Below are 72,089 nucleotides of genomic sequence, written 5' to 3' on the forward strand. Positions count from 1 at the left end.
TCAGTCCATTGTCTTGTCTCCAGGTTTATGCAAGCTGACTCAGTTCAAAATCACCTAGATTCCCTCCATCTACCAGTTTTTTAAAGACAGTAAAATAAGTGGTGCATTTTCTTATTCTGTAGGTCATGTTTTAATAGATAATATTTCTTTCTTGTTTTTATGAGTATATGTTCTTTGCTTTCAACATTTTCCCTGATTTTGGTTCTTTTTTTCCTTTATGCAATTGTCAGTAGTTTTTTCTATTTGGAATATTCTACAGCTATATACTTAAAAGAGTGCATCTGTTGTACCATTCCATTCTATTAGTATATGAATGGTACTTAAGTGTATGTCTGCATTGCGTCTTTAGAGAAAACAAAGCAACAAACTTCCACTTTAGGCCTCCTCAGGATTTAAAGGAACATATACTCTTTCATTTGTATGTATCAGTTTCTTTCTTTTTGCAGGGAGTGGGACTGGAGTTTGATATCAGGGTTTCGCCCTTACAAAGCAGGCACTCTACCGCTTGAGCCACACCTCCAGTCCACTTTCTCTCTGGTTATTTTGGACATGGACTGTTTGCCCAGGATGGTTTCACATTGCAATCTGCCCAATCTCAGTCTCCCAAGTAGCTAGAATGACAGGTGTGAGCCACCAGCACCTGACTGTGTACCAGTTTCTTAAGGAACATAATTTTTTTCCTTTAGGGAATCTGTTTAATAACAAATTAGAGTATGAAATATTTAGAAGGCTAATTTTCTTAATGTGATTATATATTCCATATCAAATCTAACCTATCATAGCTATTTATATACAATATATTTTAATTCTAAACAGTTCTTCTCCCTGTAGAGAAAGGTTTAAAGGTTTTAGTTAAATATCTCCATATTTTGTTTTTCCTCCTGCTAACTATAACATTAGGCTACTTGAGTCCTTCTGTTTCCATTAGCAGAAAGTTGAAATCTTTGAATATTTAGGAAATTAAAATTTCAGAATGTGTTGCACCCTATCAGATAGTACACTGCATCACTATAGCAACAGATGAGCTTTTAGAGAGGCAGTGTGGGAAGGTAGGGGTTGAAGTATATTGAAGGTAGCTTTAAAGATAAGTCATTATAAATCATTTTTCTAATCTATATAAATTAATCAAAATTGCTAGTGGAAATAAGCATTTTTAAATGTACAGGAAAATGTTAAAACTGTTGGAGAACAGGGACACAGGGGTAAATTTGGATAGATTATATTTTATTTTGTGGTATATGAATTTATGACCAACAATACAGTCTGTGGCTTTTGTATTCCTTTATGAAATTAAAATATTAATATATATTATGTAATACATTATATATCATGCAATTATATTATATATTATGTGTGCATGTATATGAATATTTGGGATTGGAACCCAGGACTTCGTACATGTAAAGCAATGGCTCTACTACTGAGCTATCTTTTTAGCACTGAAACTATAATTGTTGATATTAGAAATTCCATTCTTGAAAGAGGCCTTGGTTATCAGTGGCTTTATGAAGCAAAGTCAAAAACAAACATACAGAGTACAAAAATGAATGAAATCCTGTCACTTGCAGCACCGTGGATGGGATTGGAGGATATAATGTGAAGTGAAATAAACTAGAAAAAGAAAAACAAGTACTCTATATACTTTCTTGTGTGTGGGAGCTAAAAAAGATGACTTATGAATGTGTAACAGTGATTACTAGTGTTGGGGAAGAGTGTGGGAGTGAGCGAATAAAGTGAGGCTGGATTTACTAATGAATGTAATATGCATGTGTTGATATATTATACCAAACCCCACTAATATGTACAATTAATACATGTTAATTAATATAAAATGAAATTTGAAAAGAAAAACTTAAAAAATTTACATAAGTAGTAAGTGAATATTAGATATTATGGCTATTAATGTAAAAGTCATAGAAAAAGGCTGAAAGATTGCTGAAAATGTGCATAGTGGTTCATTTTGAGTAATTATAGATTTAAAAAGAATATTAACAATTATTAGAATTTGTTTCCTTGCCACATTTATTTTAAAACCCTTAAAATATTTGCTAAAAGGATGGGTATGAAACTGTATGTCATTGTCATTCTGTTTTGCATTTTCTTGATTATGAGTAGGGTAAAATTCCTTTTCATATGATTTATTTTATATTTTACTTTACTCTTGAATTATACACTAATTTTTTCCACTTTATTAGGATATTGCTACTTTTCTGAAAGATTTGTAGGCTGTTGTTTATGTATGTTGCAAATATCTCCTCATCTTTAACTTGATTACTTATTGAACTTATGAAACTCATGTGTGTATTATTGTGTGCGTACCCAGCCAGGTGCACTTACTACTAACCCATTCCTTTTTGGTTTGGGTCTTAACAAGATAAATGTATCTCTGAGGGAATGGTGAGAGGATGGTTATTGGTATGGGGGTGCAACAGGAGAGGAGAAATAACTTCCAATGTTCTGTAGCATAGTTGGATGACAGTGGTTGACAACATTCAATTCCTCTCCCATTTGTCTCAATTGGGTTACTCTTTTGGTCTTTCTTCTATCCTACACCACTTCCTATGTCTCTGTTCTCCTCTCTCTTGCATGAAAATACATCTTTCATGACACCAAATAGTCTGAGTCTCTTGGTATGGCTGATAAGATCAGGATGCCTCCTTTATCCTGTGCTACCACAATGGTTTTGATTTTTAACTCAAGTTGGTAATAAGTCCCTATCTAATATTCTATTTGCTCCATGAAGTACCTCTGACCACTTTCTCCAAGTAATAGTAACCTTGAGAAGGCCAGAAGGGTAATGAATGTTAGAACACTTAGAAACTGTCATTGAAATGTGAAGGGATGTGGTCATGATAATTAATTAGAAAACCAACAGTGAAGGCACGTCCTTTGCATTTAATCAAAGTGCTATCAATATGGCACCACATAGGGAATCACAGTCTTTGTAGGTGGCATTTAATTAAATCTTCCCTCATTTGCAGTAATGCCTAGACTACATTATTACTCTCCATGTGTGAGCAGAACAGTACTGCACCCAAGCACGTGATTCTTGAAAGGTGTGACATAAATCAGCTCTTACTCCTTTTGGAACTATGAGCAAAGGCACTGAACTAGAAAATGTCTCCATCAATCCCCATTTCCAACTTCCCTAACAGGAAGGCACTAAAACCCTGAGGTCTGCTGAGGGCTGTTTTCTAGTGACCAATGGTCCTTAAAGGGCAGGAAGGGTTTCAGGATATGAGAGATATGGTACAAAAATTTACTACTTTGAGTCCTGGTCTCTCTCTAGTACCTTCCAGAAAGCCCCCTTCACATCCTTGTTCCTCAGGGTATAGATCAGAGGATTGAGCATGGGGGTGATTATAGTATAAAAAAGGGCAACAAACTTTCCTCTGCTCTCAGAATACCTGTGAGTAGGTTTCAGGATATGAGAGATATGGTACAAAAATTTACTACTTTGAGTCCTGGTCTCTCTCTAGTACCTTCCAGAAAGCCCCCTTCACATCCTTGTTCCTCAGGGTATAGATCAGAGGATTGAGCATGGGGGTGATTATAGTATAAAAAAGGGCAACAAACTTTCCTCTGCTCTCAGAATACCTGTGAGTAGGTTGGAGGTATGTATAAATACCTGAGCCATAAAAAAGAGAAACCACCAAGAGGTGGGACCCACAAGTTCCAAAGGCTTTTCTGCACCCAGCCATTGACTTGACCTTCAGCACTGCCCTACCAATGTGGGCATAGGAGCTTAGAATTATTGCTGCAGGAAAGACCAAGATTATAGTTCTGGCCACAAACATCTTGGCTTCTGTTCCTCCTGTGTCCTCACAAGCCAATTTTAGGAATATGGGCATCTCACAGAAGAAGTGATTCAGTTCATGGCCACAGAGTGGCATAGCTATCACAAGACCTGTCTGAATCAGAGAGTTCATAAAGCCTCCCAACCAGGAAGCCATAGCCAATGCCTGGCAGAGACCAGGGTGCATAATGGTGGTATAGTGGAGTGGATGGCAGACAGCAACATAGCGGTCAAAAGCCATTGCCACCAGGAGCACACACTCTGTAGAGGCAAGGGTAAGGAAAATGAAGAGCTGGGCCACACACCTTGTATAGCTAATGGTCCTGTCTAGTCCATGAAGGTTGATCAGAAGCTGGGGCACAATGCTGGTGGGATAGCAGAGGTCTAGGAAGGAGAGGTGGGAGAGAAAGAAGTACATGGGGGTGTAAAGTCGAAGGTCCAGTCGGGAGAGAACAATGATAGTAGTGTTGCCAAAGAGAGTCAATGAGTAGAAAATTGAAATGAAGACAAATAGGACAATTTCCAGTTGAGGCCAATCAGAGAAGCCCACCAAAATGAAGCCCTCTCCTGAACTGGTGTTAGATATTCCCATAGCCTTTCACCTGCACAAAGAGCAGAAGACAGTTCAGTGCCTTCTATGATGAATACATGTCATTATTCCCAGTATTTTTCTAAAAGCTTCAAAATCACTGATTTTGTTCTGTGTGCTGCTATTCTTTTATATTTATCCAGAAGTCTTCCTTTTCTCTTCAGTAGATTGGTGATCACTGGATTAGGATGATGTGGCCTTTGTTTGAACTCTAGTCCTACTCTTATTCAATGCTTAGATTGAGACCACTCAGTCTGTTGGATCTGATGTTTCCTTTCTCCCTTCCAGCATTGAGATATGGATTCATATGCAAATAATATGGAAACTAGCTTAAAAAATCTAATATAGAGTTAGGGTGAAACTCACTAGTAGAGCACTTTTCTAGATGTCTAGATCCCTGGTATCACTAAGCAGCACTGAAAAAAATTATAAATCCTTCATATCATAAATTTTAGTAATCTCATATGAAAATATAGCATTAGTACTTCTTTTTTTCTGCACTTCTTGGTAGTAGGTGGAATGTAATTAAGACCAAGTCTAACCAGGCTGTGTGCTCATCTGATCCTATTTATGCAAAGGTCTGAAAAAGTGTAGGTCTCTCTCTTTAGGGAAGAAAGTATTTGCCACAGCTAGATTTTTATCATGAATTATCAGGCCAAATGAAAAAAATCTATCCTTAAACTTCCTAAGAAGTGTTCTCACCTCTCTAGCCAAATCTTCTTTGTACAGATTTTCTCTAGCACTTGTCCTGCACACTGAGTCTTTCACATGTCTTTTTCACTTTATAAGCTATGAACATTTTCATGCTGCTAAGGAACTCAGTGAGGTTTTAAAAATTTGTGTCTTTCATTATTACATATAAGAGGTGCTAAATAAAATTCATAATATGTAGTAGATATAAAATAACTTTAGTTGACTGACACATTTGACTCTGTCTTCAAGGCTCATGAAAATCCATTTCCTCAAGGAAATCTAGAATTCACTACAAACCTATGTTAATGAACCATGGAAGTGGGGTATGCAAAAAATGTTACTGGTTGATATTTCTTGGAGCAAACATCTAAATAGGATAAACTTCAAAAGAAAGTGAAAAGAAGCCAGTGAACAGTGAATGCTTCATCTTTGCTTAACATGACCAGTTTTGACAAATTAACACATTCTTCTTTCATTAAATCTGCTTACTGCAAGGTCATCACCAGAACATCAATGCATCAGTGATGCCAGGAATGTACTTGGATGCCATGCTTGATGCCCTGTGGAAAAATGGAGAAAATGTGAATTTTAAATGCAAAGGGTTAATACCTATGTGGCTTAACTAGCACACCTATCATTGTGTTTGAATGACCACCTTTGTAGAGTACATTAGCTTGTGAAGATGATGGTCAGATCTCTACATAACACCTTATCACTTCCCAGGTCACATCTTCTGAAGACTTTGTTGTGCGAGTCTCAGATCATGTAATTATAAAGTAAAAAACAATTTATTTTTATAAGACTTTGATGCATATTATGTGCTCTGATGCAATGTGAAGTGCAAGAAAGAGGTTACATGCACATTTACCATTTGTCTTTCTGCACCAAAGTTCTTAATGTGCCATCCAACTGGGTCTGCATAATTTATTTAGCATTGCATCCCCACTGCCCAGTGCAGGGCCTGAGGAATGAAAAGCTGTCAACAGACGTTGTTGAAGAATTAGGAAACACATTTTATACCCTGACACTATGCTTGCTGCATATAAATTTCCCAGAAGTATTTGTTTTTGTGCAACAGGTATTACACCTCTATAATATTTCACATTCAGTAGCACAAGAATTCCAACAAATCCTGCTCTCTACTCTCATCAATGTGTTTATAACAACACATAAATGTGTTTAATATGTTTTCAATTGAACAAAAGATTACAATAATGATCTTATAAAAATTCTCTAATCATTATCTAAAAGGATATAGGTGTAATGCAACAAGGAACAACAAAGTGACATATAGCTGCCATAGTGGTTAGGACAATATGGAACAGGAAAACAGAACTTAGCTTCAAAATCAGCTGGACAAATACAGAATTCAGGGAACCAAGTCAAAAACTTTATTGTCATCTATTTAGAAAGCATGAAATAAAGGAAACCCTGAAGTATAGTCACCAAAAAGTTAAGAGGAGTCAATATTGGCCAATTGACTGATGAAATTTATCCAATGCAAGGCAAGACTAGATAAAGATGATTAGCTTGGACCTTGGCCAATTTAGTTTGGTTGGAAAGCTAAAGGTCACTTGTTTAATGAACTGTTGTCTCATTTCATCACCCATAGTCTTTCGTGTCTTTATCCTGTCCACAACCTAGACCCTATGTCCATCTTTACGGGGATTTCTATCATTGGTTACTGGATCTCTTGGTTTCTTGCTCATATGTTTAAAATATTAGCACTAATGCCTTGCATACAACTCTGGAAAAATGCAATTCTTTATAGTCTCCATTACCAAAACAGATCAATTAATTTATCTACTTATCTGGGTTTACAGTTGTACTTTTCCTAGCTTAATAATAAACACATGAAGGTAGTCAGTAGGTCCCCACTCATCTGCACCAGGTTTTCAACAGGTCCTTAGAAAGGTGGGAAGCTTTGTAGCATCTTCATTCTTACTGAGACCTTGGGATATGGAGTTCTTCTAGTTTCCTTGACATCTGCTCTTTTGTTTCTGGAATCTGGTATGCAAGGAGAGAATCCCAATATGATGTAGCCTCAAGGTCAATGTTTTTTCTATCCCAGCTCAATAACACTGACTTTCTTCTGACTAACTAAGATTGTTACATATGCATGCGGTTTGTGAGTCCCTTCTTAAGGAGAGGTGTTCTACTTTGTCACCTCCCAGGGTCCCACTGAGAATGGACTTATCTGCAGAACCACAATATCCATGCCTAACTGAAGGGTCCATTAAACCTCTCCTGAAATTGAAGCCACTGACTGCCTATATTTAGCACATATTAACTCCCTCTCCCTGTATTGCCCATGTGTCTATCTCTCAGCAACCACTTTATACAATAATGACATCTTCCCAATCCCTCATAGATCTTTTCTGCATTCTCCCTTGTGGTTAGTAGCTATGGCCTGACTCATACCCATGTTTGATAATTATCAAAGAAAATCTCCCTGGGAAACATTTTCTTTCTTCAAGAAAAATTGCAGTTTTTCTCTTCACATGGACTCAGATGTAGGCCTCTGATAGATGCCACAAAGTATTCTTAGTCCTATATGTTCTGACTCAGGTAGGCTTTGAGCCTGGTCACAGTGGCTCAGGAATTGGGCAACATTGAGTCCTGATGTATGGACACCCTACGCATGTAGGTTAGAGTGTGAGGAGTCTTATTATTGTAAATGTAAATATAAACCTCTTTCAATTGCCAGTCCTCCAAATATTGAGGAAAATTATCATGGCTTGCAAGCTTTATTGAGCTTCATAACTCAATAAACACCTTGAAAATTCCACATCCTTTCATATTGCCCAAATCTTTCATCCCAGTAAAAGAATGAAATTATATGAGGCTGATATAACTGATTCCTTTTGACTCATGTTTTCATCACAATCAACCATAGGTGTTCACATATTATCCTTCTAAAAGTTCACACTCAAATATAAATTACAGGACTCAGTATTCTTCATTGGCCAGTTGGAATATTGATATTACCCAAATCTTGCCAGTGGGCATGCTTTAAAACATTGAAAAATAGTTAGAATCAATGCACAATAAAATCAATAGGAAATCAGAAAACACACTGCGTGAGAAACAGGTGTATAAATTCAATTTTTACTTTAGAAAAATGCTTAAAATGAACTCACTAACTTCTATCCATGCTAAAAGACGTTCACATGAAAAAGATCCCAAATATATTTGTTTTATTTTTCACACAAGATCAAAACTAAAACAAATGGTGAATTTTATAAGGGGATAGATTGTGTTTAGATAAGGTGAAAGTTTAAAGATAAAACAAACAGGACGAGTCTAAATCTGCCTGGAAAGGACGTGATCTTTCTGTGCTTCACAGCTTCATGCTCATTCAAATGCTGTTTGCTCTTCCAAGATGTTGTAAGAAAAATGTTGCTACACTAACTGAATGATTGGGTGAAACGGTTTAGAGCATCCCTCTGATTTTCTTTATTTTCCTAACTTAAAGAAAAGATCTCTAATCTTGCTTGACACAAGAAAAGCATTTTGACATTTTCATATTAGGTTTTCTGCAGTGCCAAAGTTAACAATTATCCATGTTCAACGCTGTGTTAGTGTCTAAGTGTGCACATGCATCTGTGTGTCTATACATGATTGGTTTAAATAGTAAATTTCTTGATGAGAAAGCATGTTTAAACTGTTTTCTCAATAGCATTTAGTACTATATCCTTCACATTAGTCCACAAATTTATTGATATTATCTGACTAATGAAATTACATTCAAGGTGTAAAATTTTATCTTTTATCTGAGGATAAGAGGTGGGTCCTGAAATTATTCCTAAACACCTTTATTGTTAGGATATGCTTTTAATATTTTGAACCTCTTTTCATTGCTTACTATTATTCCTGCATGTGTAGCTCTTTTACTAGGGTTTAGGAGATTAACTCATTATTAAACCTTGCTAGGGAGCAAGCAGTTCTTCTACCCATTCTCCATCATCATGTATTCTTCTATAGACTTGATCATTCTCTAAAATGGCCCTCATCTCATTTACACCATAAATCATACTGTGTTCCAAACTACCCCACAAATTTTTTGGGTGATCTTCAACATTCTTAAATGCCCAAAGTACCACAAAAACATTTTCTAATAGAAGATAAGCAAGATTTGAGTTCAGTCAGCTTACTTAGCATTTAAAGATTAAATTCATAAATTGTTTTAACATTTGACACCTCATACAGAACCATCTCCATCAGGGCTGGACAACTTCTTATTGTCTACTGTTTCATCATGTCTTCTTGATCCTTCTTCAACAACTATGACCATGCCTCTGTACTTTTTCTCCTGCCTCTGATTCATACAATTTACTTTGCATATAGACCCTGGGCATTTTAGGATATGAGTTATAGAATGGAGTTCAAAATAATTTGAAGTCAACATTCAAACTTTATATTAGAATACTTATTCTCCTAAGCTTATGAAGTCAGAGATAGATATACAAGTGAGAATATTTTTACATGTTATTTATATGAGGGTGGATACATAGGAGCATGGGTGATAAAGAAAAAGATTATCAGTAATAAAATATATTTTTGCATATATTTAATATTTCTACATCCTCAAAACAGGGAAGCAATAGAAGTGGAACCAAGTCCTAAGTAACTAATGGAAAATTTCTTTTTTTCTGGTTTTGAAATATGAATCTAGAGTAATTCACCTAGTCAATACTCATCCAAACTCCAGGAAAGTAAACTACTGCATCATCACACCACTTATATTACGTCAAAGTTGTTGTGTGACCCAGTTGAGACTGTTGTCCTCTAGAGATGTTTAGGGTCAATATGTCCCCCTTTAGTCTTGATTTCTTTTGTAGGAAGAGACATGGATGAGAGCTCCTTTCCTGGAGAAGTCATCATTACTTACAGTTCCACACTAGCAGAGATGTTGCTGAGGCTCATAACCAGATGGGTGCCAGCATCCCCCCAAATAACCATATTCACCCTAATCAACTGAGACCAGGATAAACCTGGTGTATTACCAAAACATCTCTTGACCCAAATTCTTATAGTACTACATATCCACTGGGGACATTGCCATTGGCTTTCTGAAGAGCAGCAAAAAATATCTGACTACAAAGTGTGGCCTTGGAGAAATCTGGGTCCCAATGTGAGCAATTAAACCATCTTACCTGCTTTCTACACTTTTCCTGCAGTCCTTAGTTCTCTCTATTCCCAGTGCTCTGCCCAAGTGAAAACGATCTCTTTAGTGTCCTCAGAATACCTGTTCTTACTTGCTCATGGGACCCTGCAGCCTCTGATTCTTCACACTTACCCTAGTTTCATCCAAACCTACCAGATCTTTGTCAATCAGACCACATTCCATGTTTCCTTTGATGCCCTTCATAGTCAACACACACCTGAAATGTTTGAATTCTCTGGAATCCTTGCATAATGCTCATGTTCTCCTTTATATATTTGTTGATTCAACAAAATATTGACTTCTGGATGAAAAGTTTGTTTTATATGTCATTCACACAGAATTGTTTATTTCTCATTATTATCCTGTTTTTATCCACAATGAACTTAAAAATCAACACATTTTGTCACCATATTCAAATATTATTTCTTGAGCAATTAACACTGTTCTACATACTATGGAAAAGATTTTAAGATGACAATCAGAATTAAATTACCTTTATCCACTTAAGGAACTATAATATTATATAGAGAAAAAGTTCGCCCCTTGAAAACAAACCAGAAAAGTTTTCCGACATGCTTGAGCCTTATTTTCTCCATCACTAAGGGGTTAATGTGACCTATCCTGGACCACTATTTGTGAATTAATGACATAATGTATGTGAGGTGACAGGTGTGTGTAGACATTCACTCAGCAGGAGTTAGAGTTGCAATACACTCAACATTCATTCAGTCCCTTCTTTTCACCTGAAGAAAACCAGAAAATATGATCTCTAGCTCAAAGAACGTTCATAGTTTTAAGGAGGACAGTCGTCTCCATCTGCTTCGCTAAGTGTAGTCAAGGTGATAGTGAGAGCAATGGTTATCTTTTCATTCAGAGAACTTGAAACCATTGGGGAAGACATGGGAATATTTGAAACAGTGTTACCTAACTGGACCTTACATTGAATACAACTAATGCAAAAAGTAGAAAATACTATCTGCAATTGCTATCTAAGGATTGTTTTCCAGGAGGATGAGAAAAGTCTTTGTATACGGATCCATAAAAGGTCAGTGCTTACTCTGCATCAGGCACTGTTCCAGAGCAACTCAGTCCTCATGTATGAGTATTGTCCCCAAGGTGCTGAAGAAACAGAGGCAGACAGCTCTAGGATTGCAGAGGGCAGTTTATTGAGGAATATCGTGACAGAAGCATGGTCCTAGGCAGCAGCAAGTCTAGTTGGATCCCTGCGATTTGGAGAAAAAAGTGGATGCATTTAAAAAACATGCCTGACTTCATCAGGCTAGAATGTTCCAGGTGTCTTTTAAGGTAATATCTCAGTGTCTGGTCCATCCCTGGAGCCACTGTTTGTTGTGAAGTCCTACTTATGACTCTAATGGTTTTATCTATTTTTAGTTTGCTGGGAAACTATTCAGGAAAACTTCACTAGGGTTACTTAGGGTCAATCACAATAGCTAGGAGTCAAGATAGATGTGGCCATACCAAGCTAAATTCATGCAAACACTATTAGAAGAACTCTGCACATATTAACCCGTTTCTGTGCTCATTGATCCAACAAAATATATTTTTTGATGAAAACTTTTATGTTATATTTCTGTCACATAATATTTTTTTTTCATTTTGTCCTCTTTTTAATTACAATGATTTTAAAAATAATATATTTGTTGCTAATGTATTGAAACATTATTTATTGAGAAATGAACACTGTTCTATATACTGTAAGAAATAAAAAATATGTAATGTGGAGAAAATGGCTCTGCCATTTCAAACTTTTCAACCCTGAAAACTTTTCTTGATGTACTTGAGTCTTTGTTTCTCCATTAGTACACTGACATTAATGTGACCTAAACTGTACCACTGTTTGTGAATTAATGACACAATGTGTGTGAGGTCCCTGGTGTGGTACATATCCATTCAGTCAGTAAGATTTAGTGTTGAGTGTAATGCCAGCATTTATTGACTGCCTTCATTTTAGCTGAAAGAAGTGCAAAGTATGATCTGTGACTCGAAGGATGTTCATGGAGCAATGAGGGGCTGACTCCTCCTGAGCTGATTGTAATCAAGGCGGTCAGTGCAGTGATCTCAACTTTAATTCAGAGAGCTTAAAAGCCTTAAGAAATATTTAAAAATTTTAAATATCATTAACTTACTGGAACTTACTTTATATACAATTGGTGTCAATGATACCAAGTGCGATATACAATTATGAAAGAGGGAATTCCTAGCTAAGAGGATGAGAAAAGAGAGGGAGACAGCTCTGGGATCGCAGGTGCCATTTGTTGTGGAACTTGCTGACAGAGGCATGGTCCTGGGCAGCTACAATACAAGTCACATTACCACAATTAAGGTCAGAATGGGGAGTTTGGGGAATTTAGGACAAAAGTGACTTTGTTCTGGCTATAATGCACAAAGTTTATCTTCTTTTTTCTATTTCATTTGTTTCTGTTTTTGTTTTTGAAACGCTGGGAATAGATTCAGGGCCTCACTCATGCCAGGCAAGCACTCTACCACTTGAGCCACATTCTCAGGCCCTTTCCTTGTATTTTGTTTTTGAAAGAGGGTCTCAACTAACTTTGCCAGAACTGGCCTTGAACTTGATATCTTCCTGTCTCTGTCTCCCAAGTAGCTGGAATTGCTGGTGTGTGTCACCATGCCTGGCTCCTGTTTTTTTCTTATAATATGATATTTATGGAGTCAGATTATCCCTAGAGCCACATCTCATTGTAAAGCCACACATACAACTCTAATGGTTTTTATCTGTTTACGATACATTGAAAAACTCTTCAAGAAAAAACAATAGGGCTACTCCGGCGATCATTATAGTTAAGAGTAAAATGGCTGCAGCATGTGAAACTGAAACCATATAGGCACTGTTCTAAGAACTCTGCACCCAATTAAACTTTACAACAGTCTTAGGTCTCTGTTACCATTATTATTCTCAGAAGGGGGCACTGAGGTACAGAACATTCAAGTAAGCTTCCCACAGTTAAACAGTTACCCAGTGCCAATGCCAGAGTATAAATGAGCAAAGTATAATCCTAGTAACAGTGTTGTCCCATTTCTGAAAAAAAGAAAAGGGGGAGGGTGAATGGTGAGAATTCGCATCCATGCATAGTGTGTGTATACAGGCATAAAGAAATGTTTGCAAAGATTTACCCAAATTGCTCACAGTTATGCTGTTTGAAGTATGGGAAGGGTGTATAGGAGATTGATGGGGTTTCCTTCATACAATTGAGAGTTGTTTACTACACGTATATTCACATGCCACATAATGTCATTTTGGTCAACAGACCACATATAGGATAATGTTTCCATAAAGTTATGGAGTGTCTGAAATAGTTCTGTTGCTTATTGATATTGTTATAGTTATAGAATTGCATTGCAATGTAACATCACTCACATGTTTGTTGTGATGGTGGTATAAACAAATCCCTAAGAAGACAGCACATATGGTTATGTAAAGTACATAAGAGTTGATAATGACAGTAAATAAATGTGTTTAATATTTAATTATTTATTATGCTATAATACTTTTACCATTTTATAATGCATTCATTCTACTCATAAAAAGGTTCACTATTAAACAGTATGTGGTGTTAATGCCTATGCTAGTTTCTTGTATCTTCTAATTACTGCATCTCTTGATTGCATCATTTTTTCTTGTGCTTGCATTTATCTTTTGTTGTTTGTTCATCATGGCCCTACAAGCAATATGTTGTTCTAAATATAGCCTAAATGTGTAGTAGGGTATACCTTGTATGCTTCTGTAAATACCTTCTATGATATTCATACCATGAAGAAATGGCTTGATAGTGCCTTCCTCAGATCACATTTCCACCCTCTAAAGACACAAGATTATAACTAACAAAATACTTCTTTATCAGGTTTATAGAGATATTATCATATTTCATAGACACATTCAAAAGGAAAATTCCATGGCTTTTAGTATATTCACAGAGATTTGCTCCATCTTTATAGAAAATCTCCATTATTTTATAAATGTACTTCATGCCCAGTTGCAGTTATTCTTAGTCCTCACCGGCAACTCCAGGTAGGATTTTCCTTTCCTGGGCATTTCATCTTAGTGGACTCTTAAATTATGAAATATTCTATTCCTTATTTTATTCCCCTGTATCATGCTTTCAAGGTTCATCCATGTAGGAGCATGTATTATATTGTCATTCTTTTTATGCCTGAGTGACATTGCATTGTATGAATACACTACATTTTGTTAATCCATTCATCTATTGATGAACATTTGTATTGTTTTCACATTTTACTATTATGAATAAGGCTATTGTGGACAATTGTTTATGAGTTAAACATGTCAATTCATTTTTATGATATTAAGGAAAATCAAATAAAATATTGTAATAAAATTAAAGATTTTAAACTTATACTAGAAAACATAGACATTTGTGCAAATGATGTCACTCTTAAATAGAGTTAAAAAAGAAAGGATCCTGACATCAGTGGCTCATGCCTCTAATTCTAGCTATGGAGGATGCAGAGATTAGGAGGACTGTGGTTCAAAGCCAGCCTTGGCCAAATACTTTGTGAGACCCTATGTCCAAAAATACTGAATCCAGAAAAGGGCTGGTGGAGTGGCTCAAGTTGTAGACCCTGAGTTCAAATCCCAGGACCACAAAAAAGATTTAAACAAAGAAGTCTTTTCTTTCTCCTTTTATTTTATTGCTTTTACATTTACTTACATATGTGTACATTTTTCGTGCCACCTCCCTGTCACACCCCTACCCTCTGCCCCCCACCCCAATTCCAGGGAAGAAGTCTCACTTGGTGTACAAACGTCACAAACTGACAGTCCCTTGAAAAGTTCTTAGGCCATCACAATAACTGGGTTTTTACTGAATTTTTGCTGGTGTAAAACTCATTAGGATCTGACTAAAGGTGTGGCTCAAGACACAGAGCACCTGCGTTGCAAGCATCAAGTCCTGAGTTCAAACTGAGTCCAAACAAAAAGAAAAAATCAGTACAACCCCTACAAAAATCTGGATTTTCACCATTTAATGGTTCAAAATATTTAGGAACATTGGTCCTGAATTGCTTCAAATACAGAGACCACAATCTCTATTTAAAAAAAGAGTTCAGTTGGTTTTTATGTAATAATATTTTTGTTTAGTTCTATGACTTTAAAATTTTCCTTTCAATGTAGAATCCACCTATGATGTTTAAAACAACACTTAGCATTTGTATTTAATGAGGATGGAAAACCTAATAAATCTTAATTGAATTTACTATAAATTAAGTATATGTATATGAGAGAGCAGAAGATTATTTGCAGGGAAACCTGCACTTTGATATGAAACCATCATTGATACATGAAAACAAATGATAATTGTAGAATTTTAAGAATCTATTGTCCTCTCTTTAGCCACTTGATTTCCCTGTGTCTCCACACCATGGAAAATTCTCTTCTTCTTTGATTGTATTCCTGTTGTTCTTTTAGTCTTTCTTCTATTCTACACCACTTCCTATGTTCCTGTATTCTCTAAACTCCTCTCTCATACGAAAATACCTTAGTTATGACACGAAGCAGTATGTCTGAGACATTTGCTGCAGTTGATGAGATCAGGATGTCCTTTATCAAGTACTACCTTAATGGTTTTGTTAATATTCAAGTTGGTAACAAGATCCTATTGAAGATTTCACATGCTACCTTAAGTGTGTCTGAATGTGATCTCATTTGCTCCCATTAATAGTAACCCCTTGAAGGCCAGAAGAGAAAAGGATGTTAGAGAACTTACAAACGGTCATTGAGATGTGAAGGGAAGTGCTCATGGTCACAATTAATTAGAAAACCAGAAACAAACCCAGATCCCCCTGCATTTAGGCAAAGTGCCATCAACATGGCAACACATAGGGAATCAAAGACTTTGTGGAAGCCATTTAGTTGTCTTTCCCACTTTCAGAAATGCTAGAATGCATTATTAATCTCTACTTGTGACCAGAATAACACTGTACTCAAGCACATGCTTGCAGAAAGCTATGATACAAATCAGCTCTTATTCTCTGGCACTATGAGAATGGATACTGAACTAGAAAACATCTGTAGCCATCCCTAATTCCAACTTCCCTAAAATGATGGCACTAAACCTAAAGTCTACTTTGGGGTGTTTTCTAGTGACCAGTGGCCTTCAAAGAACAGGATGGGTTTGGGTTATGAGGGATATGGTAGAAAAGTACTAACTTGAGTCTCAGTCTCTCCCTAGTACCTTCAAAAAATCCCCCTTCACATCCTTGTTCCTCATGGTATAAATCACAGAACTGAGCATGGGGTTGAGTACAGTGTGAAAAAGGGCAACAAACTTTCCTTTGCTCTCAGAATAGCTGTGAGTAGGCTGGAGGTATGTGTAAATACCTGAGCTATAGAATAGAGAAACCACCAGGAGGTGGGATCCACAAGTTTCAATGGCTTTTCAATGACCAGTATTGACTTGACCTTCAGCACTGTCCTGGCAATGTGGGCATAGGAGCTTAGAATTAGTGCTGCAGGAAAGACTAAGATTATAGCTCTGGTTGCAAATATCTTGGCTTCTATTTCTCTTGTGTCCTCACAAGCCAATTTTAGAATATGGGCATCTCCCTGGGAAACACTTCCATTCTTCAAGAAGAATTGCAGTTTTTCTCCTTATATGGACCCAAATGTAGGACTCTGATAGATGACACAGACTATCCCTAGTCCTACATGTCCTAGCTCAGGTAGGCTTTGATCCTGGGCACACTGGCTCAGGAATTGGGCAATACTGAGCCTTCATGTGGAGAGTCCCAGTGCAGGTGGGTTAGATGTTGGAGAAGTCTCATTAAAGGAAATGTAGACTAAACTCCAACCTCCTTCAAATGCCAGTCCTCCAAATATTGAGGAAAATATTCATGGCATGCAAACTTAACTGAGTTCAATATTCTTCATTTGGTGGCAGCTTGGAAATTCCCACATCCTTTCATATTGTCCAAATCTTTAATACCAGAAAAGAATGAAATGATGCGAGGCTGAAAGAACTGGTTCCTGATGACTCATATTTTAGTTGCAACCATCCTTAGTGGGTGTTCACAGATTATCCTCCTAAAGGATAACACTGAAATATAAAGTACAGGACATAGCAGTCTGCATTGGCCAGATGGAAAGTTGTTATTATCCAAGATCTTGGCTGTGGGCTTCATTTAAAACCTTAACAAATAGGAAGAATCAATGCACAAAAAAATCAGTAAGGCATTGGTAAACACACTGCCTGAGAAAAACAGATTTTTAATTGAATTTATAGTTTAAAAATACTTAAAATGAGCTTGCTAACTTCTGTGTATGTTAAAAGACATTTGACATTAAAAAGATAACAAACATATTTGCTTTGTTCTTCTCAAAAGGCCCAAACTCAGTCCAACTGGTGAAATTAATAACAATTTAGATTATGTTAAATAGGAGTAAACTTAAAGAAGAACAAATAGGAGTATAGGTAATTCCTGCAAAGGAATGAATATTCCTAAGACTTGAAATACTGCTCAATCAAAGGAAGAGATTGCTCTTCCAAGATAGTGTAAAAAAATTCCTACCTTAATTGAATGATTTGGCAGATAGTTTGGCTCATTAACACTCATTTCTGAACTCCTTTCTAAAGTGCTTTTTAAAATTTGTTCCCTGATCCTAATTTCCTCAGCACATGCAAAGCATTTCGACATTTTCAGATTTGGTTTCGTGCAATACAAAAGTCAGCAGTTATCTGTGTTCAACCCTGTGTGTAAGTGCCAAAGTGTGTGCATGCATGTGTGTCTATGCATGATTGATGTAAATAATGAATTTCTTAATGAGAAAGCATGTCTAAAATGGTTTTTCAATAGCATTTAGTACTAAATCCTTCATGTGAGTCCAAAAATTTATTGATATAATCCAAGTAATGAAAACACATTCAAGCCATAAAATTTAATATTTGATGAGGTTAAGAGGAGTTTCTAGGAATCCTTCCTAATCATCTTCATTTGCTTTTTAAATTTTGAATTAATTTTCACTTCTTCCCATTATTCTTATACATGTATCTCTTATGCTAGTGTTAAGGAAGTTAACACACTATCCAAGCTTCCTAGGGAGTAAGCAATCCTTCAACCCATTCTCCATCACTGTCTATTCCAAAATGGTCCCCATTCCATTCACACTAGAAACCACACAATATCAACCTATTCCACAAATTTTTAGGGGTATCTTCAACACTTTTAAGAGATCCAAAGTATCACGAAACATTTTCTAGTGGAACAGAAGATAACCAAAGTTTGAGTCCAGTCAGCTTACTTAATATTCAAAAACTAAATCAATAAATTGTTTTAACTTTTGACACCTCACACAAAACTGTGTTTCCTTCTAGAATGTATTCCCTCTTATTGTCTAATCTTCCAACTTGTCTTCCTTGATTTTTCTTCAACAACTATGACCATGGCTCTGTTCTTTTTCACCTGCTTCTGATGTATACAATTTACTTTGCATATGAGACAATTGACATTTTATGATTTGAGTTATAGAAAGCAATTCACAATTATTTGCAATCAACATTCAAACTGCATATTAGAATATTTATTCACCTATGCTTATGCAGTTGAAGAGAGGGACTCAAGAGGGAATATTTTTATATGTTCTTTGTAGTACGGTGGATAGGTTACAGAGAAAGAAAGATTATAAGTAGTAAAGCATGGTTTTGCATATATTTAAGATTTCTACATTCTCAAAACGGGAACCAATAGGGGTGGATCTCAGTGCTAATTACCTAATGGAACATTTCTTTTTTCTGGTTTTGAACTGTGAATCTAGAGTAGCTCATCCAGTCAATACTCACCCACACTCCAGGAAAGAAAACCGCTGTGTTAACACACCCATTTCAATTGCATCAAAGGTGTTGTGTGACCCAGTTGAGACAGTTGGCAGTTCAATATTGATATGTCCCTCTTCAGTTTTTGTTTCTGAGAGGAGACTCAGATCAAGGCTCCAGTCCTGGAGAAGTCATTATCACTTACATTTCCACCCTCTAGCAGAGAGGTTGCTGAGTCTCATAATCAGAGGGGTGGTGCCATCCTCTCCATATCCCCCCATTTACCCCAACCAACTGAGACCAGGATAGAGCCTTAGGGTCAAAAGACCTACATGTCCACTGGGGACATTGCCATGGACTTTGTTAATACAGCAAAGAAAGAACCAATTGTGGCCTTGAAGATATGTGGGCCCCAATGTGAGCAATTAAACCAAGATTTTCCTTGAAGTCTTCAGTTCTCTCTATTCCCCATGCTCTTCTCAAGACACAGTGATCTCTTCAGTGTTCTCAGAACACACCTTCTTACTTGCTCTTGTGACTCTACAGCCTGGAATTCTTCATGTTTCCCCTTGTTTGACAAAAATCAATCGGACCACACTCCCTGTCACCCTTGAGGCCTATCAGGCTCACCACACACCTGAAAGTTTTTAATTCTCTGTACTCCTCATGTAACACCCATGTTCTCATTTCTGTGTTTGTTGATCCAACAAAATACTTACTTCTTGATGAAGTTAAAGTTTGCTTTATATTTGTGTCACACACAAGAATATGTTTGTTTCTCATTTTATCCTGTTTCTATCCACAATGAACTTAAAAATCAACACATTTTGTGACTATATTGAAACATTATTTATTGAACAAATAGCATTCTATATACTCTGAGAAAAATTTAAAATATGACAATCAAAATTATCACTTATGGAGCCTAATATTATAGTGAGAAAAAAAGCTCTGCCTTACAACCTTTGCAAATCTGAAAAGTTTTCCTTCATGTTTGAGCCTTAGTTTCCTCATCGGTAAGATGATATTAATGAGCCCTGGCTTCTACTTCTGCTTGTGAGTAATGACAGAATGTGTGTGAGGTGCCTGATGTGCAGTAGACATTCATTCAGTAGGAGTTAGTGTTACAGTACAACCAACATGTATTCAGTGCCTTCCTTTTACCTGAAAATACAGAAATTATGATCACTAGCATCAAGGTTGTTCATACTTTAATGAGGACAGTCTTCCCCTGCACTAATTTTAATCAAGGTGATGAGTGCAGTGGTTCTCTCTTCATTCAGAGGTCTTGAAATCCTTAGGAGAAGCACAGAAAATATTTAAAATATTATGACCTACTGGACCATACTTTACATACAATTGATATAAATGGCAGAAAATATTGAAGAGTTGTTTTCTAAAGATTGCTTTCTAAAAGGATAAGACTGTCTTATGGTGATCCACAAAAGAGAAGTAATTACTATACAGTAGGCACTGTTTCAGAGCAATTCAGTCCTATGTGTGTGTAGTGGCCCCAAGGTGCTGAAGAAACAGAAGCAGACAGCTCTAGGATTGCAGAGTGCAATTGTTTTGAGTAACTTAGTGACAGAGGCATGGTGCTGGATAGCAGCATGTCCAGTTGGATCCATGCAATTTGGAAAAGAGTGAGAGTCTTTTTAGGAAAGAAGTGACCTCATCAGGCTGGAAAGTTCCTGGTCTATTTTAAATCAATATCTAAGTGTCTGGTCCATCCTTGGAACCATACTCTGGTTGTAAAGCCCTACATATGACTGATAGTTTTATCTATTTATAGATTGTTGGGAAATTATTCAGAAAAATCTCAGTTAGGGTTACTCAGGATCAATCATGATAGTTAGGAGTCAAGATGGCTGTAACCATGTCAAGGTGAATTCATGTAGGCAATATTCTAAGAAATATGTACTCATTAATCCACTTATGTGTCATGGTCCAACAAATATTTATTTCTTGGTGAAAAGTTTTATGTTATATATTTCTGTAACAATATTTAATTTGTTTTCATTTTATCCTCTTTTTACCCACAATGAGATTATAACTAATATATTTATTACTAATGTATTAAACATTATTTGCTCCTCTATATACCATAAGAAATAAAAAAATCAACAAGGTTATTTGTATTCATGTTAGAAATTACACTACAATATGGACAAAATAGCTTTGCCACTTTAAACTTTTAAACCCCAAAAAACCTTCTTGATGTACTTGAGCCTTACTTTTCCTATTAGTATGCTGATGTTGATGTGACCTATCCTGTACCATTCTTGTGAGTTAATGACACAATGTGTGTGAGGTACCTGGTGTGTGGTACATATTCCTTTAGTGTAATACCATCATTTATTCAGTGCCTTCTTTTTAGCTGTAAAAAGTGCAGAAAACATGATCTTTGACTCCAAGGATGTTCACAAAGCAATGAAGGACAAACTTCTACAGAGCTGATTGTTATCAACCTAGTAAGTAAAATTGTATCTACTTTAATTCAGAGAGCTCAAAAGCATTAAGGAAAATTTAAAACAACTAAAATATCACTAACTCACTGGAACTTACTTTTTATACAACTGATGCAGATGATACAAAGTGGTAATTACAATTATGGAAGAGAAGATCTCTATCTAAGAAGATGAGAAAAGAGAGGGAGCCAGCTCCATAATTGCAGAGTGTAATTTATTGAGGAAATTGATGCCAGAGTCATAGTCCTGGGCAGCAGCAAGACCAATTGTATTGCCACAAATTGCAATCAGAAATAGGGGCACTGGGGATTTAGGACAAATATGATTTCATTCTGGCTAGAATGCACATGGTTCATCTTCCTTTTTCTGTTGCTTTTGTTTTTAATATTGCCTTGCTGGGGAAAGAACCTAAGGCCTCATGCATACTAGGTAAGCACTCTACCCTTGAGGTGCGTGCTCAGCCCTTTTCTCTGTATTTTGTTTTTGAGACAGGATCTACTGACTTTGCCAGAACTGGCCTTGAACTTGACATCTTCCTGCTTCTGTCTCCCAAGTAGCTGGAATTAATGGTATGTGCCACCATGCCTAGATCCTGGTTTTCCTTATGATAATATTTCTGGAGTCAGGCTATCTCTAGAGCCACCATTTAGTTGTAGAGCCCCACATACAACTCTAATGATTTTGTCTATTTATGATATATTGGAAGACTATTCAAGAAAAGATGATAGGGTTACTCAGGGGCCATCATGATAGTTTAGGAACAAAATGACTGCATCCATGTCAAGGTGAACCCATTTAGACACTATTCTAAGAACTCTGCCCAAATTACCGCAATTGGTACTCAAAATAACTTTCTGTCAACATCACCATTATTATTCTTATTCTCAGAAAAGAGTACTGGGCACAGAGGGTTCAAGCTAATCATTGCCAATGCCAGACTATAAATGAGAAAAGTGGGCTCCTAGCAACAGTGTTTTCCCACTCACGTAAAAAAAGAAAAGGAGCAGGCAGGGCAGTGAGAATCTACATCCATGCATAGTGTGTGTATACATGCATAAATAAAAGTGTGGAGAGATCACTCAAATTGCTCACGATTATGCTGTTTGTTGGTTTTAAATATGGGAAGGGTTTTTAGGAAACCGAGGGAGTTTTCTTCATACAGTTGATATTTGTTTACTGTATATATTCATGTCTCATATAATGTCATTTTGGTCAACAGACCACACACAGGACAATGATCCGTAAAACTACAGTGAACGTGAAATATTTCTATTTTTTATTGATAAGGTAATGGCTAAAATGTTGCATTGAGATGTATCACTCACATTTGTAATAATGTTGCTGTAAACAAACTCATAAAAGGATAGCACATGTAGTTAGGTAAATTCCATAATACTTGAAACTGATAATAAATGAATGACTGTGCTATTTAATTATTGACTATGCTATATTTTTATTATTTTTAAATGCATTCATTCTACTCATAAAAAATGTTTATTATGCAACAGTTTGTGGTATTATGCTGACACCTGCTTCTTGTAGCTTCTATTTTCTGTATTTCCTGATTGCATCATTTTTCTTGCTCTTGAACTTTCTTGTGTTGCTTGTTCATCATGGCTCTAAGAACAATATGGTGTTCTATACATATATCCTGAATGTGTAGTAGGCTATACCCTCTAGGCTTCTGTATGCACATTCCACAATGCTTGCATCATAAAGAAATGGCTGAATAGTGGACTGCTCAGCACAATCCCCACCCTCAGGAGACACATGGATGTAACTAGCAAGTACTTCTTCATCAGATTTATTGCAACTTAATTCATGTGTAATATAGCTCACACACTGAAAGGCAAGTTCCATGGCTTTTAGTACATTCACAAAATTAATGCATCCATCATTGCAGAAAATTTCCGTTATCATATACAGGTACCTCATGCCCACTTGCAGACACTCTTAGTCCTCACCCACAACTCAGGATTTTCATGTATTGAGCCTTTCATATTAACGGTTCAGTAAATGAAAATCTTTACATATTTTATTACAATATGAAATAATTCTGTGCCTTATTTCGTTTCCCTAATATCATGGTTTCAAACTTCATCCATGTAGCTGTATGCATCATATTGTCATTTGTTTCTATGACTGAATAATATCGTACTTTATGAATATACCACATCTTGTTGATCCATTCGTCAACTGACGGACGTGTGGGTTGTAACCACACTTTTACTATGATGAATAAAGCTGCTGTGAACATTTATGTATGAGTTTACATGCATATTAATTTTTATGGTTTTAAGGAAAATCAAATCAAATATTTTAATGAAAATAAAGATGCTCACCTTATACTTGAAAACCTAGAAAACATAGACATTTCTTACAGATGATGTCACTCTTGTGTAGAGTTAAAAAAGAAAGAGATGGAGGAGAAGTTGGACTTGGTGTACAGAGCTCACAACTGGCATCCCTCCGAAAAGGTCCTGGGGCATCACAACAAGTGGATTTTTACTGGAATTTTTTCTGATGTAACCATCAGTGGAATCAGACTGCAGGTATTGCTCAAGAGGTAGCACACCTGCTTCACAAGCACAAAGTCCTCATTTCAGCCCCCCCTCACCAAAAAAAACAGAAAAAAATGTCAGTAGCATCCACATAAAAATCTTGATTTTCACTGTTCAATAGTTCAATGCATTAGCAACACTGGGCCTGAATTTTCTCAGATACAATGCTCAGATATAGAGATCACAATCTGTTTCTTTAAAAATCAACTATTTTCATAGTATATTTTATGTACTAATATTTGTAGTGTGCCACTATATGATTTTTTAAGTTTTCCTTTTGCGTAGACCCTTCTGATGATGTTAAAAAAAACCTTGACACAAGTATTTAATAAGTAAAGATAAAAAACTTGATAAATCTTAGTTGAACTTACTACAAATTAGGTATATACTCTCTTTTAAGAAATAGTCCTTTGTTTACAGGTATCAGTGCTTTAAATGTAAATGTAAAATTTGTTCAGCTTTCTTTACATGAATAAGTAATCTCTGGGTTTTTGCCTGAGGTTTTGGCCCAGAGTAAAATAAAATTTATCATTATTTTTCATAAACGAAGGAGACTTTTTACATGAATTAGGAAAAATTAACCTCATAACAGTTCATTCATTACACAGGTAGGAAAATATTTTGCTCAATTATTAAATACTTGGTTTTCTCATTTTTAGGGATATTTGAAACTTTCTAGAAATTGATGTAGAACCATTGGAACATAAGTAGAAAAAAAGGTAGCACCAGAAAAGCTAATAACAGAGGTCACATGAAAGTACGTGAATAATTTATAAATATTTATTATTATAAACTTAAATTCAGTAATTCAGGAAAGAATGTGTTATGCCATTTTTTGTGATGCTGCCAGCTATTTTCTGTAGTTAACACAACAGTCTGTCACTGATTTTTCTCAAAAGATTCATTTCTAGTCTCTTCTTCTAGATTCCTTCTTCTGAAACCATTTTTGTATCTTCTTCCACTGGGATAGCACCATCAGTGATATGTGAGTAATCTAAATGAGAGTATACTTGTAAGAGAACACTGAAAAAGCATATGTGAGTGATTCTATGCTCGTATTTGTTATAAAATGGACCACATTTTTAAAGTTAAGGGTTTTATTTACAGTACTGGGTTTGAACTGAGGGCCTTGTTCTTGCAAAGCAAGCACACACTACCACTGAGCTGTATCTACAGCCTTATGTGCAAAATTTTTATGCAGTTACTTTTGTCCATTGGACTGCTTTAGAAAGTAACTGTACATTGATTATCCAAGTTATTAATTCTTTTCATCACCATAATTCACTACTCCAAAGAAAATGAGTTTTAATTACAATCTAACAATCTCATAAAATCTATGTTTTATTGTATTTTATTCATAGTAAATATATATGCTTTAGCTTGTTTGAAAAATCTGAAAATATTACCATCCATCTTCAGACACTGTTCATTAGAAATGAATTGTGTGGCTATGAGGTAGACATGACTTCAGAGAATTAGCAAAAGAATAATTATGATTGTTAAGTCTTTTCTAAATTAATGTAAAATTACCATTTAAAATAAAATGAATATTTTTAAATGAATTTATATTTATGCCCTTTTAGAATGAAGTTACAAAATATTATCAAATGATGTCCAAGAGAAAACTATAGAAAATTCTTCTGAACTTTCTGCAATCTCCCATTTTTCTTTTATGTGTTGAATCAATTTAGAATAAATATCTGAGAATGAAAAAGTTTCATTACAGAGATACTGACACTTTGATAGAAACATATCATTGAAGTATATGAACACAAATTATAATTGTAGAATTTTAAAAATCTACTTTCTTCTCTCTTTATCCTAGCACCACTTGATTTCCCCACAACTCCATACACAGGTTCTTCCATCACTTTTATTTAATTGTGTTGCTTTTTTGTCTTTCCTCTGTGCTACAACACTTCCTATGCTCCTGTATTCTCTCCTGTATGAAAATACCTTTTTCATGACACCAAGTAGTATGTCTGAGACCCTTCACGTGACTTATTTGCTCTAAGCAATAGTAACTGGTAGAAGGTCAGAAGGGTAAGGAATGTTAGAGAATTTAGAAACAGTTCTTGAGATGTGAAGGGATGTGGTCATGGTGATAGTTAATTAGAAAACCAGCAATGAACTCAGGTCCTCTGCTGTAATCAAAGTGCCATCTACATGGCATCACATATGGAATCACAGGCTTTGTACATGACATTTAAATAAGTCTCCCCTCACTCTCAGTAATGCAAGGAATGCATTATTAATCTCTACATGTGACCAGCAAAGCACTGTAGCCAAGCACAGGCTTCTAGAAAGCTGTGATACAAATCAGCTATTACTCCCTCTGGCACTATGAGCAGCAATACCCACTTTACTTTCCTAAAAGGAAGGCTCTAAACCTAAGGTCTATTGAGGGCTGTTTTCTAGTGACTGGTGGCCCTCAAGCAACAGGGTTGGTTTCAGGATATGAGAGATATGGCAGAAAAGATTACTACCTTGAGTTTTGATCTCTCCCTAGTACCTTCAAGAAAGCCCCCTTCACATCCTTGTTCCTCAAGGTACAGATCAGAGGATTGAGCATGGGGGTGAGTGCAATGTAAAAAAGGGCAATAAACTTTCCTTTGCTCTCAGAATACCTGTGAGTAGGTTGGAGGTGTGTATAAATATCCGAGCCATAAAAAAAGAGAAACCCCCAGGTGCTGGGACGCACAAGTTCCAAAGGCTTTTCTGTGCCCAGCCATTGACTTGATCTTCAGCACTGCACAACCAATGTGGGCATAAGAGCTTAGAATTAGTCCTGTAGGAATGACTAAGAATATGGTTCTGGTCACAGACATCTTGGCTTCTGTTCTTCCTGTGTCCTCACAAGCCAATTTTAGGAATATGGGCATCTCACGGAAGACGTGATTGAGTTGATGGCCACAGAGAAGCAGGCCATCACAAGACCTGTCTGAATCAGAGAGTTCATGAGATTTCCCAACCAGGAAGCCATAGCCAATGCTCGGCAGAGACCAGGGTGCATAATGGTGGTATAATGGAGTAGATGACAGACAGCATCATAGTGGTCAAAAGCCATCGCCACCAGGAGCACACACTCTGTGGAGGCAAGGGCAAGAAAAATGAAGAGCTGGGCCACACACCTCACATAGCTGATGGTCCTGTCAAGGCCATGAAGGTTGATTAATAGCTGGGACGCAGTGCTAGGGATAGCAGAGGTCCAGGAAGGAGAGGTAGGAGAGAAAGAAGTACATAGGTGTGTGAAGTTGAAGGTCCAGTTGGGAGAGAACAAGGATGGTAGTGTTGCCAAAGAGAGTCAAGGAGGAGATAATTAAAATGAAGACAAAAAGGGCAAATTCCAGTTGAGACCAATTAGAGAAGCCCACCAAAATGAAGCCCTCTCCTGATCTGGAATTGAATCTTCCTATAGCCTTTCACCTGAAAGAATTGCAGCAGACAATTCAATACCTCTTATGAAGACTGCAGGTTAAAACATCATACCCAGCATTCCATAAATATTCCACAATCAATGATTTTATTTTTTATTTTGCTTTCTTTTAAAGTTTGTCCAATTTTCCTTTTCTTTAGACTGGTGATCACTGAATTACGACGACATGACCTTCATTTGATCTCTAGTCCTGCTGCCTGTTTTTTTCCCATGACTTTATCCAGACCACTCAGTCCTTGGCTCTGACACTTCCTTTCGCCAAATAGAAATGACATGCTGCCTCCCTTCCAACACTGAGATAAAGATGCAAAAATACCATAATGTGGCAACTAGTATTAAAAATCTAGTGACGAACTAGGCTGCAGCACCCTAGTTGGGGAACTTGCTGACAGGCGTGGGCCTGCACACTGGCAACTGTGTTGCCACAACTTACATCAGAAAGAGGGGCACATTTGGGGTTAGGACAAAAGTGACTTTGTTCTGGCTCGAATGCGCATGGTTTATCTTTCTTTTTGATTACTTTGGTTTGTTTTTCCAGTGCTGGGAATAGGACCCAGGGCCTCATGCATGCAAGGCGAGCACTCTACCACTCAAGCCACATACCCAGCCCTTTCTCCTGTACTTTGTTTTTGAGGGACGGTCTCACTAACTTTGCCAGAACTCCCCTTGAATTTGAGGTTTCCCATCTTTGCCTCTCAAGTAGTTGGGATTACTGTTGTGTACCACCATAGCTGGCTCCTGGGTTTTCTTATGATAATATTTCTGGAGTCAGATGTATTCCTAGTGACACCACCTGGTTGAAAAGCTCCATATACAACTCTAATGGATTTACCTACTAATGATTTAATGAAGAACTATTCAATAAAAAACTGTAGGGTTACTCTGGCTCAATCATGATAGTTAAGAGTAAAAATGGCTGTAGTCATGTCAAACTGAACCCAAGTAAGCACTATTCTAAGAACTCTGAATAAATTAACCCAATTGATCCTCCTAATAACTTTCAGTCAACTTTACCTATATGATTCTTATTTTCATAAGAGGACACCAAAGCACAGAGTGTTAAGTAATCTTTTCATTGTTAAAAAGCAACCCAATGCTTATGGCAGACTATAAATGAGTAAAGTAGGCTCCTAGTATTGTCTCATTTCTGTAAAAAAAAGGAGGAAGGGAAATGGTGAGACTATATCCATGCATAGTGTGTGTTTACAAGGATAAAGAAAAGTGTGGAAAAATTTACTCAAATTGCTCATTTTTATGCTGTTTATTGGAGAATCTCCAAGATTCTCCAATCTTGGAGAAGATTGACGAGGTTTACTGTAAATAGTCATGTGCTACACAATGTCATTTTTCTTCAGTAGACCACATACAATGTTCCATAAAATTATTTAATTCAGTCATTTTGCCCATTGGTTTTAACTATAAATTGGCTGTCCAAAGTATTAATTCATCACTTTAATTCACTATTGTAAAGTAAATGAGTTTTTAATTAAAATATAAAGGTATCTTCATATTTGCTTTTTCTTGATTTTATTCATAGTAAATATATATGTATACATTAGCTTGCTTTAAAAATCTGAAAAGATACTCTCCATACTTATAAAATGTTCATTGGAAATGAACTAGGTTGTTATGGGACTGACATGACTTTAGGAATTAACAAAAGAAGAATTATGACTTTTAAAATCTTTTCCTAAAATTACACATAAAGTTGTCATTTAAAATAAAATAAAGTATTTAAAATGAATCTGTCTTTATGTACTTTAAGAAAAAAGTTATAATATGTTAACAAATTATGTCCAAGAAAAAGGTTTAGAAATTTCTCTGATACTCTCTTCTGAACTTTTTATTATTATTATTCATTTGTTCACATGTGCGTACATTGTTTGGGTCACTTCTCCTCCTGCCACCAACCTCCACCCTCTCCCTGTCCCACCTCGCTTCCAGGCCGAACCTGTTCTGTGCTTTTCTCCAGCTCCACTGAAGAGTACAAATAAGCAATAATAAGAAAGACATAGCGTTTTTGCTAGTTGAGATAAGGACAGATATACAGAGAGATTCCTAGCATTGCTTTCATGTAAATATGTGTTACAACCCAGGTTGATTCATCTCTACCTGATCTTTACACTGGTTCCTGATCCCTTCTCATCTTGACCTAGGTTGCTTTAAAGTTTCTTTATTAGTTCTCTGGAGTGGGGACATTAAATTCTTTCACGTTTTGGGTTTTCTATCTAACCCCATACTTCCCGTATGTGTCCTCCTCTTGTCATGTAACCCAAGTCCTATAACATTGCTGTATTTGCCCTAGATCTAAAGACCGTATATGAGGGAGAACATATGATTTTTGGTCTTCTGAGTCTGGCTAACCTTGGTCAGAATGATGTTCTCCAGTTCCATCCATTTACCTGCAAATGATAAGATTTCATTCTTCTTCATAGCTGAGAAAAATTCCATTGTGTACAAGTACCACATTTTCTTCATCCATTCATCAATAGTGGGGCATCTTGGTTGTTTCCATAACTTGGCTACTGTGAATAGCGCCGCAATAAGCATGGGTGTGCAGGTGTATCTGGAGGAATCTGTGTTGTATTTCTTTGGGTATATCCCCAGGAGTGGGATTGCTGGATCATATGGCAGATCTATGCTTAGATTTTTAAGGGGTCTCCAAAATTTTTTCCAGAGTGATTGTACCAGCTTGCATTCCCACCAGCAGTGGATTAGGGTTTCTTTTTCCCCACATCCTTGCAAACACATGTTGGTGGTGTTGTTTTTGATGATGACTAGTCTAACAAGGGTGAGGTGGAATCTTAGTATGGTTTTGATTTGCATTTCCTTTATGGCTAGAGATGGTGAACATTTTTTCATGTGTTTTTTGGCCATTGGAATTTCTTCTTTTGAGAAAGTTCTATTTAGTTCAGTTGCCCATTTCTTAATTGGTTCATTGATTTTGGGAGAGTTTGGTTTCTTAAATTCCCTACATATTCTGGTTATCAGTCCTTTGTCTGATGTATAGCTAGCAAATATTTTCTCCCACTCTGTTAGTAGTGTCTTTAGTTTAGAGACCATTTCTTTTGTTGTGCAGAAGCTTTTTAATTTTATGAAGTCCCATTTGTCCAATCTTTCTCTTAGTTGCTGGGCTGCTAGGGTTCTATTGAGGAAGTCCTTGCCTATAACTATTAGTTCCAGAGTGTTTCTTGCTCCTTCCTGTAGTAACTTCAGAGATTCAGGTGTGATATTAGGGTCCTTGATCCATTTTGATTTGATATTAGTACAAGGTGATAGACATGGATCTAGTTTCAGTTTCTTGCAGATAGATAACCACTTTTCCCAGCAACATTTGTTGAAGAGGCTGTCTTTTCTCCATCATATATTTTTGGCCCCTTTGTCAAAAATAAGGTGGGTATAGTTGTGTGGATTCATATCCGTGTCCTCTATTCTGTTCCACTGGTCTTCATGTCTGTTTCTGTGCCAGTACCATGCTGTTTTTATTGCTATTGCTTTGTAATCTAGTTTGAAGTCAGGTATATTGTGATACAGCCAGAATGGCTCTTTTTCCTGAGTGTTGCCTTGGCTATTCTCGGTCTCTTGTGTTTCCAAATGAACTTTAAGATAGATATTTCAATCCCTGTGGTGAAAGTCATTGGGATTTTGATGGAAATTGCATTAAACATGTAGATTGCTTTTGGTAGTACAGCCATTTTTACTCTGTTGATTCTACCAATCCATGAGCATGGGAGATCTTTCCATCTTCTGTAGTCTTCCTTGATCTCTTTCTTCAGGGGTTTGTAGTTCTCCTTGTACAGGTCATTCACATCTTTTGTTAAGTTTTCTCCTGGGTATTTGATTTTTTTGAGGCTATTGTAAATGGAATTTTTCTATATATTCCTTCTCAGTTTGTTTGTTGTTGGTGTATAGAAAAGCTAATGATTTTTGTAAGTTGATTTTGTATCCTGCCACCTTGCTATACCTGTTTATGGTGTCTAAGAGTTTTTGGTGTAGGATCATATCATCTGCAAATAGGGATATTTTGACAGTTTCTTTACCTATTTGTATTCCTTTTATTTCTTCTTCTTGCTTGATTGCTCTGGCTAGAAATCCCAGTAGTATGTTACATAGGAGTGGGGATAGTGGGCACCCTTGTCTCATTTCTGATTTTAGGGGAAATGTTTTTGGTTTTTCACCATTAAGTATGATGTTGACTGTAGGTTTGTCATATATAGCCTTTGCAATGTTGAGGTACATTCCTGCTCAATAACAGCAGAAAACATTGGACATCTTTCCTTCATTCCTGGCATGAATCCCCATTAAGTATGATTTTAGCTAATGGTTTGTCATATATTACTTTTTATATTGAGGTATATTACCTCTATTTCTAGCTTCTTCAGGGTGTTGCCCTAAAGGAATGTTGAATTTTGTCAGAGGCTTTGTCTGCATCTATTGACATGATTATGTTTTTATTTATGTGCTGATTGCATTAATTGATTTTCATATGTTGGCCTAACCTTTCATTCCTGGAATGCAACCAACTTGATCATTGTCTGTGATCTTTTTTAATGTGTTGTTGAATTTAGTCTACCAGGTACTTTATTAAGAATGTTTTCTTCCATGTTAATCAATGAAATTGGTCTATAGATTTCTTTTTGTTGTTATATGCTTGTTCAGTTTTAGTATCAGGTTTATACTGGCATTGTATACTTAGTTTAGTAGCATTCCATTCTTTTTTATTTTATGGACTAGTTTCAAGAGTACTGGTTTTAGTTCGTTTATGATCTGATAGAATTCAGCAATGAATTTGTCCAGTTCTGGGCTTTTCTCTGCTGGAAGACTCATTATGTCTTTTTCAATCTCAGCCCTTAATAGATCTATTTAAGTTGTATATATCTTCTTGGTTTAATTTCTATCTACAAAGTTAGCTATTTCTTCTAGATTTTTCAGTTTATTTGAAAATAAGTTTTCCAGTATTCCTTAATGATACTCTGTATTTTAGTAGTATCTGTTGTAATATTGCCTCTTTTTTCTCTAATTTAATTAATGGTGTCTTCTCCCTCATTCTTTCGGTTAGTTTGGGTAATGGTTTGTCAATATTAATTTTCATTTCAAAGAAACCTTTTGTTGGCTTCATTGAATATTTATATTATTCTTTAGTCTCCATTTCACTAATTTCATATGCTAATTTGGGGATTGACTTGTTCTTGTTTTTCTAAGATCTTAAAGTGCATTATTAGTTATTTATTTGCTATTCCTCTGGTTATTTTAATGTAGGCACTCATAAGTGTAAACTTCCTGTTTAGTGCTGCCTCAGTGCATCCCATAGTTTCTGGTAAGATGTATTTTTTTAACTGACTTAAAAAAATTTGTTCATATTTAAATGACTTAATTTTTTCTTTATTGTTTTGCTGGGTATGGTACATTTTGGCCTTTACAAATGTTCTTACAATTTACCAAAGAATTTTATATTTCCTCCTTTAATTACTCACTCATCATTCTAGAGTGTATTGGTCAATGTTAATGTGTTGCACAGTCTGTATATTTTCTCTTGCTATACATTTTTAATTTTAATCCATTGTGATCTCTTAAGATACATGAAATAAATTTGACCTTTTATATGTGTTAAAACTCACTTCATGGCCTAAAATGTCATATATTTTGGAGACTGTTCCATGGGCTTCTGAGAAGAATGTCTGTTCCATAACTACTGGATGAAACTATCTAGATGTCTGTTTACTCCATTTGCAGTTTAACTCTGATGTTTGTTGATGTTTGTGTCCTGGATATGTAGCTATTGATGAAAGTGGGTTATTGAAGTCATCCTGTATATCATAATATCTGGACTTATCTGTCATTTTTTCACTAGTAGTGTCTGTTCTATAAAATTTATTAATAAGTTGTCACCTTCTGCATCTCTCCTAAGTGCTTTTGGCTTAAAGACTACTGTTGTGTCAGATATGGTATAGGTACCCCTGCTTGCTTTCAAATTCCAAATGTTTGGTATATCATTTTCATTATTTTGGTTTCAGTCTGTGTGTATCTTTATGAGTAAAGTGTTTTCTAGTAGACAAGAAACAGATACTGTTTTCTAACCAAATCAGTGAGTCTGTGACTTTGACTGGAGAGTTAAGGTTTGATAATTCAGGATTTTCTCTGGTCTCTTTCTGGTTAGTATTTTTGATTTCCCTCCCTTGCCACCTACGTCTTCTCACAGACACACACCTGTCATTTGTTTCAGATTCATGGAGATGCAGGAAAGTGCTAGGTGTCTCTAATTAACCATCACAACCCTGCACAGCAATATTCTCTTCTTTACATAGTCTAGGTGTGTACTAGGGTACATAACATAGGTTTCTGTAAGTATACTCTATGATGTACACACCATGAATAAATAGAAATTTGAATTTCTCACATAATATCCTCACCTTCAAAAGATATATGATCATAATTAAGACACATTTCTCTAACAGTTTTATTTTGACCTAATTCACATGTCATACAGTTAACATATTTAAAGGCACAATTATATAGCTTTCACTCCATTCACAGAAATGTGTATTCATATGCCTATTACATTCAGTCTTCATTTTCACCCTCAACTCTAAGCAGGATTAATGCACTTTCTGTCTCTAGAGGTTTGTCATTTCTGGACATTTCATATTAATTGACCCTTACAACATGGAATATTTTATGCCTCACATTTAACCTCTAGTATAATGTTTTCAAGATTCATCCATGTAGCAGCATGCATCAACTTGTCCTTCTTATGGCTGAACAACATTCCATTGTAAGCACACACCACATTTTGTTGATCCATTCATCTATTTGATGTTGTTTCCACATTTTCATTATCATGAATAAGGTGGCCATGAAAATTTGTGTATGAGTTGGTGGCCATGAAAATTTGTGTATGAGTTATGGGTACATATTGATTTTTGTAATTTTAAGGAAAATCAAGTACTGTAATGAAAATAAGGATGCCAACCACATATTTGAAAAATGTGGAAAACATGGAAATTTTCTACAGACAATATTGCTCTTCAGTAGAAGTAGAAAAGAAAGAGAAGGATAAGTCCAACTGTGTGCACAAAAGTCACACATTAGCAACCACCCAAAAAGCTGTTTGACCAAGATAAGAGTTAGATTTTTGCTGGAATTTTTATGTCATGTAAAAACCAATAGAATCCACATAAAATCTGTATTTTTATTGCCCTGATAGTTCAAAATATTCAGTAATACTGGATTTAAGTGGCAGCTGGGCCTTCAGATGCTCCACCCAAGCAGCCATCTTTTGGCACATTTACCCCATGTACTCTAGGCATTGGGATGTGCAACCCTGAGATCTTAAGAAGCAGACAAGAGAAAAATGTTGGAAAGTTTAGGACAGTATGTGAGCTTTGAGAGCAACTCATGAGGCCTTTTCCCGATTTACAGACCTTACCTGTACCAGCTCCTAATGATGGCTGCACAGACCCTGTTAAGTTCTCAGATAAAGGGAACTTGTTACCTCTCAGACAGTTACTTGTGATTTTGAACTCCTCTTTATCTTTGTAAAAAATTCACCCTTAAGCCCAACCAAATGAAGTTTTTCATAAGTGTCAATATGTCCATCCTACTTTTCCTTTTGGAATCACAAGGAAAATAAAATTCCATCTTCACAAATGCAGAGATCACAATCTCTTTTTAAAAAATCAACTTGAATACAGTATATTTTATATTTTTAAGGTACAGCTCTATGAGTTTATTATCTATTTATTCATTGGTGTTAAGATCAAACCCAGGGCCTTGTGCATGCTTGACAAGTGCTCTATGAGTTAGCTACATCCCTAGCTCACATCTGAGTTTTTAATCCAAATTGTGGTGAAAAATGCATAACATCCTGTCAATTTGGGGTACATAGTTCATTAGACTTATGTGTATTTTCTTGTTTTGCACCATCTTTTTTGAATAATGTAAGCCACATTCCTCTCAACCTGCAACACAGGCACTTAAGAAGAAAGTTGTATTAGCCATTATATTTTTGTAACACTAGTATTGAAAATACATTGGCAGTATGACTATTAGTCAAATGGTGCTCACAGATCATTAAAGCAAATTTATTTTTCTCTATCACTATGTCCTAATTGAAATTGTCCTTTTCTTTGCCCAGGATGAAACTTAGGTAGACTCACAACATTTTTTAATCACTTACAATAACAGTCCTGTGGACAGCTTAAGGCCCCCAAAATAATTTGATAAATGGTGTATGACTAAGGAATTAGTAAGTAGGGCAAGTCAAAATTAAAATAAAATTCTATTCATTCTAAGTGTGAACATCTTTCCCACACTATAATAAAACATGTAACAAGGAGGTTAAATATGAAGAAATGACCAGCAAATTAAAGTGGCTGTCACTGGTTTCTTCACTGAGGAGGAAGGATTTAGGAGTTCATTGACTTTAACTCCTATGCACAATTGCATGAAATACTACTGTTTAATCATTATTTTTTTGAAGAACTACTATGTAATTTCACATATTTTGTCACTTTTAATGATGTTTATGGTTAGTTCAATTTTCTTCTTACTTCATTGGCTCATCTACTTTTTTACTATTTAGGCTACTCAGATCTTTCTAAAACATTTGTAGGATATATCTTATTGCTGCATGCTAATTGTCTGTTGGTTTATGTACATTGCTACTGTCTCACAAGTTTTAGCTTCATTTTTCACTTTCTGAGGGGTGTGTGTGTGTGTGTGTGTGTATGCAACCATGTTCATTTAAAACAATACTTTCCTTGATGCCTTTATGGCTTGATCCTCATGATAAGGCCATATGGATATTATCCTGTGTGCTTTCTTGAAAGGTTTAGTATTTGCTTTTCCTTATCTATGACTTAAATTTATTTGGTGTTTTGTGTAACATAGAGATCTGTTTTTCCATGCCAATAACCTTTTATTTCAGCACCTAAACATGGGTATCAAATATAAATATGGAAGGATTGATTGTAATTCAATAATAAATGTGAACTCCAATACTCCACTCTCAGTATTGGAGAGATCATCAACTCAAAAATCTATAAGAAAATATTGGATGCAAATTACTCATGGACCAAATGGACATAAAAACATGCAGAGCATTGTATCCAATAGCAGCAGAATAAACATTTTATTCATTCATTTGTTGATGGACACTTAAGTGGACTCCATATCTGACTATTGTGAAGAATGCTGTAATGAATGAGGGAATGCTCATAATTCTTTGACATGCTGGTTTCACTTCCCTTGGGTGTGTGTAGTAGCAGGATTGCTGCATCTTTTTTTTAATGCTTTTCAATTATCAACTCTTTATTCTTGGAACCAACCTTAATGGTTATTAATTCCTCACACATTAAATTGTCTTAAAAATCATCATATTCCTTCTTATATGTATCAAAACTCATACTGAACAATGAGTTCTGGGTTGCAAACAGGATTAATTTTTTTCACCTATCTATAAGTCTTTGTCCATAACAAAAACATACACATGAATGCCAATACTGCTGAAGCTTATTCTGTCTAATTTTATTTTATTGTTTTAGGATCTGTCTTACAGTTTTTCATAATGACCTTAGTAAGCTACACTCCCACCAACAATCAACAAGGGCCACTTTTCTCCATATTCTTGCTAACACTGATTATCTTTAATGTATTTGGATAATTGCTCTGCTAATAGGTGTAAAGTGATGCCTCCATCCATCTCAGGGTCATTTTAATTTGTTTGTCTGTGACGATTAATGTCAAAGGAAAAAGTTACAATTTAAGGCTAGAGATCTCAGTTGCTTTTACTTTATATTCTAGAATCAGGCAACGTTTCACTTCATAATGTAGAATATATGTTCTGATGGGAGCAGAAGAAATTGGTTTTATTGCCACTGCCCCCAGACATAAAGACTGGTTGAGGTTCCTAATGTTGATCGTCATTAAGAGAAAATGACAAAACATATAGAGATAAACAAAAAATGCTTTATAGTTTTGGCCAAACCTGGGCAGGGAGAAATTCTTAATCTGTTTTGATCTTACTTGTAACAGTGTTAGGACTTGTAGAAAAGATGAAAGAAAAGCCAGGAAGTATGCATACAGAGATAGCCTTTCTCCTGAGAAATGAGTATTTCTTCTGTCATCAGGGCTGTCTCAGGAGACCCATTTTAATTCCTAGCAAGGTATTTCCTGTAGGAATCCTAATTCTTTGGACCCCCATTACAGTTTCAGGGATGAAAAAATACAAACAATATTAAAAAGTAGATGGATCATTTCAAAGTTACTTATCTTGTAAGGCAAGACAGAAAAACAGAACAATAGAAAAATAACTGATAGCTCACAGCATATCACTACAGGTTAGCTTTTTGCCAAGGTCAAAGTAGAGATAACTTCATTATCACATCAATTCAGCTGGCCTACTTAGAATTTGAATTTTAACCCTTTCTCCTGGTTTCTTGTATGTTCAAATACCAACTTGGTTTTGATTTGGTGACATGAAACTGTTAAACCAAAATTTTAGTCAGATCTCTGACATAACTGTGGGTATTGAGCCATTATAGATGTCCTAAAAACAAATTTCTTCAGTTACCAGTAGCAAGTTCAGACAGCAGATGAAAAAACGCCTAAGGGATTATTTATTGTTTTGTGACAAATTGGAGGAAGGAAAGCATACATTTTTATATTACACCTTCATTTTCTGCAGCAAAGAGGAGTGGGACAATGGGAAACAAGTAGTTTTGGGATGAGAGGATACTCAAGAGGAGAAGTACTTGCTTCTTAGTTGGTTGAGGTTTGTAACAGAATGAGGTGGTGCCTTGATAGTCAAGCCCTGGGGTTTTGAGCCAAGGTTTCTACACATATTCAACATTTTGTTTTTGCTGATTTTGCCACAAAATATCAACTAATTAAATATTGTTCTTCCCTTCATTCTCCTGCAAAGGACATAATTTCATTCCTTATGGTTGAATAATAGCCTATCGTGCATATATACCATACTTTTAATCCATTCATCTGTTGATAGTTACGTTGGCACAATTCTCCCTCCGTGCTTTTCTCTAAGAGCTCTGCTTCTGTCTCTAAGTGCATCACTGCATTGTTCTACCCATCCTAAACTTACCTGTTTTACATCCCACGAACTCTTACCAATTGTCAATTAAGCATCAGTCAAATTACCCAATGAAGTGAAAAGCAAGAGAATTAACCACCTCAAAAGGACTCAACTTACCAAAGATAGAATGAATAGGATTGTCTCTGCCTAAAATTTGAAGATATCTAGACAAATATTCATTCTTTTTGTCTAGTGCCAAAAAGAACACCCCTTCCCTCCCTTGTTCCCATGATATCTTCTTGGATTTCTTTTCCCACTCACAGCTGCACAGCTATGTTGATACTTGTTTTACTCTCATTAAATAGAAGGCTAGCAGTTTTATTTCTTCTGAACCTATACATGCAAAGGAAAACCAGATCCAAATTACTAGTAAAAATTTCCATGACTGGTAACCTTGAAAAAAAACATTGATTTTTGATATTGAGGCTAATTCATGATTCCCTGTTTAAACTCTATAAAAGATAAGGCTAAATTCAGTGATTCCCATTATAATTTGTTTCCTTTTATGGTGGACAAAATGTCTAAAAATTTATATTATTTTGTGCTTTAGAATCATTACAGAGTGAGCTCATCCAATCCCCACAGAAAGCCACTATTTATTTTTAAAATGTAGAGTAGCATGAATGATTCTTACATGTGTACATTAAAGTCACCAGGAGGGAACAGAGTCTGGTTAATAAGTTTCAGCTAAGTCCAAAGATTTTCACTTAACAAGTTCCTAGGAGATGCTATTGCTGCTGGCTTGGGTCCCCTGAGACACTAGTGTCTCTGGGAAAATTGAAAAGCACTTTCTTACCCTTTTACTCTTCCTGAGTACTCTTTATTATGCTTTTCATTGAATAGCTACTCAATTAAAAACATTAAAGTGTTTCCTTGATCAACTATTTAATTACCAGATTGAAAAAGAAATTATGATTATGATCTTATTGTGAAGCAGTTGATGGCAAACCTTAGCTCCCAGGATCTAAACAATGCCCGGTTTGCACTTTTCCTCTTCACTCTCTCAAGTTGCCTCCTACTTCATCACTCATTGCAAATTGACATCATACATTTATAGTCTATTTAGCTATAGCTAGGTGAATTCATTAATGGATACAAACACATACATTTTTGTAACATTGAAATAGACATACATGTCTGTATGAGATTTACACAGGGAATTTGGGAATATGGTTAGTGCTAAAGACCACAGAGAAACTAGAGTGAATTAAAAGTAGCTTAATAAGTTAACACTTAAAGACTGAAGTTTTTCCATAAAGATATTTGTATATGAAGAAGTTTGAACACTTACTATTCCCTTCACCAGATGTTTAGCAGTGGTTCTAATGAAACAAAATTAGAAAATTCTTAGTCTCATTATGTTCACATTAGACAAATAATGTATAGCCTCAGCTCTGACTGTCTTACAGTACAACACCACAAATATACAAAAAACACTTAAGAATGCTACAACACCACAAAGATACAAAAAACACTGGGAATGAAACATGACTAAATCATCACAGCAAAGATGCAAAGTGTTGTGGATACAAAGAAGAAAAGACAAGGATAATACACACTAAGGGATGAAGAAGAGAGAAATGACAGAAATTAACAAATTGAAACAGAAATAAATAGAATCTAAAGACATTAAAAATAAATGCTATGAAATAAAAATATAAATTTGAAGTACTCAAGGAAAAAAATAAAAATATTGGAATACAGCATGAATTTTTAAATAAAATACTAGGAAGCATTCCTAAAATTAAAGTTTTACCTCAGTTGATTTAAAGAACATACATGTTGTGTAGGAAACTGATCTACATTGGGTCAGCACTGAGATAGTTCCTGGTATAGCTGTGAATGTCTAAGATACAGACTCCTTTGAGTAAATAGATAAATGGATTAAGTTACTTGAGAGAAAAAAAAGAATCAGATACTTCTACAGTATTTATCACTGGAGGCCCCTTGGGCAGGGAGTGCCAAAATCAATAGGGTTGCCTCAGGATGTATCCTGGCAAAAATTTTGGTGGTTGGGTACATTGTGACATTACAAATAGTCAACTGATTTTTGACAAGGGGATTAAGACCACTCAATGGGTAAACAAAAGTCTTTTCAACATATTTGCTGACAAAACTGGATATCCACAAGAAAAAGAAGGTAGATGGATCCTTACCTTACCTTATATACAAGGATTAACTCAATGTATCAAAGACCTAAACATCAGAACTTAAACAATAAAACTCTTAGAAGAGCTCTTGTGGGAAAGATTCACACTGCAGGATTTGGTCATGATTTCTTGGATACAATGCCCAAAATGCAGGCAATAAAGAAAATAAGAGATAAATTGAATTTCATCAAAATTAACAACTTTTTTCATCAAAATACACAGTCAGGAGAGTGAAGGCGTGAAGAGCATAGAAAAATCCACAGTGGTTCAAGTGGTAGAGCAGCAAGCATTGGGCCATGAATTCAATCCCAGTACTACACAAAAGAAAAGAAAATCCACAGATTGAGAGAAAAATTGTAAGTCATATAAAGGACTAATACCCAGAAGTTGTAAAGAATTTATACAACTTTACATTCAAAAAGTGAACAATTCAATGTTAAAACGGTTGAGTAACTTAACTAGACATTTCTTCATAAGAAGATGTTCAAATAGCCACTAAGCCCCTGGAAAGATGCTCAGCCTCACTAGTTATTAGGAAATGCAATTCCAAACCACAGTGAGATACCACTTCACACTCATCTGGATGGCCAATTTTTTAAAAGACAGGAAAGAAAACCAAGTATTGGTGAGGATTTGGAGTAATTGGAACCTGTGTATATTGTTGGTGAGGATGTAAAAAGGATAGAGCTGCTATGGAAAATAGTATAGCATTTTCTGAAAAAATTAAAAATGAAGCTGGGTGCCCATGGCTCATGTCTGTAATCCTAGGTACTCAGGAGGCAGAGATCAGGAGGATCATGGTTTGAAGGCAACCTAGGCAAATAGCTCATGAGACCCTCTCTCTCTCAAAAAAAAAAAACCTTCACAAATAAAGGGCAGATGGAATGGCTCAAGGTGTAGGCTCTAAGTTCAAACTCCATACTGCAAAAAAAATTAAACATGAATTCCCATATGATTGAGCAATTCTACTTCTAGCCATACACTCAAGGGAAATGAAAGTAAGTACTATAACAGGTATTTGTACACCAATGTTCAGAGCAGAATTACTCAAAATAGCCAAAAGGTGGAAGCAGCCTGTGTCCCTCAACAGATAATCAAAATGGATAATAATAAAAATGTGGCATACACATACCCTATGGAATGTTATTCATCCTCAAAAAGGAATGAATCCTGATACATGCTACAACAGGATGAACCTTGAAATTGCTAAGTGCAGTATGATAGCCAGAAAGAAGAAATGTTGTATTATTCCAACTATATTAGATACCTAGAATAATGAAACTTATAGCAAGAGAAAGTAGGATTGGATTATCAGGGCCTGGGGAGATGAAGCAGGGAAGTCATGCTTGAATAGATACAGAATTTCAGGTTAGGATGATGAAAATGTTCCTGAGATGGATAGTGGTGATGGTCACACAACAACCCAAATGTAATTAATACAAGCAAATTGTACACTAAAAATGGATAAAGTAGTGAATTTTGTTTTATGTGTATTTTACTACGATAAAAAGTTTAATCTCACAGAAGAGGTTCCTCAATGCCCAATAAAGGTGACAAGAGACAAGGTCAGAGCTTGTCAAGACATCTGGTAGACCTCCATGTACAGGATAGAATGGAAGAGAGGTGACAAAGGAGGACCTGGATCCATGTGGGACCAGGGCAGCTCACTCACCTACATAGCACTGCTTCCCAGAGGGTCCTAACCACTACATGGTGATAGAATATGTAATGGAGGAATGCGAGAGTATGTGATATCCTGAGGCATAGAGCCAGGGAAAAAGCCCTGTTTTCATTGGTCACAGGAAAACACTGACCCATAAGGTAAAAGTATTTTATCTTATTAAAAGGATTTCATACCCATTAAACTTTAAATTTATACAACATTGTCCCCATTAATCTAGAGATGAGATAAAAATCTATAACCAAAAAAGTAGCAGAATGCACAGAATTTTCTTACCAAACCAAATGAAAACTAGTCACTATTAAAACAGTGACAGAAGAGAATGTAAATCATATATGCCTTGAAAAAGTTGAAATGTCATATTCAACACACTTTGGAAAAGCAAAATAGAAAAAAAGCAATCTTGCATGATAGAGTTTTTACAGCAATTTTCCCTTGCTTAATAGCTAAGAACAAAGGATGTTATTAAAACTGACAAACCAACAGTCATAAACATATTTCAGCATATAATGGGCAAAATAAATAACCTTGACATAGCCAACTAAAAGTAAAATTCAGTAAAGAAGATTGAAGTGGAAAAGTGAATATATTTTTATCATTGCTTAAAATAGAGAAATTTGATACTTTCTAAGAGATAAAGTTTAACATCATGAAATAAATATATCATCATGGTTTCTTTTTGAGACTATGACAGTGCAGCCCAGCCTGGCCTCTAATTTGTGATCCTCCTGCCTCCACCTCCTAACTGCTGGGACTACAGGTGTGTATCATCATACCTGACCTCATAAGGATTTTATTTAAATTGATAAATGATTGACATATTTCCCACAAACGTACAGTTTGGTAATTAGATGCACATGTATAATGTTTATTGGTCCAATGAGGGTACTTAGCATTTCTATCTCCTCAAACACTCATCATTTCTATGTGTTGGGAAAATTCAGATGCTTGGTTACCTTTAAATATACCATAGTGTTGTAGACTACAGTTACCCTTCTGTCCTATTAGAACACCAGAATAAATTCCTCCTGTCTTTTGGTACCTGTTATCTAATCTCTCTGAATCCATCATCCTCCCTGACCTTCCCAGTCTCTACTGACCACTATTCTACTCTCTTCTTCTATGAGTTAGAATTTTTAGCTACTGAAATGAGTGAGAACATGTTGTATTTGTCTTTCTGTGTCTGGCTTATTTTACCTAATACAGTGTCCTCCAGTTCCATCCACATTATACAAAAGACAAGATTTCATTCATTCTTTTTATGGCTGAATAACATTACATTGTGTGTGTGTGTGTAATTTTTTGTCAATTCTAAATATTCTTGGTAATGACACCTGGGAGAAATGTTTCTTCTATGTCCTCATAAAGGTATCTCAATGTCCTGATAATATTCTTTCCTGTAATGTATATTATACTATGCTGCTAAAATGAAAATCAAATTGGTAAACACAATTCAAAAGGGAACAAGTGAAATTGGCCTGGATTACAGCTCAGGGATTAGGTAACAGAACCTCAAGAAAAGCATAAAAGAATATTTATTCTTCAAGTAATCTCATATAAATTAGATTTCTCTTTCTGAGGATTTATGGAGTGTCTGTGAACTCAGTTATACAGATACACACAAAAGTATATTGAGTCCTTCTTCTTCTGCCTGTTAACATCAAACTTGAGCCACTTACAGTGGAAAATATTGACATCTTTAGGAGCTTAGAATATAAGAACAAAATTGATAACATGCTGAACAGGATATCCCCACATCCAAAAGTTGGTGACCAGAGAGGCAATAGCAAGCCTAATTTTCTGAAAACTCCTATGACAGGAATGTTTTATTTGAAAAGTCATTGCTACAATTTAAACCTTGAAGTTTTTAAGCAAAAATATGATCAAATTTTCCCTTGATCCATGAACTGTATCTAGAAAGTTCAAGTTTTGTGGAATGTTTAATCCCAAGCAATATGATTTTCTTTTTGAAATTCAGAGACTTATTGCAAATTGTACAAGCAGCCCTAGAGATGAAGGTTGCCCCAGGAAGGAGAGGGATTCTCCTGGATGGAGCATATTTTGGCAAACCTGGAGATACCATGCATTACACCACAAGGGAAGATCCCATGACTTTCCTTATGGCTGTTTCAATGTCACTGTATCCAAATACCAAAAAAATTTAGCCTAAAAATCACATCATTTTGTATGTCCAATACAAAACTTCCTGCTTTAACTTAAGGTTATCTTTGAGGTAAACTTAAGTTTTCTGGACTGCAGGGAAACCCACCAATCTCCTAGAAATACAGGACTATTTCTAGATCAAGAAGAATAACATCCTGGGCTGGTGGAGTGGCTCAAGCAGTAAGAGCGCCTGCCTAGGAAATGTGAGGCTGAGTTCAAACCCCAATGCCACCAAAAAAAACCTGAGAACATCTTTTAACATTTTTTGCAACATTTTCAAGTAAAGTGTTTTAATCATTTTCTGGATATTTTTCTTTTTTCTCACATTCTTAAAGAGGACAGCTCTTCAAGTTTAAATATAAACAAGCAAAATAAGTGCATTGTTTTGTAATAAAGAAGGGTCATAGCTCAGCTCTCTTGCATCTATCCCATAAATAACTAGAAAGAAACTTAAAAATGTTCGAAAAACATGACATGGATGAGGACTCCATGCAGGCCAGAGCAATAAGTTTTCTGACTCTGGTTCATAATGAATCACATCTGGGCATTGAGTTATAAGAATAAGGTTTAGAGACAGAGGCTCAGCCACTATCTTGCACATAAAGAAGCTAAAAACTGGGGGAGGTTGAATGTGCCTCATGGTGAACATCACCCAGGGTCTCTTACTGTAACTCAGTTCCTAGTGTCACACTGGGTTTCCAAGATGTGACCTGCCCACCCAGCTCATGTACTGGTGCACACATGCTCTTCCTTCCCCTCAATCTCTCTCTCTCTCTCTCTCTCTCTCTCTCTCTCTCTCTCTCTCTCTCTCACACACACACACACACATACACACACACACACACACACACACACGTTCTCCATTTCCAGGGGATAAGGCTCTTCTTTCATGGTTCTGATGCTGATATGGGAGCAATTACCCTTTCCTTTGCAGTTAAAGAAACCACCCCAAACTAAACTAAAGCATTTATTAAGTAAGAATGCTTCCTTTCAGAAATTTGTTATGATTTTCCACAAATAAAAATTACATGTATTTAGTGTATGCAACATGTTATTTGGGTATATGCATGCATTATGAAACAATGTCCAAATTCAGGGTAATTAAAAACCTATTACCTCACATAATTAACATTTTGTGTGTGTTGAGAACACCTGATCTATTAGTAATTGTCTTAGTGATTTCAAGCAAACAATACATTATTGTTAACCATAGACACCACACTGTAAAGTAGTTCCATGATATTTATTCAGTTCATAGCTGAATGTTTGTATTCTTTCAACAATATCTTCTCTTAACCCCCATCCCCCAGTACCCGGTAACTCATTTCTACTTACTGCTTCTGTGAGTTTGACTTTTTCTTCTAGATTACAAATCTGAGGAAGATCATATGGTATTTGTATTTCCGTGTCTGGGTTATTTCACATAGCACGATGTTTCCCAGATTCATTGATGTTCTTACAAATGGCAAGATTTCTTGTTTAAAAGTAAATAATACTGCAGTTTGACATCCATTCATCTGTTACAGGTCATTTATGACACACGTAAAGGTTTTAAATTAATGTTAATTTCATTTGAGTCACAGAAGATGTTAGCTAAATTTTTTTGTTGATTGAAACATTTGATTTTCTTTTCAAATCCTATGAAAATTCATTTTTTTTTCTGAGAAACTGCAGATTGACTGCTCACACACTTTAGTAAACAATGGAAGTGCGATAGGCATGAAATGTTGCTCTCTTTAAGACTGGTATTTCTTGTGGTTAAAAAATCTAAACAGAATTATATGAAAGTGTGCTAGAAAGCAAAACAAAACAAAAAAGAGACACCAATCAACATAAACTTGAATTAGCCCTACATAAGCAATTTTTTGGTGGTATTGCAGTTCAAACTCAGGGCTTGCTAGGCAGGCACTATACCACTTGAGCCACTTCACCAGCTCTGTTTTGTGTTGGGTATTTTTGAAATATTGTCTAGTGAACTATTTGCCCTGGATGGCTTTGAACCATGTTCCTCCTGATCTCTGCCTCCTGAGAAGCTAGGATTATAAGTGTGACCCACCAGCACCTGACCCGATACAAGTAATTTTTGGCAAATTAACTCATTTCTATTTTCTTAAGTCACCTGAACTAAAAAAATCATCATTAATGGATCAATTATTCCAGTGAGCCCCGTTGATACATTTTGTGGAAAAGGAGAAAATGTGAATGATAACAACAAAATATTAATTCACATGCAGTTTAATGCTGACTTATGGAATGGCCACCATCACAGAGTGATGCTTTAGAGTTTATACCAAGTCCCTACGGATCAATGCGGCCACTGAGCAGCTGTGGCAGTAAAATTCACTTCTGTGAACCTCAGTTTATTTACCTGTAAAACAGAGAAGATGACTTATTTCATAGGCTTTTGATTGGGATAAATTGATATAATACATTCTATAAGCTTAAAAGAATATATTATATGTACTTGTTACATATTTTATTTTTAAAATTATTTATTTTTGATTAAAATGTATAAATTTTTTACATATTACCAGGGTTCAGCGTGATATTCCAATGTGTGTCTACTGTGTGCACTAATCAAATCAAGCCTCTATTTAATTTCCCAATTTTATCTCCTATTTGCAACCTCTAGAGATTGCTACTCTACATTCATGTTGAATTTTTATTCTTTTGGCAGCACTGGGGCTTGAATTCAGGGCCTCATGCTTACGAAGCAGGTGCTTTAACACTTGTGCTACTCCACCAGACCTACAAGTTGAATTTTTTTAGCTTTTCCATATGAGAGAGAACACAAAGCTCTTTATTTCTGTATCTTGTAACCCTTCTCCATCCATTCCACTAATCTTTACCATGCTTTTGTTCACCATTATATTTTGGCTGTAGTGCCTGGGGAATAAAAGGCTCTCAAAAATTGTTGAATGAGTAAATGAATATATATCCCATCCTGGCACAATGCATGCTATACAAAATTGTTCCAGAAATATTTGACCCAAAACAAGCCTTTTCAGTTTTTAAAGAGCTTAACAGAGAGGAAAACCTTAAGGTCATTTCTTCATAGCCCTGCACAGAATCTCACATGCTGTGCATATTTAATGATGCTTCAATTATTCACCTATAATTTTTGCCCTTTTATTTTTATCAGCTCCACTTTATGTATTTGTTATTCTTTGAGTGATTATGCCTTTCATTTTCTTTCTCTGTTTTTTTTGTTGTTGTTTGCAGTACTAGGAATTGAAACTAGAAAAGAACCCTACCACTCAGGCCATGCCCCCATCCTTTTTATGTTTGTTTTGTTTTGTTCTTCATTGTTGAGACAGTCTTGCTAATTTTGATGGTCTGGTCTCTAATTCATGATTCTCCTGCTTCTCCAACCTGAGCTGCTGAGATTACTTGTAATTTTCTTCTTAACTATCTTAAACTTATTATCATAGTATCAGCCATCTACTCTGGAAAAATACAGCTCTTTGTAGTCTCTATTACTAAAGTCGAGTTAGTGAATTTTATAGAGAAGAATAATTCAAGTGTCCCAATCAGCGTGATTAAAAATTCAGTCTTGCTAATGAATCTCCATCTTTACTCTCTACAGAAATGACCTATCACAACTCTTTCCAAATCCCCTTTTGTTTCCACTCTAGCTCTTTCTCTTCACAGATAAATTCATTAAAGATTGTAATCTTCCCAGTGTTTCCACTACTTCTCCTCCACTTCCTCCTCAACTAATGCTATATGGATGCTGTCTTCTTTACATTTGATGGACATGTCAGCTCTCATATTTATCATAGTAATTTTACATGTCTACTGTATCCCTTTCTACCCCAAATCTCTTCCCTTCCTTTCCTGGATGTCTTCCTCCTTCTCTGGCCATGCTTCAGTCTCTTTGTCATGTTGCTCTTTCTCTGTGCATGCCTTACATTTTTGGGGTTCCCTATTGAAATCCACTCCAAACCTCCTTCTGTTACCATTTTACAGACTTTGCCTAGAAAATGCCATTCACTCCAGAGCTTGAATCAGTCATTGTAACCCTCACATGTTTTGTCACTCTCAAACTGTTGTATGAACTTCAGACTTCTATTGCCCATCTGTGTGAATCATGTCTTTTTGTTTTATGCATTTCTTAAGCTTTCATATTTTGGGGCCTGGATGGCCATGGAGAGACTGCCCCTTTCAGGCACAGCAACTTTGACAGACAGTAAAGGTCTTTTCCTGAAAGCAAACATATCTTATACAAACAAACCAATCCAGAGTGCATATTCTTTCACCTCCTTTATTGGGCTCTTGGTCTCTCACTCTTGGTCACTGTTTCTTGCTCTAACCACCACACGGCCAAGTACAAGACAACTGGACAGCCTTTATATTGCAACACGTGCTGAAATTACTCAAACTAATAAATGCTAAGGTGTATGCACCACTTCACCTGTCCCCTTCTGTGTAAACTTCAACCATAGTTCTTGTCCATGTTTTCTCTTATTCCTCCTGCTTCCTGACAAGCCTTTGTGCTTCACCTTGTGGCCCCATGTGACCTTCCATGTCTCTTTCCTTGGAGCTTGGAGTAATGAACTATTAATTAAATTGCAATCATCCCCTGATCTGTTGGCCTTTAATGAGAACAAAGCCTGCTTGTTAAACAACAACTTATTGCTTTTCATCTTCACTTGGAAGCTCTCCAAGGACACAAATTCAGCATGTATAATACTAAAGTCATGATCTTCCCTTACAAAACTGCTCCTCCTCCTGTGTGCCTTGTCTCAGAAAACCTGTATTCAGCCTCTACACCACAACTTTGTTTAAAGCCACTTTAGACATTATTCCATCTAAGACAGAGCTCCTCAACCAGGAGTTTTCTTCCCCTCAGGGGACTTTCGCCAATCTCTACAGTCATTTTTGCAGAGCATTTAGGTGAAGAGTGCTGCTATGCATTATGTTAGTTATTTGATCCCTGACATAAGAACAAGATTTATCTGGCCCACAAGTGTCAGTAATGCTGAGGTTGAGCCACTCTGCTCTAGAGGCACTTTTTAAATTCCTTGTCTGAACTAAATCCACATTCTGGATGATTCTATGGGACACCATTATTTCTTACATACAATTTTCCACATTAACTTCTGATCCTTTAATTCTCCTATTCTCCAATACCAGAACTTATGGAGAATAGAGCTTGTTTATTGTGTCCACATTTACAGTTTCAGCTCCTAAAACAGTGACTGGCACGGAAAAGCATTCAGTAATAAGTCTCTCTTGTCTGTAGCATTGGTTTTAACCTGCTCTTTAAGGGATCCTTAGGAAGGATCACACTTGTTTAGATAGTGTGATATGGAGGTTGTCCTGCCTTCTTGGGCTCTTGTCCTTTTCTGGAAGTTGATGTGCAAGAAGAAAATCCCAGTGCTATGTACTCTCAAAATCAATGATTTTTTCTATTTCTGATCCATTGTGTTTCACTTTCTTCTACCTGAGACCTTGGCTTCTGCCTTCCATCTGGTTTATCAACTTATCCTCTCCAACTCAGGACCCTGTTAACAATGGGCTTATTTCCAAACCTACAACATCCAAGTCCACCTAAAGTTTCTTATTAAACCTCTCATGAGACTGATGGCAGAGACTCCCTTTGTTCAACACAGCTCACCTCATTCTGACACCTGCCTACCTCTCAGGATCCAGTTGCTACAGTTATGACATTTTCCTATTCTCTCAAAAGCTCCTCACCACCCTTTGCTGGATTTGTCTCTAGAGTCTTCCTCATAGCCACATCTGGTAATCAGGAAAAGGGAAATTCTTCTTACCCAAAAACTCCTAGAGAGCCTTTCAATCTTTCAAGAGCAGGTAGAAATTTTTCCTCTTGTGAACTTAATGTCATGCCTCTGGGTAGATCTCACATATTATTCCTACTTCTACATCTCAACACAGACAGAGTTTGATGATGGTCAGCTAGCTCAGGGGTTGGGCAGCATTGAGCCTTGCTGTGGAGAGTAACAGAGCATGCAGGTAAGAGATTCAGGAAAGCCTCAGCAGGGAGCACAAAGAATAAACACAAACCTCCTTCCAGTGGCAATCCTCCTCACTGCTCTTGACTCGTTCACCCTCACCAACTGAGACCAGGAAGAAATGGGGGTAACATCAATCTGTTCTTGAACTTAAGGCTGACATCAATTCTGCCCTCAGGGCACTGCCAATGCTATAAAGGGAGAGTTGTTTACTAGGTGTAGCCGTAGAGACCTCTTGGTCCCAATGTGGCAATTATAATTGATGGGTTCTCCAATCTTTCTTGCAGTCTTCAGTTCTCTCTATTCCCCATATGCTGTCCAAACCAAAGTGTCTCCCCAGTTTCCTCAGAGCATACCTTTATGCTTGGCTCATACAAGTCTGCAGCCTAGAATTCTTTCTAGTTCATCCACTTTGATCTCAATCCTACCAGACAAATCTGTCAGACTAAATTCCACATCTCACCTGAAGCCTACCTTGTTCACCACACACCCAAAATCTTTTTCTTCTCTGAACTACTAATATAATGGTCTTGTTTTGTTTTGTTGTACTATTGATCCAACTAAATATTACCTTGGTAAAAAGTTTGAAGCTTTAAATTTCTCACACAACATGTAATGTATTAAGCCTAGTTATTTCGTTTTCTTTTTGTCTGTAATGGGGTTTGAACTCAGATCCTTGCACTTGCTAGGTAGAATGCTCTACCACTGGAGCCCACCCCAGCTCTTTTGCTTGATATAGTTTTTCAGTGGGGTCTTAAATTTGATCCTGGGCTGGCCTAGACCATGATCTCCCTATTTGCTCCTTCCATGTAGCTGGGATGACAGGAATGCACCACAACTCCCAGTTTTAATGGTTGAGATTTGGTCTCACTAACTTCTTGCCCAAGCTAGCCTCATACTGTGATTTCTCCAAACTCTGCTTCCAAGCAGCTGGAATTAGATGTGTTGGCCACCACACCCAGTCTTCTTTTTTCTTTGTACCTGTCTTAATCCACAAAAAATTTAAAAATAGCATGCATTATCAATTCATTTAAAAGTTATCATTGAGAAATGATCAGTGTCCTCTACACAGTGAGAAATAGAGTCAAATTTCAAAATTATCTTTATCCACTGAATTATACTATAGTATAGAAAAAAACTGTACATGTATATTCTTGAAAATTGTTCATGAAAAGCTTGGGCCTCAGTTTCCTGATCAGTAAGATGATCTAATGTAGCCTATCCTGTACCACTGTTTGTGAATGTATGATGCAATGCATGTGTGGTGTGTGGTAGCCATTCATTTAATGGTGTTATTGTAACTCTAATACAAGTATTTATACAGTACTTTCTCCTTGCCTGAAGCAATTGCAGAAAATATGATCTGAGGCTCCAAATAAATCTATTTTAATAAGAGACATCACTTCAAATAATTACTAATAAAGTGGTAAGGGCAATGGTTTCCATTCAGAGAACTCAAAATACTATGATTATCATTTAAAACATTATTACTCCACCAAAAGACCAAACCTGAGAATTGTGTGCATTGAAGAAGGAGAAGAGGTGCAAACCAAAGGGATATTTAAAATATTCAATAAACTAATATCAGAAAATTTCCAAAATCTTGAGAAAGTTTTGCTCATTCAGGTACAGGAAGCCTTCAGGACACCAAACAGACTTGACCAAAACAAAACTTCCCCATGGCATATTATCATTAAAACAACAAGCATACAGAACAGAGAAAGAATATTGAAGGCTATAAGACAGAAAGAACAAATAACATATAATGGTAAACCCATCAAAATAACAGTAGATTTTTCAATGGAAACCTTAAAAGCAAGAATGGCATGGAGGGAGGTATATCAGGCACTGAATGAAAATAACTTCAATTCTAGGATACTGTACCCATGATAAACAGAAACTAAAACAGTATATGACCACAAAGCCAAACTACAGAAGATTCTACATGGAATTCTGCACACAGAAGATGAAAGCAAACAAAACCACGAGAGGATAGGAAGCATTAAACCACAGGAGAAGAAAAGACAAGCAATTAGAGTGTAGCATTGATTTGACTGCACACAATCAAATCTTTAATCAACAAAAACAACTGAATGGCAGGAATCACCACATACTTATCAATATTAACACTGAATGTTAACAGACTAAAATCCCCCATCAAAAGACACCATTTGGCAAACTGGATTACAAAGGAAGACCCAACAATCTGTTGTTTACAAGAGCTCAATCTTATTGACAGAAATAAACACTGGCAAGCCAATGGCCCCGAAAATAGGCAGGCGTAGTAAAACTTATATCTCACAAAGTAGATTTCAAACTTACATTGGTAAAATGAGATAAAGAAGGACACTTCATACCTATAAAATGTGCAATACAAAAGGAAATAACAATTATCAACTTATATGCAACCAATGTCAGTGTACTCAATTATATCAAACATGCACTAAAGGACTTAAAAGTACATGTAGACTCCAATGGATAGTGGGAGATGTTCATACCCTCTGTCACCAATAGATTGGTCATCCACACAAAAATCAACAAAAAGATCCTAGAACTAATAACACCATAAACCAAATGGAAATAACTGATGTCTACAGAATATTTCATCCAACAACAGCACAATATACATTCTTCTCAGCAGCCCATTGAACTTTCTCCAAAATAGATCATGTCTCAGGACACAAAGCAAGCTTCATTAAATATAAGAAAAGAGAAATAACCTCCTGCATCCTGCCTGATCACAATAAATTAAAACTAGAATTCAACAAAAAAGGCAACAGCTGAAAACATGCAAATAATTGGAGGCTGAATAATACATTGCTTAATGATCAGTGGGTCATAGGAGAAATAAGACAGGAAGTCAAAAGGTTCCTGGAACCTAATGAAAATGAAAACACAACCTACCAGAACTTATAGGACACAGCAAAGGCAGTCCTAAGAGGAAAGTTTATAGCCATGAGTGTATATGTTAAAATGACAGAAAGATCTCAAATAAACACCTTAATGCTACATATCAAACTCCTAGAAAAATAAGAGCTAGCAAAATCTAAAACAAGCAGAAGGAGAGAAATAATAAAAATAAGGGACAAATTAAATAAAGACCAAAAAATACAAAGAATTAATGAAACAAAAAGTTGGCTCAAAAAACAAAGCCCCTGCCAAATCTGACTAAAATGAAGAGGGAAAAGACCCAAATTAGCATAATTAGAAATGAAAAAGGGGAGATAACAACAAACACCATGGAAATCCAGAGGATCATTAGAGGCTACTTTGAGGACGTAAATTCCAATAAATTGGAAAATCTCAAAGAAATGAACAAATTTCTAGATACTTATGACCATCCAAAACTGAACCAAGAAGATATTAATCACATAAACAGATCTGTAACTTATAATGCAGTTGAAGCAGCAATAAAATTTATCCTGCAAAAGAAAAGTCGGGGACCTGATGGATCCTCAGCTGAATTCTACCAGACCTTCAAAGAAGAACTAATACCAACACTCTTTGAATATTTCCATGAGATAGAAAGGGAAGGAACACTGTCTAACACATTCTATGAAGCCAGTATTACACTCACCCCAAAACCGGACAAAGACACATCCAAAAAGGAGAACTATAGGCCAATCTCTGTAATGAGCATTGATGCAAAAATCCTCAATAAAACAATAGCAAACCAAGTCCAATAACACATCAGAAAGATCATTCATCACTACCAAGTTGGCTTCATCCCAGGGATGCTGGGATGGTTCAACATATGCAAATCAATAAGTGTAATACAGCATATTAATAGAAGCAAAGACAAAAACCACATGATCTCAATAGATGCAGAAAAAGCCTTTGATAAGATTCAACACCACTTCATGATAAAAGCTCTAAGAAAACTATGGATAGAAGGAATGTACCTCAACATTATAAAGGCTATGCATGACAAACCTGTAACCAACATCATACCTATTGGGAAAAATGAAACCATTCCCCCTAAAATCAGGAACAAGACAAGGGAGCCCACTCTTCCCACTGCTATTCAGTGTAGCCCTGGAATTCCTAGCCAGAGCAATAAGGCAAGAAGAAGAAATAAAGGAATACAAATAGGAAAAGAAACAGTCAAAGTATCCCTATTTGCAGATAATATGATCTTCTATCTCAAAGACCCAAAAAACTCCACCAAAAAGTATCTACACACCATAAACAGCTTTAGTAATAAAGTTGATAAAAATCAACTTACACAAACCAGTAGCCTTTGTATTCACCAACAATGAACAAATTGAGAAAGAATATATGAAAACAATTCCATTTAAATAGCCTCAAAAAAATCAAATACCTAGGAGTAAACCTAACAAAGACCCTAAATGACCTCTACAAGGAGAACTACAAACCACTGAAGAAAAAATGGAAAAATCTCCCATGCTCGTGAATTGGTAGAATCAACAATGCAAAAATGGTTATACTACCAAAAGTAATCTTCATGTTCAACACAATACCCTTCAAAATTCCAATGATATTCACCCCAGAGATTGAAAAATCTACCCTAAAGTTCATTTGGAAATACAAAAGACTGTGAATAGCTAATGCAATACTGAGCAAAAAGAACAATGCTGGAGGTATCACAATATCTGACTTCAAACTACACTACAGAACCATAGCAATAAAAATAGCATCATATTGGCACAAAAATAGATATGAAGACCAGTGGAGCAGAATAGAGGACCCAGATATGAATCCACACAATTTTGCCCACCTTATTTTTGACAAAGATGCCAAAAACATACAATGGAGAAAATGGAGAAAAAATTTGTTTTTCAACAAATTTTGCTGTTAAAAGTGGCTATCTGCCTGCAGAAAACTGAAACTAAACCCATGCTTGTCATCATGTACTAGTGTCAACTCAAAGTGGATTAAGGACCTTACTATCTGACCAGAAACCTTGCAGTTAGTACATTCTGGAAACAATAAGTATAGGCGAGGACTTCCTCAATAGAACTCCAGCAGCCCAGCAACTAAGAAATAGGATGAACGAATAGGACTACATGAAATTAAAAAGCTTCTACACAACAAAAGAAATGGTCTCTAAATTGAAAAGGCCACCCACAGAGTGAGAGCAAATATTTCTTAACTAGACATCAGATAAAGGGCTGATAACCAGATTATAAAGGGAGCTCAAAAAACTAAACCCCCCAAAAATCAATGAACCAATAAATAAGTGGGCAACTGAGCTAAACAGAACTTTTTTAAGGAAGAAATCCAAATGGTCAAAAATCACATGAAAAAATGCTCACCATCCCTGGCCATAAAGGAAATGCAAATCAAAACCACCCTGTTTCCACCTCATTTCTGTCAGAATAGCTATGACCCAAAACACCAGCAACAACAAATGCTGGCGAGGATGTGGGGAAAAAGGAACCCTCATGCACTTCTGGTGGGAATGTAAGCTAGTACAACCACTTTGGAAAACAATATGTAGAATTCTTAAAAACTAAACCTAGATCAGCCATATCATCCAGCAATACCACTCCTAGGGATATACCCAAAGGAATGCAACTGAAGTTATTACAAAAGCACTTGCATACCCACGTTTAATGCAGCACTATTTACAATAGGCAAGCTATGGAAACAGCCAAGATGCCCCACAACTGATGAATGGTTCAAGAAAATGTGGTATTTATACACAATGGAATTTTACTCAGCCACAAAGAAGAATGAAATTTTGTCATTTGCAAGTAAATGGATGGAACTGGAGAACATCATCTTAAGTGAAGTTGGTCAGGCTCAGAAGGCCAAAAATCACATGTTATCCCTCATATGCAGATTATATACCCAAAACAAATGCAGTAATATTATTGGACATGGTCACACACTAAAGGGAGAAGATGCACAGGATAAATAGGGAAAGGAAAGGAAACCAAAAACTTGAATGTGGTTGATGTGCTCCCTGTTGAGGAGTGAATAAAGTAATCTTAAATTGGCAGAGGTGCTATGGGAAGGGAACCAGGAAGTAGCAAAGAGGTCTGGTTCAAAGGAACCAACGAGGTTGCAATACTCAAGTGCATGGAATCAACTCTAAGAATCTCTCTGTATAGCTATGTTTATCCCAAACTACCAAAAAACAATATGTCTTTCTTATCACTAATGTTTTCTTGTCAACAAAATCGGTGAAGAAGAGGGTGGAACAGGTTCTGCCCAGAAACTGGGAAATGGGAGGTGGCACAAGCAATGTATATACATGTAAGTAAGTGTAAAAATAGTAAAATAAAAGGAGAGAAGAAAAAAACATTATTACTTTACACAACACTAATGCAAATTTCACAAAATACAATGGACAGCTACAAAAGAGAGTTACATTCCAAGAAAATGGGAAAAGTCTTTGATTAACTGATCCCTGAAAGAAAAATAATAGCTAAAAGTATGGAGTGTGTATTATTTGAAGACACTCGTCTAAGAATTCTGCACCTATTAACCCTTTAATCTTCTCAATGACACTGTTTTAGTAACTATTTGTGTTAGTCAGCTTTCTTTTACTGCAACAAAATACTTGAAATAACCAGCTTGTAGAGAGGAAGTGATTATATTGGCTCACAATTTTGGAGACTTCAATTCACATGTGGGTGGACCCACTGGTTTGGTGCTTGTGTCAACACAGCATGTCATGTGGGGAGTGAGAATTTAGGATAGCAAAGCCATTCATCTCTTGGCATGGATGAAAGAGACAAAGAAGGAGAGACTGTGCTCCCACATTCTCCTTCAGGAATACACCCCAAATAACATACAATCCAAAAGATCTGCAAACAATGAACACAATGCCTAAAATAAAATGGCAGTAACTTCTCTTTCTCTTAGAAGGGGAATGCTACTTCTTAACTCTTAGAAGCAAATTTGAACTCTTACCTGACCCTGAACTTCTGTACCCAAAAGTTGCCACATAGCTCCTGTGTAACTCACTATCTCACGGGTAGTCATAGTTACTGTCTGTTCCTTTGTAATTTACAATTAGCCAAGTTGAGTATCCTATGAGCTCCAACCTATCTGCTGTTTTCTTACTTTTAGAATAAGATGGAAAGTTGAATGCCATCTTCTACATAGTTGCATTTTTCAAATCCTGAGGTCACATTCTCTTTTTTAAAAATATCAACTTCATGCAGCATAATTTATGTAAAAATATCATGCAATCATTTTTAGTGTATGGTCCTATGAATGTTTAAATACTATGAGACTAAATAAGACCCTAAAATTTTGCTCTCTTAACCATTTTGATACCCTAAAGTTAATTATATTTCAAAGAAATAAATGTTTTCATTTTATTAATTTGAAATAGGAACCATTATCATGGATATCTGCTCACTATGATCCCTCCCAGGTCAGCTTCCTGTTCACCTCTTAAGGAACAATCAGAGCCAAGTAGTGCCAGTGACTTTGTATTCATGGCTGGCATCATCCTTGTGGCTACTACCAACACTTGCAAAGGGTTGTGCCACCCGCCTAGTGAGGAAGAGCTGGAGAAAAGTGTGTTTGCTCATTGGAACTAACACTAGTCCCTTCCTCACCATTTTTAAGTGTAATGTTCACTAATGTTAAGTTTATTGCCATTCAGTCTGTACTTTTACATGAAAGCCATACTCCCTTTTCCACCTCCACAAGATTATACAGTATAAATAGGATTGCATTATCTTTTATACTTTATATAAGACTTGGATTAAAAATATATTAATAATGAGGATATTGATCAAGTGGTACTCAGAGATTATAATCACTAAAGCACAAATATTTTTCCCTATCACCGTCCTTTTGAAAGCAATGGAAATAGTCCATACCCTCCATACCCTTGTCCAGGATGCAATTTGAGTAAGTCTCACAACTTTATCTTTATTTCATCATTTATATATAATAGACTTTAATGTCACAAGCACAGGTTCGTGTCATAAATTGTCTGTGACTAAGAAATTAGTGGGTAAGGCAAGCCATAACTGAAAAGAAATTGCTTTGGATTCTTTCCCACACTGTACTAAAGTATATAGCAATGGGATAAATGTGATGAAGTGAGCAGTAAGTAGAAGTGTGTGTCTCTGGTCTCCTGAGATGGCTCTCCACTGAGGGGAAAGGTTTGGGAGTTTATTCATTTTAATTGCTGTACAGAATTTCACTGGCATCAACATTCATCATTACACTTGATGTAATGTCAAGTCAGATAGCCTTGACTCAACTTGATTATTTTTTTTACTTTGAAAAGAGATTGTATGTTCACGTTGGTCTACAATTACAGTACATACATTTTTTGGCAAAAAGACAAAGCTTTTGGAGTTTGAAACAGCCCTACTGCAAGATTACATTCATGAAACTCCAATGACTATTTATGTAATAGTGGATTAAATAATCAGATTAAAATAGTTAAACTATCCAGAATAAAATGAAACTAACTATAATACCTAAATGAAATTAATAAATTCTTCCAATATCATTTTATGCTACTTGTATTTATGTATTTACTTATTTATTTAATTATTGTTGTATTGGGAGTACATTGTGACATTTACAAAAGTTCTCACAATATGTTATAGTTGAATTTAACTTGGCTTTTGTTTTCTTTTGGATAATTTCTCTCTCTCTCTGGTTTGCAGTACCGGGGATTGAACTCAAGGTCTCAAGTTTGCTAGGGAGGTGCTCTACCACCTACCACTTCTACCACTTCAGCATGGATCTGTTTCTGGTGGTTCTTTGCTTCTGCTCTTCCATTTTCTCTCCCTATGTGAACATCCTCTGTTTTGAATCAATAGATCTACAATTTGTTGGAGTTTCGCAGCCCAATTCTGCAGACATGACATGTTTCTTTTTCAAAAACTTTTTTCTCTTTTTTATATCTTTGTTTCTTTAAAATTCCATAAATATTCTGTTGGAATTTTATTAGGAGTACATTAGAGAACAGTTAGTTAGTTCAAGGTAAAGTATACATTTCTTATGGTAGAGAATCTTCATTCTTCATGAATATGGTAGATCTGTACAATCATCATTCAGATATTATTTCCTTTTATCCAGTAATATTTATAACGACAATGGAGTCATGCTATTCTTTATTTCTATCACACTTTCTTCCTGATTATTGTTGATGTTTCTAAATGCTACTTTTGAAATTTTATTTCAAATTGTGGTAAAATAGACACAACAAAATTTACCAACTGTACCATGTTAAATATATAGTTCAATACATTAAGTATGTTCAGATAACTTTGTGGCAGATCTTCAGAGCTTTAAATCTGAATGCACCAAACACACCCCCATGTCCCCTTCCACTCACTTGGAAAGCACCACTGTACTCTCTGGCTCTAGGATTCCATCGTTCTAGATACGTCATGTAAGTAGAACCACACAGTACTGATTCTTTGTTACCAGCTTGCGTCACACAGCATAATGTTTTCAACATTCATTCCTAAGGAATTTCCTTCCTTTTAAAGCTCGGTAGTATTCCACTACGTCTACATGCCAGATTTTTTAATCAGTTCATTTGGAGATGAACTCTTAGTTTACTTCTGATCACTGTGAATGATTCTGCTATGAACATGGATATGCAAATGTCTCCTCAAAACCATGCTTTCACTTGTTTTGAATATATTCCCAGATACAAAATTGTTAGGTCATATGGTAATTCTAATTTTTTTGGAACCTCCATACCATTCTTCATAAGAGTAGGTCCAATTTTGAAAATGACTGTGCTATTTATTTTTATATGTTGATTATGCAATTTGAAAAATGTTCTAGGTCTCTTATTTGTTCTAAGGCTTTGAGAATTCTCTTGGTTATTTTATAGAAAGAGTAAGTCATCTGGTAGAAAGTCCAGATCCCTCTGCTTCTTTCTAATTCTTATATCCTTTCTTCTTTTTCTTATTGATTGCATTTTGTACCATAATGTTGAATAGAAGGGGAAGAGTAGATCACCTTGTTAGTTATACTAAAGGAGCTATCAACTCTCCCATATAAGGCTTGGTGCAATCCTTACAATTTTGGCTTGGCTCATCTAGACATACTTATCTGTTCTTGGCTTGTGAAGACCATATCATGTATCAAGGTTGAAGTTTACACGTTTATCATTCAGTCTGTTAGTGTTGTATGATACATGTATAATATCACCAATTTTGCACCTTGATTTTGTTGTTATAATAAATCCAGCTTACCTATGATTTATTATGGGGCTTATATGCATCTGAATTTAATTCATTAATATTTTATTTAGGATTTTGGTTCAATGTTTTAAAGATTGATGTATAGGTTTTGTTTGAAATATCCTTTTTTTTCTACTGAGATTATAAGGTATAAAGAGAGCTTTCTTTTTCTATTCTTTGAGATGATTGGAATAGAATAGCTATGTATGTACCTTAAAATTTTGTTAAAAATGATCTGTTAGTTCAGTTGGGATTTCTTATTAGAGTAAGAGTCATTCAATATACAATCCTAAATGGATTGGATTATTCTTAAATTATTATAATTTATTTGGTTGGGAAATTTATTTAACTGTGCTTAATTTCAAATATATGGGCATAAAATAGGGCAGAGCACTTTAATCCCATACTCAGGTGGTGAAGATTGGGAGGATGTTGGTTTGAAGACAGCCTGGGCAAAATTTTAGTCAGAATCCATATGAATGAATAAACCAGGTTGGTGGAACACACCTGTGTTACTAGCTACATAAGAGATAATAGGTAGGAGGATCTCAGGCTCAGATCAACCTTGAGCAAAACCAGCATACCCTACCTAAAAACCAGCTAAAGCAAAAAGGTCTGGGGTCACAGCTTCACTAGTAGAGCACCTGCCTAGCAAGAACAAGCCAAGTTCAAACCCTAGAACTGCTATATATAAATAAATAAGTAAATAAATATATATATATATATATATATATATATATGTACATGTGTGTGTGTTAGTTTAGCTTTTTAAATTTTATATTACCTGTATTTTAGTTATCTTTATATTCTTAGTATTTATAATGTTTCTGCTTTTGGTTTGGTTAATTTGATAGATATCTTTCTATCTGTCATAATGTCAGGCATTGATGTTTATTTGTCTTCCCTAGTGATTTTTGAACTCTTTTTCTTTAATCACTACTCTTATCAAGAACATTTCCTTTCTTCCATTTTCTTTTGTATGATTGCTTTTCTTTATTGGTCTTTGCAGGTTACATAAATTAAATCACTATTTTTAATACATTAAAGTCTATAAATTCACCTCTAAGTTCTGCTTCAGCTGCATTCCACACTTTGATATATGGTAATTTCATTGATCAGCTGACTGTATTGAACTGCCATTATGGTTTCCCATTTTACCAGTCCAGCTAATAACCTAGTTATGATTCAGTAACAAAGCCCTAAATCTCTGCCACTGAAACACTAAGAATTATGTTCATCTCATATCAAGTCAGCTGCAGATTCAAGCCATTCTCCATGGCACTGCCCTCTTAGCATGCTAGGCTGCTAAGGAACTACAGATTAGCACACATGGAAAGAAGATGCTGGAGAGTCTTGTGTTTGCAATTGCATGTTACACAATCCCACTGTCTTCTACATTTCATTATCTCAATAAAATATGGCCACATGGCCATGACTAACCTCAAGATGCCATGAAAGACCAATTAACCAGCCTACTCAGAAAATAAAAAGACCAGCATGAATATTTATTGAAATCTGCCCTTCTGGTCATAAAGTAATTGGTTTGCTCTCTTTTCACAGGCAGAATGCCCTCAGCCTTTCTAGCCACATACAGCAGACATTTGCTTTATATCCTGCCCAGTGTTGTCATGGTCAATTTTTTCTTACCTTACCCATTATAATAAATGTGTAGTAACATCTCATCAAGATTTTTAGCTTGCATTTTCTAATGGCTACTTATGTTGAGTGTCTCATGAGTTTATGTGCCATATTTAGATCCCTTCTGATAAAGTGTCTTTGTAGTGTTTGCCACTATTAATTGTTTGTTTTATAATTGTTGAGTTTTGAGAGTTACTTATCTAATTTAGATAAATAAACCAGTAAATCTACAAGATTAGGTGATATATGAGGTTTGTAATAATTTTTACCCTTCCTTTATCATCTATTTAGTAGGGCTACTCACTGCAATTGTTTTTATTTTGATGAAATACAATTTATTTCAATTTTTCTTTTTCTAAATAGTTCATTTGTTGTCATGACTTGGATAGTTTGTCTCACTCTGGTTTGCAACATTTTTCTCCTGCTTTTTTTCTCAAATTTTATAGTTTTATACTTATATTTACATGTATGATCCATTTTGAAGTTATTTTCAGATAAGGTATGAGATGTAGATTATATTTAGATATTCACATTTTTGGCTATCCTATCCCATTGTTCCAACATCATTTGTTCAAAATATAACCCTTTCTCTATTGAATTCTTTTCACAATTTTGTCAAAACTTGACTATCTAAATTTGTATGGATCTATTTCTGCAGTCTCTATCTTGTTCCATTAACCTTTGTGTGTATCTTTTTGTCAATACCACATGATTTATTTCCTTTGCTTCATAGCATACCTGAAAGTCAATCACTTTGTTTTTTATTTTGAACTAATCTAGTCCCATTACCTTTTCATATAAATTTTAGTCAACTTGCCTATATCTATAAAAACAAATTTTCTGGGATTCTGATGAGAATTATAATAAATCTATATAGCAATTTTCAGAGAATTTTCATGTTTATCATGTTGGGTCTTCCAATCCATGAAACAACATAACCTTCCATTTATTTATTTCTTTGATTTTTACATGAATATTTTGTAGTTTCACCACACAGGTATTTGACATGTTTTACTAGAGTTATACCTAATTGCTTCTTTTTGAAATATTATAAATACCAATGTTGCTTTTGTCCTGCTTCTACTTTTATATTGTGAATCTATAAAAATATAATATTTGTGAATGTTTGTTAATCCTCTGTCTGGGATATTACTTGGCTCAGAGTTCTCTGTCTAGTGACTCTGGATTTTCTACACAGAAAATCATGACATGTGTTAATAGGGGCAGTCTTATTTTCTCAAATCCACATAATTTTTCTTGCCTTTTCCTATGTTGTTTTGTAGATAAGATGTATTATATGATTTTGAACAAAACTGGTGATAGTGTATATACTTACCTTTTTACTGATCTTAGCAGGAAAGCATTCAGCCTTTCACCCTTACACGTGATGTTAGCTTTTAGATTGTTTTTCTTAGAAATCTTATGACAATAAGTCAGTTCCCTTATATTGTTATTATGATGAGAATTTTTGTCGTGCATCGATTTTGTAGTTTTTTCACTTTTCCTTTTTTGAAATTTGAAATAGTGAATTTAATACCATTATAATGTGGTTTTACACACCCAGTGTCCCATACAGTGCATGCATTCTTGTTAGACTTTTTTAGTGAAACCATTTTATTAATTTTTTTACTATTTTTGTGTTGGAGGTATATCATGACATTTACAAAAGTTCTTAAACTATATCTCAGTTGAATTCAACCCCTCCATCATTCTCCTTCCCCCCATTCCTGGAATAGTTTCAACAGGTCTCATTTTTCCATTTCATACATTTTTTTCCATCAATTTACATTGTCTTATGTCTTTTCTTCTTGGACTCTGTGTGGTCTGGTTATGAAAGACTCCCTAAAAGCTCATGTACTGTAGGCTTAGTTCCCAATGAGCAGTGTTCAGAGGCTGGAGAGGGCTTTGGAAGACATTGGATCCTGAGGGCTCTGGATTAATCTATTGATGAATTCACAGCTTGATGGGATATTTGGAGGTTATAGAAGCTTAAGGAGGTGGAGCCTCATTGGAGGATTAAGGTCACTGTGGACACGGCTTTGAAGACTCAATTTTGCTCTGGTCTGTTCCCCTGTTTCTCTTTTTTGTTTCCTTGTCATTCTGAGATGATCAGTTCTGTTCCAGCACAGAATAGCCAAAATGATGTTCTGCTTCACCAATGGACCAGAAACAGCACACTAAAGTGGCCATGGAACGACACCTGTGAAATTATTAGTCAAAATAAATCTTTCCTTCTCTAAGTTTCTCAAGTGTTTTGTTAGTGGTGGAAAACTGAATAGTAGACACATAAAATGATGAATTACATTAATGCTCTTTTGAACATTGAAAAAGCCTTGCATTCCTGGGATGAATCCATCTTGGTTATGGTATATCATTATTTTTATATAGTTTTAATTCAATTGGTGAAGATTTTGATGAAGATTTTTCAATTCCATACAATAATACGTAATGGTCTGCATCTTTCCTTTCATAAGTTATTTAGTTTTGTTTAAAGTTTAATGTTAATCACATCAAATAAATTGGTAAGCACTCCTCCACTATTTTTAAAGTAATCATGAAATTTAAAATTTATCACTGGGTGCATACTCATTTATGATTTTATTGTCTCCCTGGTGAATTAAAATGTTTGTGCTTATGAAGCATCCCACTAACACTGGTCATTTTCTTTCTTCTAAAGTCTATTTTGAAGTGGAGGTGTGGCTTTGTGGTAGAGCAGTTATGTAGCATGAACAAGGCTCTGGGTTCCATCCTTCACACTACATGAAAATAGAAATTAAACCAATAACATCTGTTTTGTTTAATAGTAATATAGCCACTGTACTCTTTCTTTTATTAGTGTTTAGCTAGCTTGCCATCTTTGTACTTTAACCTATCTATATGATTATATTTTAAAATGAGGTTCTTTTCAAGTACAGTTAAGTCTTATGTTTGTATTGGTTCTTACAATATCTATTGATAGATATGTTTAATTGATATGTTTAGGACAATGTATTATATTTATTCAAATATTTATTATTTCCTTTGCTCTTCTTTCTTTTTTTGGTGTTCTAAATTTCCTCTGGACTTATTTCCCTTCTGTCTGGTGAATTACATTTAGCAATTCATCTAAAGTAGATCTGCTTGCTATAAACTCTACTTTTTCTTTACCTGAAAATGTCTTCATTTTACTTTCTTCTTTTTCCTCCTCCTCCTCCTCCTTCTCCTCTTCTTCTTCTTCCTCCTTTTCCTTCTCTTCTTTTTAGCTGTACTGGGGTTTGAACTCAAGGCCTCCTGCCTGCTAGGCAGATGGTATTCTACTTGAGCACCAGCCATTCCTGGTGCTTTTTGCTTTTGGTATTTTTCAGGTAAGGTCTCAAATTTTTACCTCGGGAAAGCCCTGTCCCATGATCTTCCTATCTATTCCTTCTGCATAATTGGAGCTGCAGACATGTACTACTACACCAAGCTTATTAGTTTGGTCTTTACAAACATAATCCTCCTGATATCTGCCCCATGACTAGCTTAGATTGCAAGCCTGTGCCACCATGCCCAGCCTAATTTTCATTCTGAATTTTTTTTTATTTCATTAAAATTTTTATTAGCATATTCTTAGCATATTTGTTAGCATTAATTGTACCTAGAGTTTTCATTGTGATCTTTCCATACATGCATATAATGTACTTTGATCAAATTGACCTGCACTATTACTCTCAGCTATTTTCAGATGGGTTTCCTGTCCTCAAGGTAGGCAGCCCAGACAGACATGCAGGGTCAAATCCAGGTTATGAAGTGCTGATGTGCAAGGCTGCCATTCATGTTTACATCCACATATTTAACTTCACCTGACTGTGAACAGATGTGGAAACAGCAAGCCTGGCCAGCCAAAGTAAGCAGAGGGGCTTACAATCTAAACTTCCCTCTGTTTTAACTGGAGTGTTAGAGCCCAGCCTTATTCTTCCAATCCACTCTGGTCCAAAAGAAAATGGGCCATTCTTGTCCTCATTTAGAGCAGAGTGTGACTCCTGTGTGCCACATGCCTAACTGGCTGATCTCATCCACCACATAGCTGGTTCCCAAGACACTTTTCAGTGGGCTGATTCTGTGAGTGCATCTTGTGGGTGTCCAAGTGACTTTTGTGTGTGTCCCATCTCTACTGAACTAGGCAACCTGTCCACTAGGCATTACACTAATCTCGTTTGCAAAAGAAAAATAAAAGAACCTCTCATGATCACACAAATACTTCCTGGAAGAAGTAGGATTGTTTTATTAAACTTTTCTTTTTTAGTGAAATATTTTAAACACATATTTAAAGACCAATGTAATTGGCACCTCTGTACCCACCAACAGCTTTACAAGACTCCAACAGGAAGCCATTTCTGAATCTGAATTTTTTTAAAGAAAATGAAATACTATTATACACAGATGGAGCTCTGTGCCTCCCTTCCTGATGTCTTTCTTCTTGCCTTTACACCCCCAAAGGTCACCACTATTTGTAGTTGGTATTTATTCTTACCATGAAGGTGTTTATATTTCTATTAAATATAGTACTATATATGTGAAAAATAGTCCATTATATCATTTTGCATGATTTTAAATGTTGCATTAGAGGTGTCAAACTGCTTTTTTTTTTTTGGATTTGACTTTGGTTATACTTAGGATATCCATTGGTGATTGTAGATTGGACAATCAGCCATTGTTGACTCTGACAGAATATGATCAGAGGCCCTGAAGTTCAGTGTCTCCTATTTGCCTACCAGTCTATGACTCAATTCTGAAGGCTGGAGTCAGAAATCAATGTGATGGCAGGTTTGGCCTCTTTTGAGGCCTATCCTTTGGCCTCAGGTGTATGGTCACTCTTCAGTGTATGTTATCCCAGTGTCCTAATCTCTTCTGATAAAGTGGGAAATTATTGTACAAAATAAAGCCTCACTTTCATGCCTCACTAAGGTCACAGACATCTCCTCCAGCAACTGTTTCTATGAGAAACCTAATGGAGCAGGCTATCATTTTAACACTAATTTTACTTAAGAACTGAGGGAGATGAGCCTGCAATGGCTTAACAGTATTTACTTTGTAGCTTCTGCCACTTCCTAATCATAATTTTCCAGTTGTAGAATAATGTCCCAGATGCCAATGACCTGTCTTTCAAACCATATGTAAATAGATACAATTGGAGGACATCATATTAAGTGAAGTAAGTCAGGTTCAGAAGACAAAGGCCACATGTTTTCTCTCATACAAGGAAGATAGATTCAAAAGATGAACATATACACAAAAACAAGCATGATCTATACAAACTCATAGGTAGAACATGTTAGTAACAGTGGAACTACTCTATTGAGCTCAGGGAAAGGGGGAAAGGAAAAGAGTATGATAGATCATCAGTAATATCATAAAACACAACATCTGTGAAGGTAGAGGATATAAGGATGTGTACTGAAAGCTGTTGAAAAATGGGAGGGGGTGGAAAAGGAGTAAGGGAGAGTAATGGCATGGGTTAAATGGACCAAAGTAAAGTGTACCTTCAGTGGGGATACATAGAGAAGCCCCTCTGAACACAACTAATAAAGAATGACAGGACTGTAAATTAGGTACAGTTTGTGTATGGGAGGGTATGAGTGAGCGGGGGGAGGGTAAATGAAATAGGTTAAGGTGAGGGTATAAGGTTGATGGGGGGATTCATATATTTATATGAAATAGAGCAAAGAAACCTCTTGCAATTGCTTTAAGAGAGGTGGTGAAAGGGGTTAGGGGGAGAAGGCATGGGGGAAATCTAACCAGTGTACAATATAAGCCTAGTCAGGACTGTCACTATGAATCCCCCCCATATAATGAATATACTCTAATAAAAATTTATAATAAAAACATATCATGTATCCTTTCTTATTCTTGAATAAAATCCCCAAATTCTCTTTTTTTCTTAGATGTACACAAGGCTACTCCAGCGTGTGTGTGTGTGTGTGTGTGTGTGTGTGTGTCTCCTGGATTGAACCTATTCTTTGTTTATTCCCTCAAAAGTTCCTCCTTGAGGATTCTAAATTTTTGTTTGCTTATGATATTATGTAGTGTCAGAATCAGGTACTGAAGAAGACTCCCCTTAGAGAAACTAGATCTTATGGATTTATGACATGTGTTACCTACATATGACCCAGGAAACCAATGTTAAACAAGCATAGAGTATTTCTCTAAATAAAAATGACCAATAGACAAACAAAATGTGCTCAACATCTGCAATCATCAGGAAAATGCAAATTTAAACCAATAAGCATGGCAGGGAAAGACAGCAGATTGAAAGTGTTTACCATTTTGATCGTGTGAATGAGAAGATTCTGGTAACAGAGGAGAAAGTATATTCTGAAGAGGGGAAGAACAGTAAGAACCAAAAAAGACTTGGCACCACGGCAGAAAAACAAAGAGAAACAGAGGCAATGGAGAAACACAGAAAACAGTTCCAAACCCCATTCTTGACTACCCATGTGCAGGAGAAAAAGCTAAAATCACAGCTACAATGTAAGACAGGTGGCCTTGTAAACAGACCAGAAATTAAAGCAGCATGATAAGACCATACCTCTCACTAATCTTAAATCCATTGTGGGGATTTGCTGAGACTGCTCTGGAAGGCTAACCTTAGTGAAAAAAGACATTTTGTCCCTCCCTTCAGTTCAGAGAACTGTAGCAAGATGCCCTCTTGAGACAAAGTCTATTTTTTGAGACTGAGTTACTCTGGGTGATTGAAGACAAGAACCATCGTGGCTTCAGGAGTCTTAGGATGCCCAAGTGCTGGACGGTAGATGGCCATAAGTGGTGGTTGTGGCAAGGGAGAAGATCTGACATGGACCTGCAGAAAAGTTCAAGCAGTGGGGAGCTCTAGTAGTCAAGGGGTTTGGTGGTGAGAGACCCCACCTTCCATGGTGAGAAGACCATCCCATCACCAAAGGGTTGCAGTGGAAACTGAGCATCAATTCTGTGGCTGACATAGTATTACACCTCAAAAACCTGCCTCTTGGCTAGGTGTGTTGGCTGCCAGGTGGGCCTGTGAACTCTGAACCCAGGACTTCTGAATCATGTGATATTCACAGCCTCCCCACACCCACAAGAGAGAGGTGAAGTGCTGGGCTGAGTCTGAAGGCACTGACTCCTACCTCCAATAACTGCATCCCAGCACATGTTTTCTGCCTGGTAGGCCTGAAGGCCTTGAGTCCAGATCTTTTGAATCATGTGACTTCCAAAGACTTCTCCCCACACATGAGAAGGTGATCTTCTTTATGGGGTGTGTAAGCACTGAGACCAGCAGGCCTTAGATCTCCCAGTTCCCTCCGTCAGTGCAGAACTTGGTGCTCCTTTTACTCCTCCCACTCTGATGCATTTTGGGGGTCACCTTTAGATTAGGAAACCTGGTGCCCTGGGGACACAAATCAGGAGGGCTTGAGAAGCAAGTGAGAACCTATCCAGTCTGAAGTTTGTAAACTTCCCTGAGGTCAGCAATGGCTCTGAATATACAAAGAAGGGAAATTTCCACAATTAAAGTAACCCAAAAGTGGACAACTGATCCTTCTACAAGAGCCTTCAGCTAGTTTTTATTTTCTGAGATGCTTTGGGACTCAGGCATGGTGCCATTAGCATGCAGCAAATGCTTGATTACTAAGACATATACCTGTCCACTGTCCTGTGTAAATTGAGAATATTCCAAGTGAAAGACTACATAGGTTATTTGAACTTCAATCCAATAACCAGATGCATAAATTCCAATGCAGAAACACAAAAATATTTAAAAAAAAACAAGGCAACATATCTCCTGAAAAACTCTAAGTTGCAAACAATAAAGGTTGTGAATTAGAAAACTCTAAGTTGCAAACAATAAAGTTTGTGAATTAGGTGAAATCTGAGATAAATGATTTAAAAATGATTGTAAGAATGATCAATTAATTAAACACCTGAATGTATTCCAAGAAAACTGTATTAAAAATGTGAATGAAATGTAGAAGAAAATGCAGGGCATGAAAGAGGAATTCAATAAAGATATAGAAATTCTGAAAACTCAAATTTAAATTCTGGAAGGGAAAAGCTTAATAAGTCAACTTAAAAACTCAAGGCAAAGCTTCTTTGGTAGACTGGAACAAATTGAAGGCTGAATATCTAGGCTTGAAGACAAGGTAGATGTATTAGAACATGCAGATAAAGATTAAAGAGGGAAGGTAAAGTATGAATACAAGACCTCTGAGACATGATTAAAAAACCAAACCTATGAATCATGAACATGGAAGGAGAAGATGTGTAACCTAAAGGCATAGAAAATATATTCAATAAAATAATAGCCTAAAACTTTCCAAATCTTGAGAAAGAAGTGGTCATCCAAGTACAGGAGGATTTTAGGACTCCAATCAGACAAGACCAGAAGAGTAACTCTTTGTGTCTTATTGTTAAGACATTAGTGATATAAGGCAAGGAAATAATATTGAAAGCTTCAAGAGAAAAGCACCAAGTCACCTATAAAAGCAAACCAATCACAATAACTGCATATTTCTCACCACAAACATTAAAAAAAGGGGGGGGGGGGGCATGGAATGCTGTATTTTAAGCCCCGAAAGAAAAAATAACTGAGAACCTAGATTACTGTACCCAGCAAAATTATCATGCATAAATGAAGGAGAAATTTAAAAAACTTTCCATAACAGAAAAAGCTAAAAGAATTCATGACCACTAAAACAGTACTGCAAAGGATGTATAAAGGAATCCTACATAGAGAAGAGGAAGATAACATGGACACAACTGTGAAAAGATAGGAAAGAATAAATCTCACTAGACAAGTAGATAAGCAAAGGAGGAGTAGGGAAGACTCAAACAATACAAAAACAACAAAATGGTAGGAGTTACTGCAAACCCTTCAATGATAACTCTGAATGGCAAAGGTTTCAATTCCCCAATCAAAAGAAATACATTCTAGATTGAAATCTAGAGACTACAAGAAATGCACCTCTCTGGCAAAGAGAAACAACTTTAAAGTGAAAAAATGAGATGTTTTTCCAAGATTTTGGGGCTGAAAAACAAGCAGGAGTAGCTATATTCAAGGCAAACATCAAGCCAAAATTAGTAAAAGAGAAAAGAAGGTCAGTTCAAGGGTCAGAGAAATGGCTCAAGTAATAGAGCATTTGCTTAGAAATGCAAGGCCTGAGTTCAAATCCTAGTACCAACAACAAAAGAGCACACAGAAAATAACGCATGAAAAGGATATAATTATATACACACCAAATATTTGTGGACCAAATTTCATAAAACAAACTACTAGACATAAAGTCACATATAGATCACAACACCATAACAGTGAGTGACTTTACTACCCCACTGTCATCAATAAATAGATCAATGGAACAAAAAAAATCAAGATGGAAAATTCAGTATTAAATGACATTATAGATCAAATGGGCTTAAAAGACATTTTCAAAATATTACATTCAATAGCCACAGAATACAAATTATTCTCAATATCTCATGAAAATTTCTCAAAATACATCCTATTTAGGTTACAAAGCAACTCTTAACAAATATAAGAAAGCTGAAATTACTTTTTGTATTTTATCAGCCTGCATAGAATAAAATGACAAATCAATAACCAGAGAAACTACACAAAATATTAAACACATGAAGACTGAAAGTTCATTTTTGAATGATCATCAATCCTTGGAGAAAGAAGAGGGAAATCAAAACATCTTAAGTGTTATTGTGACAATTCCAAATTGTTACATTGTTCTTTG

The 72,089-nt window shown here is 36.0% G+C and overlaps 1 protein-coding gene and 2 pseudogenes across 1 annotated transcript; all 3 read right to left on the reverse strand.

Moving 5' to 3' along the window:
• Positions 1 to 3,452: 3,452 nt before the first annotated feature.
• Positions 3,453 to 4,388, reverse strand: LOC109703436 (olfactory receptor 2Y1B-like). Its single transcript, XM_074058643.1, has one exon. The coding sequence runs from the start codon at positions 4,386 to 4,388 to the stop codon at positions 3,453 to 3,455; it is 936 nt and encodes a 311-aa protein (XP_073914744.1).
• A 22,172-nt stretch (positions 4,389 to 26,560) lies between these two features.
• LOC109703441 (olfactory receptor 2Y1B-like) lies at positions 26,561 to 57,529 on the reverse strand (annotated as a pseudogene).
• On the reverse strand, positions 36,888 to 37,006 carry LOC141418377 (small nucleolar RNA SNORA40; annotated as a pseudogene).
• Positions 57,530 to 72,089: the final 14,560 nt, after the last annotated feature.

The sequence above is a fragment of the Castor canadensis genome, chromosome 16 (genome assembly GCF_047511655.1).
Source record: "Castor canadensis chromosome 16, mCasCan1.hap1v2, whole genome shotgun sequence".
Lineage (NCBI taxonomy): Eukaryota > Metazoa > Chordata > Mammalia > Rodentia > Castoridae > Castor > Castor canadensis.

What these genes read in the sequence shown, in the direction of transcription:
- LOC109703436 (XM_074058643.1), bottom strand. Translation starts at nt 4,388, where the DNA reads ATGGGAATATCTAACACCAGTTCAGGAGAGGGCTTCATTTTGGTGGGC.